Source organism: Arachis hypogaea, chromosome 17, assembly GCF_003086295.3.
Source record: "Arachis hypogaea cultivar Tifrunner chromosome 17, arahy.Tifrunner.gnm2.J5K5, whole genome shotgun sequence".
Classification (NCBI taxonomy): Eukaryota; Viridiplantae; Streptophyta; class Magnoliopsida; order Fabales; family Fabaceae; genus Arachis; species Arachis hypogaea.
The window spans coordinates 7,602,547-7,674,635 of NC_092052.1; the positions used below are offsets into that span (position 1 = coordinate 7,602,547).

The 72,089-nt window shown below is 32.8% G+C and overlaps 5 protein-coding genes and 1 pseudogene across 7 annotated transcripts in view; 3 read left to right on the forward strand and 3 right to left on the reverse strand.

Moving 5' to 3' along the window:
• The window catches only part of LOC112766489 (1-aminocyclopropane-1-carboxylate oxidase), a 2,279-nt gene extending 2,256 nt beyond the window's left edge, over nucleotides 1–23 (forward strand). The window contains exon 4 of the mRNA XM_025812387.3: nucleotides 1–23. This exon is cut by the window's left edge and continues 421 nt beyond it. The gene's annotated coding sequence lies outside the window, so the exon portion shown is untranslated.
• Nucleotides 24–9,710: 9,687 nt separating this feature from the next.
• On the forward strand, nucleotides 9,711–10,865 carry LOC112762704 (uncharacterized). Its single transcript, XM_025808562.1, has one exon. The coding sequence runs from the start codon at nucleotides 9,711–9,713 to the stop codon at nucleotides 10,863–10,865; it is 1,155 nt and encodes a 384-aa protein (XP_025664347.1).
• A 7,558-nt stretch (nucleotides 10,866–18,423) lies between these two features.
• LOC112766107 (inositol diphosphatase DSP4) lies at nucleotides 18,424–25,363 on the reverse strand. 3 transcript variants are annotated; one of them, XM_025811967.3, is made up of 6 exons: nucleotides 24,610–25,363; nucleotides 24,414–24,507; nucleotides 21,142–21,199; nucleotides 20,976–21,019; nucleotides 20,011–20,126; nucleotides 18,424–18,756 (listed from the first exon to the last, which is right to left on the reverse strand). In XM_025811967.3, exons 1-6 carry the CDS (start codon nucleotides 24,891–24,893, stop codon nucleotides 18,747–18,749), a joined length of 606 nt encoding a protein of 201 aa, XP_025667752.1. In that variant the 5' UTR covers nucleotides 24,894–25,363; the 3' UTR covers nucleotides 18,424–18,746. The 3 variants fall into 3 exon arrangements, with proteins under 3 accessions (XP_025667752.1, XP_025667751.1, XP_025667753.1); XM_025811966.3 differs by having other exon boundaries at nucleotides 19,945–20,126; XM_025811968.3 differs by lacking the exon at nucleotides 18,424–18,756 and adding an exon at nucleotides 19,535–19,902.
• Nucleotides 25,364–43,252: 17,889 nt separating this feature from the next.
• Nucleotides 43,253–47,702, forward strand: LOC112762705 (uncharacterized). The gene is made up of 6 exons (XM_072221654.1): nucleotides 43,253–43,453; nucleotides 44,057–45,614; nucleotides 45,661–46,010; nucleotides 46,127–46,978; nucleotides 47,060–47,116; nucleotides 47,283–47,702. Exons 1-6 carry the CDS (start codon nucleotides 43,253–43,255, stop codon nucleotides 47,700–47,702), a joined length of 3,438 nt encoding a protein of 1,145 aa, XP_072077755.1.
• Nucleotides 47,703–59,569: 11,867 nt separating this feature from the next.
• Nucleotides 59,570–62,374, reverse strand: LOC112766821 (exocyst complex component EXO70A1-like; annotated as a pseudogene).
• The window catches only part of LOC140180471 (uncharacterized), a 10,607-nt gene continuing 773 nt past the window's right edge, over nucleotides 62,256–72,089 (reverse strand). Inside the window, exons 2-10 of the mRNA XM_072221655.1 lie at nucleotides 71,709–71,976; nucleotides 70,978–71,097; nucleotides 70,871–70,918; nucleotides 70,709–70,766; nucleotides 65,278–65,983; nucleotides 65,121–65,196; nucleotides 64,541–65,053; nucleotides 63,853–64,456; nucleotides 62,256–62,512 (exon numbers count right to left, since the gene is read on the reverse strand). Of these exons, the coding sequence (XP_072077756.1) occupies nucleotides 62,256–62,512; nucleotides 63,853–64,456; nucleotides 64,541–65,053; nucleotides 65,121–65,196; nucleotides 65,278–65,983; nucleotides 70,709–70,766; nucleotides 70,871–70,918; nucleotides 70,978–71,097; nucleotides 71,709–71,976 (2,650 nt within the window). The remainder of the gene's footprint in view (nucleotides 62,513–63,852; nucleotides 64,457–64,540; nucleotides 65,054–65,120; nucleotides 65,197–65,277; nucleotides 65,984–70,708; nucleotides 70,767–70,870; nucleotides 70,919–70,977; nucleotides 71,098–71,708; nucleotides 71,977–72,089) is intronic.

Here is a 72,089-nt window from a genome sequence, read left to right on the forward strand (position 1 = left end):
GCACGTGTTTAGCTCTTAAGGAATATAATAATGTACTGTATGTTTGCTATATATATATATATATATATATATATATATATATATATATATATATATATATATATATATATATATATATATATATATATATAGTGGTTGAGGTGTTACCATGTACTGTGCAACAAAAATATATGTGGGTTATTTCACAATAAAAAATTAGGTTTGATTATTGGATTGTTGTCTGAAATTTTACTAAATTTATAATTAAGTCTTTATATATTTTTAGTTAAATTTTTATATTATTTTTAATTTTATAATTAAGTTTTTATTAATATAAAAAATATTAGAATTAACATAATATTTTTTTATAAATTAAAAGTATCCATGATTAAAAATTTAATTAGATATTTAATTACATATTTTTTAGAAGGAATATTTCATTAAATTTAATATTTTTGACACAAAAATAACTTAATTATAAAATTAAAAGTAATATAAAGACTTAATTAAAAAAATTTCTTATAGAGATTTAGTTATAAATTTAATAAAAAATTAACAAAATAATTAAATCTAAAAAAATATTATAATGCATTTAGTTTGTATTTTTTTAAAAAAAAATTTTAAAAAAATAAAAAAACAGTAAAAACAATAAAACACATCTATAGTTCCTTGTTTTTGGCAGAAATATTTATTCATTAATTTGAAGGATTGCACACAAAAATGAGCTATTTTCTCGCTCCTCATTTATTATCGTTGTTTAATTTCTTTGGCTCTATCTGCTAGCTATTACTATTCTTCTCTTTAACTGGCTTTATATAAAGGCAATAAACTTGTTGGCCAAGTTGGGTTTTGGACCACTAATGATTATGACGTTAAATAATAATGGACACAAAGGTTGTTAATGCGTTGATGAATTTTCAAAATGGTATATGTTCTTATTAGGCTGGAAAATTGTTCATCTTAGGTGTAAACAATTTGACTATATCTTTTGAAGATTATTAAATTTTTTTTTTATTAACTAACATGTTTTGCATAACTTTGACATGTTAACAATATAGTTAGCATGCGTGCATCAAGTGAGATTACCACAAAAAACAAAAGTATCTCTATTGAGAGTGCATGCAAATCAACTCTTGCTACAATAACTTGTGATGCTTGGGATAAATTAGACCGGATAAACTAATTGATAAGGATATATATACTATATAGAATCAAAGTAAAGAGAAGCAATGAACATATATAAGGCTGCGTTTGTTTACAGATACAGGACACTGAGACAGAGACACTGAGACACAAAATCGTATTTGGCAGAAGAGACATAGACAGAGACAATGTGTCCAGAGACACTGAATTAGTGTATTTTGTGTCCATCCTGACAGGAAAGACACGGAGACACTAACAAGGGACACAATTTATTTTTTATTTTTTTCATTATTCTTGTTAATTTTTTATAATTATATTTTTTATTGTTATATTTTTCATCTCAAATTTTTTGAATGAAAAAAATAAAAATAAATTAAATTTTTATAATTTGTTCTAGTTTATCACCAAACAGAATATAAGAACACAATTTTATGTTTTTGTCTATCAGTATCTTGTCCTATTCTATTCTCAGTGTCTTGTCCTGTTCTATTCTTAGAAACAAACGCAGCCTAAGAGATAGTAGAACAGTGAATGTGAGTGATAAGTGTATATAATATTAGTGAATAGTAATGTAGTGCCCTTCTTAGTTATTCTATGATCTGTTAGCTTTGTTTTGGTTTATGATTGGCTTATGGAAAGGAACGAGTTTTTTTTTAATTAAAAAAAAAAAAGAAAAAAACAAGTAGTAGGAGTTTTTTTTATTATTATCAAAATTTTTCAGTAACTTTTGTATACTGGATTAAGAGATAATAGTTTAGTTAATACTTAAATTTTTTAGATCAGTTACTGTTACTCCTTTCATTAAGTGTTACTAAAATTAAGAGTTTACAGTTGTTAGGTAGTTTTAGCTTTTTTTTTTCCTTGGACATAAATTGATTATTTAATATTCTAATTTGATTGAAATAATATTTTGTTTCCAATTCTTTAAAAAAATAAATAGGTAATTTTTTTTTTATTATATACGATAACTCTCAACTTGACAAGTAAAGTTAGTTAATCCAACATGAACTATTTTAACTCACTAAAAGTCTACTTAATAATAAGATGGTGCGATGATGACAGACTCTTTAATATATGATTTATCAATTTGGCATGATAGAATATAATTATGATCAATTAATATTATTTAGTATATCTGAATATTTATTATAGAAGATTACGTCTTTATTATTACGATTCTCTTAGCATCTAAATATGCTTTTATATTGTATCATTCCACACAACTTGAATAGACACACAAATCCTTCTTTCAATTCAGTCTCTTGTTTCTAACATGGTATCAGAGTCATGGTATCCTCCTTGAAGAGGATAGGTTGTTTTCATTACGATGAAATCATCGTAGTTTTTGCACTTTTTTTTCTCTATGCAATTTTTCTTTATCTTTTGTCACTCCTTTGATACTTTTTCACCTCACCAACTAGCCTATTTTCTCCGTCTTGTGTCTTTTCGAGTCGAATGATCAAATACCAATATCATTTGCTGTTTTCCTATTCTCATGAAGAAATCATATAGTTTTTGCTCTCTTTCGGCAGTTCCATCTGCGTTCTCTCGTGGCAGTTCCGTCTGTGTTCTCTCGTGGCAGTTCCATCTGCGTTCTCTTGGGGCAATTCTGTTTGTGTTCTCTCGTGGCAGTTTCCGTCTGCGTTTTTCTCGTGGCAGTTCCGTCTGCGTTTCGTCTGTGTTTTCTTGTGGCAGCTCCGGTGTTTTTTTTTCTGGCAGTTTCGTCTGCGCTTTCTTCAGACAAGCGGCAGTTCCGTCTGCGCTTCCTTCAAACTAGCAGCAGTTCCATCTGCGCTTCCTTCAGATTAGCGGCAGTTCCATCTGCGCTTCCTTCCGGCAGTCCCGTCTGCACCCGTTTTATCAGTTTATATGCAGTTTTTTTTCTCTTTATTTCGTTGTTTTAAATAAGTTTCAAACTCAAGTTGTCACTTGAGTTTGAGGGAAAATGTTAGAATATAATTAGGATCAATTAGTATTATTTAGTATATCTGAATATTTATTATAGGAGATTACGTCTTTATTATTATGATTCTCTTAACATCTATAAATATGCTTCTATATTGTATCATTTTAGACAACTTAAATAGACAACTTGATTATACTCAATAATATACAAATCCTTCCTCCAGTTTAATCTCTTGTTTTTAATATTGCCATCCAACAATTACTATAAACTTTATATATTTTGATACTTTTAATAAGTTAAAATAATATTAAGCTATTTGGGAAATTTATAAAAAAATTAATTAATAAATATAATAGAATATTACCTGCATAATCTTAGAAAAGGGCACACCAAGTATTTTTATATTAAGTTCAACAACAACAATAATAATAACATCAACTGCACAATAAAAGGCATAAAATACACTCTGAATAATAAAAAGAAAATCAAGCCGACATGAAAAAAAAAAACTAATATATACATCTGATTCCACGAAATTCATGATCACATATCATAATCATAATTATATACATATATATCCACTATGTTATCTCTTTCAGACACGGGCTCATCATCCTTGTAAGCATTCAACTTCAAAAGTTGAGATCCCACACTTTTTATGGTATATTTTTTAAAGCCGAAAGCGAGTATTATTATTATTAGAATGAGCATATTGAATAATTATTTTTCAATTGGTTAATATTAGTTAATATTTTATTATAAAATATTTTTTAAAATTTTTTATTTTTAGAGAATTTGAGATTTAAGTTAAAATGTAGGATTTAGAATTAAGATTAAGTTTAGAATTTTAAATTTTAAATTTAGAATAAAAAATAAATTAAGAAACATTATTGATTGATATGGTTTAAAAAATCAACTTTTTAATTGAATTATTATTATTATTATTATTATTATTGTTATTATTATTATTATTATATTGAGGCCTTGAGGGAGATGAGTAACGTGGAGATAGCTAAGATCATATACTATATATGCTTATATAATCATAACATTTGTCATAAATTGTCTCAACAAAGATAGACATAGAAATGACATTATATTCGAGAGAATGAAGCTCAACCTCACATAACTAGAAATGAATAGTTTATATAAGTGTAAGGTAAGCACTACTCATCACTATTGTTGTGGGAATGCAACTTTTCCGCAATTTAAAAGAAAAAGGGTGAGGTAGAAGAAAACATATTGAAGGAGTAAGTGGTAAAATTAATTTTTAAAAGATTATTTGTTTTTTAAATTGTTTTCGAAAAATATTTTTAATTAAATTTATTCTTTAAAGATTTTAAATTAGTAATATTAGCCCTTCCGTTAGTAACAACACATCATTCCTCTAGTATTCATCTCGAGTGCTCTCAACGTGAATTGACTGTTGCCCGTCGCCGCATCCTCCCTCAACCTCTCTCTCTATCGCACCGTTCTCTTCCGTATCCAATCGTGTTCGTTCTAACGCGGACAGCTCTCCGAGCAGCACCTCTCTCCGTGCCACTGTGTCACATTTTTCTTCTGCATCCAATCCTGATAGCCGCGATGAGCAATGTCAATTGCAGCTAACCGCCGGATCTGCAAACTGAGCCATTTACAATGCCTTAGAAAAGAAACATTTCAGAAGAAAAGAAACATCCGAATGAGTCGGAAAAAAATCTACTAAAACACAAAAGAAACATCCACTAAAACACAAAAGAAACATCCAAATGAGCCACAAAAAAATATCTGAATACCTAAAAAAAAAAGAGAGAAACAGGCACAAATATTGTTACCCTGTGTCTTAGAACCCTTGCGATCAATGGCGAGGGAAGTTTTGCGCACTTGTCACAGCGCACGGGTCGCAGGGGCGAGGTCCCGCAAACATATGCTCTAGGTCAGCGTGAGGTGCGTGGTGCATCGACGTTCTCTCAGTAGCTCCCTTCGTGGTGGCTGCGCACGATGTTTTCGACGCTAAGCGCGGCGACTCTTTCTTGCAACGAAAGATTGAACAACATGGTGGATGCGGCGGCACAAAAGCATCATGGTTGCTGGGAGTGTATGCAGAACGGTGTTGGGAGTGGAGAGAGGAAGGAGAGAATTTGTGCGAGGGATTTTTTTTTTTTTTTGAAATTTAATATGAGCTGAGTAAGAGTAAAATGTGAAAATGGATAAAGCTGTGAGGTTTTCTTGTATCATTGAATCTTTTGTTCCAGTTTACACCATAGTTTTCTAGAATTGGTTGGTATTTTAATTGATTACCTAACAAAATTATTGGTAAAATTGGTAAGATAAATAGTACAAGTTTAGTTTTAACTGCTAATTAATATGAAGATTTAGTAGATGAATTCAACTCCTCTAAAGTTATATTGTCATTTTAAAAAAATATATATATTATTAATCACCTTTAAATTAAGATAGTGAGGCTCATAAATAATGAATGTTACAAATTTAAAAGTGATTAAAACATCACTTTACTACTTTATTAATATTGTCACTTTAAAAGATCTTTTTCTTTAGTAAATAATAACGATTTAGTCGACAAAATAACTCAAAGAAGTATATTTACAAGATTAATATTTCAGATTCCAACTTAAGTATATAGAGAAAATGTATTATTTACTTAAGTGCCTCTTTTAAAAACAGAAAGAAAAAATGAAATAAAAACTCATGTAAATCTAAAGAAAAAAACTCTTACATAAAAGATCGTATTAAATATATAATTATACATGTATCTTTTTTATCAATTTAAATTAAAAAAAATTACGATATGACTTTACTACCTAAACTTTTTGCTAGAATGAATAAACGCTGTTCATAAGTTGTTATAATTAAGCGTAATTGGGGACAAGCCGGGTATCACGATCTACGAAAAATGAAGAATTTCTTTGTCCTTCACATCAACACATTCATGTAAAATATGTAGGTTAGAATTTTTTGAACAAGATGAACTATCACCAATCAAATCAAAATATACTATATTTTTAAATTATTTATCTAAATTTTAATATTAAAATAATCATCTACATATCTAGTAAAATAAATATTCAATATATTCATTGTTCACATTATTTAATATTTTCATTCTCTACCTATACTTTTTCTAAATGTATATAAGTTGCATAGTAGTAACTTCCCTTTGTTAGTGGATAATGATCGAAAATTAATGCCACGATGAGAGAGACAAGAAAATTATACAGCAAAGAACTCCTTACTCTGAATCATTATGATTATCCCTTTTTAATTATTGGTGAATGCTATAGTATCTTTGAAATTGTGCCTAACTTATTAAAAAAAGTAAATAGATAATATTTAATAAATTTTAAATATTTTATATTTTATTTTAAATATTTTATTTCTTACCTTTAAAAGAAAGTTAGACAATTTAGATACCATAATAAAAGATACCATAGAATTCACTTTAATTAATTATTTTGGGTTAGAGAAATACGAAGAAAAAAAAAAAGGAAAATCTTTGCCCCTTTATTTGAATTCTCCCCTTTTGTTTGTGTTTTAGAACCTACCGCAATAATGCTATTACCTAACATTATTTTGATCATAGATAATATCTTGGAGACAAAATAGTGAACCTTTTTCTATATATATATTTTGTCGTTATTATATGTTTCGTGTCCTTACATTTTAGGAGTCAATTTGGACCACTAGTTTTGTTAGTTTGTTACTAGCTAGTTAGCGGAGTCAATTATATTGGACTTTCATATATAAATATTTGAATTTTCTTGTAAGTTATAACTACATACACTGTCATACAAATGGCTTCTCTTTGAGATTGAAGTGGACCTGTGTGATGTGTCCTGTTACAAAACTATATATGAATTACCAAAATTAAGTCAACATACTTTATTGAAAAATATTAGATTGAGTGATACCAAATAAAGTAATTTTTTTTCGGATTTGCATAATAATTAAGTCAACTTTACTTTACGAAAAGTAAGATTAGTTGATGTCGCACATAATATAAGCGTGCGGTGTTTTTAAGTTTAGGGTTCTTCTTTTATTTCGCCTACTATTATTAATTATCGAAAATATTTGATAACCAAAGAAAATCAGCCAAAAACAGCTATAACTTGCCTTATTTAGTATTCATTAATTGTTGCGACAATTAATAAATGCTAAATAAAGCAAGTTTTGACTGTTTTTTTTTTTTTTGTCTACCTAGCATTACTCATTAATTATTATTTATTAATTAGTAGAGCAATGCTACATGGATTGAAAATTTTCTGCATGAATTGGTTACTACTTACTACCGATGAGCATTTTCATGTTAGCAAAAGCAAAACCTAGATTTTAGTTCCAATAAAATCAATGCCCAACCTAAGTGTAATTTCCATTTCACGGGCAAAAATAATGGCACGTGTCTTTTGTATGCTATGTATAGTAGTTCATTCTCTATACTTTACGAAACACGGACACTTTTTTTTATTTGTCGTGTCCGTATATTAGACACGACACTCATTGATAATCGTATTTGAATAAAAAAAAATCTTTTTCAAACATATTTGGACACACCTAAATATCATTATGTGTCAGTGTATGTGTCTAGCTTTATTTTTAACATACATTCTTGACATGAGTTTAGAAATAGTATATATTATTAATTACTAAAATAAAAATATTTTAAATATTTTATATAATTAAAAAATATTAAAAATAATTAAAAATAATTTATATTTTAATATCAATAAAATACTAAAATATAATTATAATTTATCTAAAAAATATTTTATATTTTATATATATACCGTGTCTCTTTATTTTATAAAAATTTTAAATTCATGTGTGTGCATATCCCATATCATATGCATCATAGTCAATAATCAATTCCCATTTACTTTACAAACGAGCATAGCCAAACACATGTAGAAGAGTTTCACTTCTTTATTCCGTTGCTCACAAGGTTTGGAAAGGGAGGAGATGAAGGGACACAAGGTGGAAGAATTAATTTTAAGAAACTTTTAACAAAATTATTATTAAGATAAAATATATTTTTTATTTCTAAAATTTATTAAAAGTTTGTCTTTTGGGCCAACCACGCATCACAATTTTTTAAGAATGCTTTAGAATGTGGACACTTTTGACCATCATACGTACCATCACCTTTAAGAATGTTATAGCATGTTATATCATGAGACATTTTGTAAATAATTAGCTACCCAAATAATCAATCCATCATAGTAAAATAATTAAATTCGTAATAGTCCAATAATCTAACTTATTCAAAGTAGTATAATGAAAAAAGTCTATAAAATGCTAAATATGAAATTTTATATGCAATAATTAATTGGTAATTGATTTTTTATGGTCTAATTGCATAATTATTTTTATATTTAATATAAGATGTCATTATCATTCAATCAAATCGTCATTCTCCTAATTAAATATGCCTAACTTTTTTTTTTTTCTTTTGGTTTGGTCTTGTAGTTTCTTCTGGGCTAATAAGAAGCCTACATTCATCATGGGCGCCCCAGTAGCTAAAAGCTCTTACTTAACTGAAATCTCATCATGATCTTGTAGCCCAAATAGAGTCCAAATAGCACAGTGTGTTGAAAGGTTTGGCCACCTAGTTCTCTTGGTAGTTATTCATTTAACCAACAAAAAAGAAAGATAAAAGATCTTATGTCTTATCTAGTCAAAGATCAGAATTCAGAAAATTCAATTCCAAAGGAACGAACGTTATGGACAAGTCCCCCGAACAAAAAATGAAAAATTTATATAATCCATGGTTTACTTTTTGTTTTTCGTATTGAACGGAGGCTAAAGCCCCAAAAAAAAAAAAAAAATAGATACAAGTGATTTGGGGTAAAGAAGCCTCTCTCTCATCCTCGTAGAAGATTCTAGTGATTTTCTGTGAAGGAGAGTCCTGTAACAAAAAAGGAAAAGTATAGGGTACAAATATATTATCTGCCAATTTATTGCTAATAATAATTAATTATTATATTTTAAGCACATGTATAAGGAGGCACATCTAAGAAATATATTTATAAAAACACTTTCATTAAATACTGATACGTTACCTGTATCCTCGGTCGCCCGAAGTACTCGGCACACAAATATCCGAAGTTGACGTCACATTAAACAAGCTCGGAACAAAAGCAGATAAGCTCGGCCACACCCATTCGAATAAAAAGACACGTGCATCATAAAGCTCGGTCCCGTATCAGCCGTCCGAAAATCTCGGCACGCGATCAGGACCGAAGCAGCATCACCTAATTGAAAATAAGAAACGTGCTCAGCAGATTTATAGCACCATAACAGAATATCCTAACCAATCTATAAACTAGGACTCACCCACCAACGGGTGAAAACGGACTCCTATAAAACCTAGCTGATATACTCAGCTAGGTCTCAGGTTCTACCACTCTCTTACTCTCTCACTCTTTTCTCTTAACTTACTCACTGTGAATCACTGCTGACTTGAGCGTCGGAGTATCTTGTGCAGGTATTCCCGCCGCGGTGTTTGACTTCTGGCCGACGTCAAGCTCTTCCTCCTCGGTGTCAACTCACTCGGAAGCGCTTAAGCTCGGCCTCCCTAGTGTTCGGACGAACCACTTGGCGCCCACCGTGGGGCCCGGAGTACATCTAACCCCATTTTTTCCTTCGTTTAGCCTTCTACTTTATTTTGCAGGATTCCCGATCCTCGGACATGGCTGACAAGGAAAATCCACAACTCTCACAGGACGACCTCCTGGCTCAAATCGCTGAGCTTCAGGCGGAGGTACGGAGGATAGCCGAGCTCTCAACACAAAACAATGGAGAGAACTCCAAAGGCTCGGCTCAAAGTGCGGCGGACCCTTTAAACATCGTCCCGCCAAAGGAAAAGCTCACCCTCGACAACCCCTTCTCCGAGGAGATCACGAATTACCAGATGCCAAAAAACTTTACGCTGCCCACCGCGCTGGAGCCGTACAAGGGGTTCGGCGACCCCCGAGCCCATGTGAAGAAGTTCCAATCGATGATGTTCTTCAACGGCCCGAACAATGAGCCCGTCCTCTGTCGAGCATTTCCCACTTACCTAGATGGTGTGGCGTTACTCTGGTTTTCTAAACTTTCTGCAGGTTCGATCTCCTCCTTTGAAGACCTCGCCAGATCATTTATTGATTACTTCGCTGCATCAAGAATATATGTACATGGCTCGGACTTTCTCGGCACCATCAAACAAGGTCAGCACGAGAGTCTGAAAGACTACATGACCAGATTCGCTGACGCCACTATGGAGATCCAAGACTTGGACCCGGCCGTTCACCTGCACGCTCTCAAGGCCGGCCTCAGACCTGGCAAATTTCGGGAGACCATTGCCATAACAAAACCAAAGACGCTAGAGGAATTCCGAGAAAGGGCGGCTGGGCAAATGGAGATCGAAGAACTCCGAGAAGCCCAGAAATCAGACAAACAGCCACATCGAAGAGATGAGGAAAGGACTTTCAGATCGCCAGGCAACAGGGACACAAAGAAACCTCCTAAGCCCGCGTCAAAGTACAACACATACACCAGATTTAACACCAAAAGAGAGAACATCATCAGAGAGATCCTCAACGCCAGAATCATAAAACCACCAGCCCGAGCAAGGAACTACCAGGATCAACGATTTGTGGACAAGACAAAACATTGTGCCTTCCACCGAAAGTTCGGTCATACCACAGATGACTGCATCGTTGCGAAGGACCTCCTGGAAAGACTAGCACGCCAAGGTCTCCTGGATAAATACATTGAGACCCGGAAGGGCAGAGGAGGAAACTCGGACAGGGCAGAGCATAAACAAGCAACGGCTGACGACAAAAAAAGAGAGGACGACTCCTGATCCGCCAAGAGGAGTCATCAACCACATATCAGGAGGATTCGCAGGCGGAGGAGAAACAAGCTCGGCCAGGAAGCGGAGCAATAGAGCAATGCTGGCAATCGAAGGAACCATACAACCAAAGAAGGGCAAAGAACCAGACGTCACAATATCCTTCAACCAAACAGACTTCAAATCGGCAAGCCCTAACCTCGACGACCCCGTGGTAATTTTCATCCAGCTCGGAGAACTGTTGGTAAGAAAAACATTGTTAGATCCAGGTAGTAGTGCTGACATTTTATTTTACTCTACTTTTACAAAAATGAAATTATCAGAGAAATTGATACAACCCTCCTCTGGAGAGCTAATTGGGTTCTCCGGAGAGAGAGTCCCCATCATGGGGCATATATGGCTAAAGACCACAATGGGAGAGATCCCTATGTCAAAATCAATTGATATTCAATATCTAATAGTACACTGTTACAGCCCTTATAATATTATACTTGGGAGACCCGCACTGAACATATTCAGGGCAGTGGTGTCCACACTACACCTGTGTGTCAAGTTTCCAGTGCAGGAAAACAAGATCGCTACAGTGTACGCCGACCATCAAGAAGCTCGGCAGTGTTACAACGCTGGTCTAAAACCAGTCCAAACAGAACAGGAAGCTCGGCCCCAGGTTCAAGCAATCCACATGACGGCCAACTCAGCAACACTAGCCGATCTAGACCCAAGGGAAGACCTCGGCGAAAGACCTCGGCCAATAGACGATCTTCAACAAATAACACTAACAGCAGACGACAAACAATGCACATATGTCGGAGAGGCATTAGAAGGGGCAGACCGAGCAAGACTCATTCACATACTGCGTCAGAACGCTGACCTTTTTGCATGGACACCAGATGACATGCCCGGAATCAACCCAGAAGTCATCTGCCATAAGCTAGCAATCGACAAAACAATCCGACCAGTTGCACAGAAGAAAAGGAACCTCGGAGAAGAGAAAAAACAAGCAGCACTCGAAGAAACCCAGAAGCTCCTCAATGCAGGTTTCATCAGAGAGATTCGCTTCACCACATGGTTGTCCAACGTGGTAATGGTAAGGAAGAGCTCAGGTAATGCCCTTTGGCCTAAAGAATGCAGGGGCGACATATCAAAGGCTAATGGACAAGGTATTTCAACAACAGATAGGCCGCAATATGGAAGTCTACGTAGATGACATGGTAGCAAAAACACCTATGCAGGGGTCACACTGTGACGACCTAGTAGAAATCTTCAGACAACTCCGAGCATATAACATGAGACTCAATCCAGACAAATGTGCGTTCGGAGTACAAGGAGGGAAGCTCCTGGGATTCATGTTAACATCTCGAGGCATCGAGGCCAACCCAGAAAAGTGCAGGGCTGTGCTGAACATGACAAGCCCAAAAACGGTAAAGGAAGTCCAGCAACTTGCAGGACGAATAGCTGCCCTGTCACGTTTCCTACCTGCAGTGGCAAACCGATCTTATCACTTTTTCCAGACATTCTCTAAAGGCAGGAAGTTCAACTGGACAGACGAATGCGAAAACGCTTTTACCGAACTTAAACAACACCTAACATCACCACCAATCCTCCAAAGACCAGAGACAGGTAACCCACTGTATTTATACCTATCAGTATCTAACCATGCTATAAGCTCGGTTTTAGTAACAGAAACAGGAAGAAAGCAAAGCCCAGTATACTTCATCAGTAGGGTGCTACAACCAACAGAAACAAGGTACCCGAAGATAGAACAACTGGCGCTAGCACTAGTCACCACAGCAAGAAGACTGCGGCACTATTTTCAGAGCCACACAATCATAGTACGAACGGACCAACCGCTAAGGCAGATATTGACCAGACCCGAGCTCGCCGGCAGATTGATAAAGTGGTCGGTCGAGCTCTCCGAGTTCGACATCCAGTACGAATCAAGGAAAACACTGAAGTCACAGGTGCTAGCCGACTTTATATCGGAGATGACTAATGATACACATAATACAGAGGTCAGTTGGAGCATACATGTAGATGGAGCGTCAAACAAAGAAGGCAGTGGGGCAGGGATACTACTAAAAGAAGGAGACAAGGTGGTGGCCGAGTAGTCACTACAGTTCCGCTTTAACGCAAGCAACAACCAGGCAGAATATGAGGCCCTACTTGCTGGACTAAAGCTCGCCCTACAACTACAAATACCTCGAATAACAGCCTACTGCGACTCTTCCCTAGTAGTACATCAAATAAAGGGCGAATTTCAGGTAAAAGATCCTTTGTTAGAGAAATATTGGCTCATAACAAAGGATCTAATTTCAAAATTTAAAGAATTTGATATTATCCATGTAAACCGAGAACAAAACACCAGGGCCGATGTGTTATCTAAGTTAGCCACAACACGGCAAGCCGAAAACACATCGGCACTGTCCCAGCTAACACTTGACAAACCAAGTTTTGAGCAAAAAACAATTTTAAGTATTACACAGGTCCCAGATTGGCGAACACCTTTTTTCGATTACATCAATACAGGCACCATTCCAAAAGGTGAGTCGAACTTGCCGCTCTTCAGAAGAAGAGCAAGCTTCTATACAGTGCTCGGAAACACCTTATACAGGCGAGGACATTCACAACCATTGCTCAAGTGCATCAGCAAAGAGGAAGCCGAGGAGGTTATGGCTGAAACCCATGAAGGAGTCTGTGGCAACCATATCGGCGGCCGAGCATTAGCAACGAAGATCTTGCGAACAGGATACTATTGGCCGACGATAAAACGGGACTGCATCACAAAAGTCAAAGCGTGTGATAATTGTCAAAAGCATGCCACCCTCTCAGAGACCCCAGCCGAGGAGCTCCATACTATAGAGGTAAGCTGGCCTTTCGATAGGTGGGGATTGGATATCCTCGGACCCTTTCCGAAAGCGCCAGGCCAGGTAAAGTTCCTCTTAGTGTCAATTGGTTATTTCTCCAAGTGGATAGAAGCACAACCACTAGCACACATAACAGCAGAAAAAGTGCGATCCTTTATATGGAAAAATATCATATGCAGATACGGTATCCCACGATAGATAATCTCGGATAACGGGAGACAATTTACAGATCATAAGCTCACCACTTTTCTGACAAATTTTAACATCAAACATCACTTCAGCTCAGTAGAGCACCCGCAAACTAACGGACAAGTTGAATCAGCTAACAGAATTATCTTGCAGGGATTAAAGAAAAAACTCGGCAAAGCTAAAGGGGAGTGGGCCGACCTCATTCCAGAAATTCTATGGAGTTACAACACCAGCATCCAATCTGCCATAGGGGAAACTCCCTTCAAATTGGTATATGGCGCAGAAGCGCTCATTCCAGTAGAGGTCAGCGTCCCAACGTTAAGGACCGAGCTCTATAATCAACCAAACAATCAACAAGCTCGGTCAGCCGAACTGGACCTCGTAGAAGAAGACAGAGACATCTCCGCCATAAAGCAGCGAGCCAGAAAACGATACCTAGAGCAAAGACACCACAAAAGAGTAGTCCACAGGTCTTTCAACAATGAAGACCTTGTACTCAGACGAACAGAAGATGCACGGAAACCACCAGCACATGGCAAATTAGCGGCGAATTGGGAAGGTCCTTTCCGAGTTCTCCAAAACCTCGGAAAGGGGGCTTACAAATTAGAAACCCTTAGAGGAGAGCAACTCCCGGGAACATGGAACGTCTCCTCTCTAAGGGAATATCAATCGTGACATAGCCTGTGTAATAAGCGAATGATGGTACTCTTTTTCCCTCCGACGGTTCTTTCCCAAAACATAAGGGTTTTACTCGGAAAGGGTTTTAACGAGGCCGGACGCAACAAATCATTGTACCCATACAACTTAATGTTCTCATTTTGACAGTTAGCATACATTTCAGTTGGAAAACACTTCAAACTATCCGAGCATAATCCTCGGAACCCTAAACGTCACGAGCCGAGCATATTCCTCGGAAAACTACCAGCATAAGAATAAGTCAAAGTTTATCTAATTAAACTGATCCGAGCTTCATACTCAGAAAACAACATGCGCATGCCGAGCATACTGCTCGGAGGCAGTACAAACAAACAATATCATCAAGTCACTTAAACAAATCCTAACGCGCTTCCATTCAAAAATACAAGTTCTACATTAGAACATCTACTCTCATTTCCAACAAGTTCACTTAAACAGAGAATGGCTTTAGCCATCTTCGATACATATATACGATTACTTCCAACACACAATCATAAGTTTATACAAAAAATCAAATTTTAGAAGATAAGTCATCATCAAGCCGAGCTATATGCTCGGAAAACAAAAGTATCACAACCAAGTTATACACTTGGTACCCAAAACATAACCGCCAAATATTCAACAAACAAAGTTCAAGATAGACAGCCACAAAGTTCAAAAGAGGCTACAAATGTACAAAATAATCAAATACTAAAGGCCTAGTCTGCCTTATCGCCAATACTAGACTCCCCGCTATCATCTGAAGCAGCAGCACCATCATCCACAAGCTGCCCGTTCACAACCACTTTAGTTGCATCAAGCATGTCCGCATCTGATCCAGGAAACAACACCCGCACTTGAGAAACAGTGCACTCAAAGCCTTGTGCATATGACTCATAAACCTCAGTCTGCAACTCCTTCACCCTTGACCCCAAGCGATCATTGTCAGCCTGAACAGTCTTCATCTCCTCTGCACAAGAGAGGTGAAGACGTTTTTCCTCAGCAAGCTCGGACTCTTTCAACTTTAACGAGGAGGACAATTCCGTAATAGCTTTCTCCTTTTCTCCAAAGCTGAAGACAGCTCAGCAACATTCAGAGCAGACTTGTGTTCTCTCTCAAAAACTAGCTCTTGAGCACGACCAACAGCTACCATACGTGCACCAATCACCTAGAACAAAAACGAAGAACATCAAACACAATATAACAAACGCACACCAAGACAAAATACAACCCTCACCTGCATAAAACGGCTCACTCCTACATGGCCGACATCCTCGACCATCTTCATATCATCCGGGAAGCAACAAAGCTCATCAGCCATGACAGAAAAAGGATACAATTTTCTCCATAATGAACGACAATGAACATCTTCCGAATAGCCATGCAGTCTTTTTTGAGACTCATAAGCAGACTCCACTCGCTGAAGCTCCACAGAAGACTCCCCTTCCTTCAGGAAAGCCTCAGCAATTTTTTCTTTCGCAAAACCCCTCTTTCGTTTAGTCTTAAGAGCAGCCTCGGGCTGAATCACAGGGCCTTTATCAGCATTGGTAACCGAGCTCTCCTTCTCAGCCTTCTTCCGCTGATTGAAGAATGACTTCAAACCAGCAGTAGTAATCGTAGGCACCTTCTCACCTGCACCATAAAGCCAACAAGGTAAGAACAGACAGGGACAAAACAACAAACTAAGCAAAAAACAACTAATTTACCTAGATATCTCAGAACTGCCTCTCTATCAGAATCTCATTTTAACAATTCGGACACAGATAGCAACCCCTTTGGGCCCAACTTCTCAAACAGAAACTCCATCACAAGTTGATCATCAACCGACCTATCATCCACGTCTAAAGCTTGCACAGGCTCGGAACACCAAGACAAAGGGAACTTCTCAACAAGAAACTCATTTAAATAAAAAGGAAACTCCTCGGGTACACTCCTCACTTTAACATACATGGTTTTAAAGTCCTTAAAAGAAGACTTGTAGAGGCCAAAAATAGCGCGACGGGGGTAACTACTTAGATTAACCCAAAGACCTCGGTTAACCCCTTTAGCTTGAAACAAGGAGAAAAACAACCGAAGAGAGGGCGGCTGCTCAAGGAATTCCATCAACACCTCAAAAGCCCTAACGAACCCCCAGGAGTTTGGGTGAAGTTGACTCGGAGCACAATTCAACCAATAAAGCACACCACATTCAAAATCAGTAAAAGGGACCCTAACTCCCAATTCAGTAAAAAAGCAGCTGTACATATAAAAGTAAGCCCAATCATCACGAGAATGAAAAACCCGGTCATCAACACCACAAGGAAGTATCTCTATCCTTATATCACTACCACTCCTAACCCAAACATTCGAACCCAGCATATCAACAGACTCTTTATCACTGAACTGAGACACATACTCCTTAACCCTAGAATCAACCCAACCATATAAACCCCCCTCACCCTCATTAGACATTTTACCTTCCATAAGAACAAGGAGCAGAAAATCAAAAGTAAGAGAAGAAGAGAGAATCAGCAAGAAAATGAATCAACACTCACCTTTCTTACTCATTTTCTCCGAAAACGCAGAAGCACCCAGCACAAAAAGGAAAAATATTAGGGAAGGGGAGCACGTTTATTACATAGTGGAAAGGCAGTTACATATGAAATGTTTCCCTCTGATCTACACCCTTAGAAAGCCCACGATCAACGCTCAGCAGATCAAACGGTCAGGGGCTCCTCGAAACTTACAATACAATCAAATCAATCATTCATTACCGCACGAAGAACAACGCAGGCAATAAATGCCACAAACCATTTCAAAACATCAATGCGCCAAAACTAAGACAAGCGCGGGGGCTGTAAGGAGCACACATAATAAACAAAGCGACCGAGGATTTTGCCATCCGAAGTATACAAAGCTCGCCTTAGTCTTGTCCAAACCAAGGCAAGCTTGGGGGCTATGATACGTTACCTGTATCCTCGGTCGCCCGAAGTACTCGGCACATAAATATCCGAGGCTGACGTCACATTAAACAAGCTCGGAACAAAAGCAGATAAGCTCGGCCACACCCATTCGAATAAAAAGACACGTGCATCATAAAGCTCGGTCCCGTATCAGCCGTCCGAAAATCTCGGCACGCGATCAGGACCGAAGCAGCATCACCTAATTGAAAATAAGAAACGTGCTCAGCAGATTTATAGCACCATAACAGAATATCCTAACCAATCTATAAACTAGGACTCACCCACCAACGGGTGAAAACGGACTCCTATAAAACCTAGCTGATATACTCAGCTAGGTCTCAGGTTCTACCACTCTCTTACTCTCTCACTCTTTTCTCTTAACTTACTCACTGTGAATCACTGCTGACTTGAGCGTCGGAGTATCTTGTGCAGGTATTCCCGCCGCGGTGTTTGACTTCCGGCCGACGTCAAGCTCTTCCTCCTTGGTTTCAACTCACTCGGAAGCGCTTAAGCTCGGCCTCCCTAGTGTTCGGACGAACCAAATACAGTTATAAAAAAAGATATTTTTATTAGACACATCTGTAAAGACATTTCCATTAAACACAGTCATAAATAAGAGTTGGCAGAAATATTGTTGGTAACATAGTAAGATTGAACAAAAAATCATCTTCTAACTCTAAACTCATTTTTGCTAGACAATTAGCGTATTTATTGTTCATGTAAAAAATTTACTTTGTATTGCTAATGATTTTCGTCATGGTTTTAATTAGTAATAACTTAATTAGTTATAACAAAAAACCATGACCGATATCATTAGCCAACTAATCCGATCAAAAGTTTACTTTGTATTGCCAATAAAGTGGGAAAAGCCCAGATGCTAATAGTTGAGACATCATATGGTTAAGACTTAAGAACAAGTCGTATAGAAACTGATCTTAAAATAATATAGTCATGGTACTAGTAAAGCTTCAATTGAATAATTACAAAGTGATCAAATTGTGCGAATTAAATTGAACATTTACACATAAAATTATTTGTTGAATCTTAATGCTATTTTTTAAATATCAACACTGCACTTGTCTCCTTCCCAAGCAACAGCTTAAGGCCCTTGAAAAAGATGTGCATCACATTAAGTTTAGAAGGAAAAGAAAAATTCCTCCGAATGGAGTTTAATTTGTTGCAATCCTTCAACCATTGCCCTTCAAGTAGCAGTCCTTATAATTTCAATCCAACCTAGAAAGAAATAATGTAAAACATAATGTCAATTCTTTTCACTAACGTTATCAAAGAATTTTAACTAAAGCTACTTTTTTTGTTTAATTATTTTCTAGTTATATAAAACCTTGCGTGCTAAACTAACTATGTAGGAATGTTTCACCCTTAACTTATATATACTTCCCGTAAGAAAATAATATTTTCGTTTATTACTTGATAGATAAGTATAAAAAGTTAAATTTTTATTTGCGAAGATTAATGCTAGCAATTATTTTTTGCTCAAATTATAGGTAAATTACTTAGTGCCATTACAAATTTTGCAGATCATCATGAAACACTTCAGAGTAAAGATACCGAAAAGTAAAAACGGTCGTTAATATATCATATATAAATAAAGTCCATTGTGTAATCTTTTTTGTTTCAAGCATATATTACCACTATTTAATTCCCAATCATTTTTCATATTTATTATTATGTTATGTATTTGAGAATTATTATTACACAACTCTCATTCCTCTTCATTCATTCTTGGATTTTCTCGTCCATACAAACCAAAAAAAAATTTGTGAAATGTGCATTAAACTAGTCCTGCAAATTAATCAGTGATACTCTATATACGTTGAAAATTATTAAATAATAATTATTTAATCAAATTATTTAATTATTTTCAACTATCAATTTTATATGAAAATAACTGCATGTAAATTAAATAAAGACTATACTAACACTAATATACTATAAATAATATTTTTATGCATGAACTGAAGGAAAGAAATAATACATAACAATGTATATATAGAGCAAACATTTTTTTTATTTTTCTAGCTTTCTTGAATAATTCTCCGAGCCTCGAGAAAAAAATCAAGAAGTATCTACACTCATTTCAGATGAATGGGGTAGCAGCATAGAAAAAAATAATAATAATAAAGGATGATAGGCACATACAGAAAGTGCCTAACCAATGAAGTAGAGTATGAACTACAAGAACTATATATAACAATAATAATTATATAAAGATACAAGCAATAACAATGCTGATCTAGTAATAACCACTACATATTCTAATATAATTGAAAATGATGGGAATGATGGAGAAGAATAAGTAGTCCTTTTTCTGCCGCCGCAATAATGCATTGATGAATTGAAGGAGTTCATCACCTTTTCCTATTTATTCAATTTAATTAGCATAACACTTTCCTATGTTACCTCTTGAAAGATGAAAATGTTATAGGGAGATGCTTGATGGTTGAAATATCAAACAATTCAACGAACCTCTGATCTGAAACTCTTGCTTTTGCAGCTGCAAAGCGTTGGTATTCATCAAACACAGAAGACAAACACCATTTCTGCAACTTCCTATAGCATCCTACTAAACACCCTGTTCGGTGCTGCATATTAAATATAATAAGAATCGTTAATTATTATACACTTTAAGAACATCAGTAAATTAGTATGCTGCAAACTAACAACAGAAATGTTTGAGAGGCAACAAAAATCAGTTAAATTAGCCTAAAATTATCTTATTTTACGTTTATTAATTATTTCTGAAATAAATGTATAATACTAGATATAATAAGTATGTAATTTTAGATGTTATATATATGAAATTATAGATGTTAAGTTAAATAAGATAATTTTAAATTATTGTCTCTCTAATATTATTGTTTATTGAACTAATAATTAATAATAAAAGCATAAAAATCAAGACAAAAACATAAAAAAAAAAAAGATAAATATTCACTTAAAAAAAAACTAATTTTAATAGCAGATTTAGTAACAATTTATTATGATTAGTATTTTTTAATTAATTTAATTACTTTTTTATGACAGTTTATATGTTATAATTAACAAGTTATGGAATTGTTGTGAATTTTAAAAAAGTCTTTATCAACAATCATAATAATTATCATTAAAATCTTTTTGAAAATAAAGCATAAGATTGTTGATATTTAATTTTTGATATTATGCTAGCAACTATTTTATTAAGGGTTAAAGGTAAAATAAGTTATCACTAAAAGTGTTTTTTTTTTTCTTGTAATGATTATCCTATTATTTGTTGAAAAAAATTGATTTTTGTTTTTTAAAATATATCTACTTTTAACTAGATATAATATTTCAAAGAAGTGCCGCAATTTAATCAAACTAATAGTTACTTAGAAAACTTAGACACACAAATTGGAAAATGCACTTAGAAAATTGGAAAAGACAAAATAAATAAAAATAAAATAAAAACTCACCTTCCCCCGCTTACAATGAATTATAAGTGGATGGTTCCTGACATCTGCAAATAATGGTGAGCATATTAATAACAAAATGAGTTGTTGAAATAAATGCAGTAGCAATTAGCAAAGATAATAAAAGAGAACGGAAGATGTATATATCTATTTATATATGGAAGCATACCAAGGACAACTTTTAATGCTTCACGGATTGTGTCTTCTGGGATGTTTACAAAAGGCTCCTGTGATCAGATACACAATCTTTTTAGTATTTAATTATATTATTTCACATGATAAAAAATCTTGTCACCTATATAGTAGCTATGTTTACATAAAATAATAGTAAAAGTGTTTTTTAATTAAATTTTTTCATCCAAATTTATTGGTAAAAATGGGACACGGAAATATTTAGTGGCAAAAAAATTTAACTAAAAAATCGTTAAAATTTATTAATTTTAATCGTAATTAACAGATGTTAAATAAAATAAATTTTAATTATTATTTTTGTCTCTTAATATTATCGAATGGGACATCAGCATGCTAATACCATTTAAAGAAAATATTTACCAATATATAACAAACTGATGATGATAATCCTGAGTGAAAATTAAACTACACTTCTTTGGCATCCAAGGGAAGCAATTATTAATCAATTTTATTTTTTATTAACGAAATTAAATGACCAACATTTTTATCTTGTATGTTTTGCTTTGTATTTGAATTAGTATGTACCGACCAACTCTATTTCTTTCACTAAAAATATTGATTCTCTAACTTTTCTTTTTATTAAATCACGGTTTTTATTTTACTAATTACTTCACACACAAAAACTTGATACTACTAATTAGAAAAACAAAAATATTTGATAACAAAAAAAAAATAAAAAATAACTAGAATTTATCGAGTTATACCTCAAATAGTATAATTTTTTCATACTCAACTTAAAGGTGAATTTGAATCTCAATCCTAAATTTAAAAAAATAAACACCAAAATTTATTTTATTTAATATTTATTAATTTTTTTCTCCTTAACATTACCGTTAAGAAAACAGAAATAGAAAGAACCTATTAATCAAATCAATTCTCATTCATGTATCTCACTACCTCGTTTTCCACTTAGGGATATACAGATATGCCAAAATTAGACAATGAGGTCTTCAACTAAAATAAGGAGTTTGCTACAAATTAAGTCCATCAAAAATTAAATTCAACTCATTAGATAAAGACACATGACTAAAAAGTAGTGTTCTGTTTCCTTGACATGGAAGGAAGATTTGAGTCCATAATTTTGTATCCAAAACAAAGTTTATAGAATTGAAACTTGAGGAATTCAAACAATATCATAACAGTTTAAATGTTCTCTTATACTAATTCAATACAATGTTTATTTTTAATATAATAATTATTTGTCTCTTCTCAAACGATTTTATGATATAGTATCGAAACTTCTATGATCAAAATTATTAGAATTTTATTTATGTTGATCTCTAGAAAAAAAAAAGATTTTAAGACAGAAAAAGAAAAAAAAAATCTATATAAAATTCACACAAATTCAAAAAAAAATTACATAAAAAATATATTAAATATATATAATTATTTATGTGTCGCCTCTTATCAATTTAAACATTTGAGTTAAGTAATTTAGCTTGAATCTCCCTCAAGTAACACATAAATTATATGTCCAAAATGAATTGTGATACATTCTCTGTATATTTTTTTTTAACCATGTCCTTATACTTAAATGTTGTCTGTTCTTATTGTCTTTTGGTGGGTTGATAAATGATTGTGGTGCACATTCATTGCTGTTATTAATTCCTTTCCCTTTTCTCTATCTGTACTTGCATTGCATTATGATCAGAGTGAAAAATTAGTGCTTCATGGACTGAATAGATTTTTTGACATCCCATTATATAGACAATAAGTATAATATATGCTTATCCACCAATCCATTAATTATATATTCACAAGATCAAATAATGATTGTGATAATTTTAGATAAGAAAAGAAAAATAAGGAAAAGACTTGATATGCCAGCTAGGATTCCCATCAAGCATGATATTTTCATATTCTAAAGTTGGTATACTTTCTCTGTGCACATAAGGGCCAATATTGAAGACAACTCTCTTTATTTTAAAACAGAAGAAATATGCTCCAAAATTGAAAAAGAATGGATGTAATAATCAGTAGCAATAGCATGACCAAAAAATATTATTGATATGACAACATAATAATGATACCCAAAAAGATGTAATAGTATAGTTCTCTTAAGATTTTGTTATGCACTATTAAAAGTTGGAACATTTTAAAATATTATCAGAAGAAGACTCTGTAAGATTTGTTTAATCATTATCTAAAGTTAGAATATTTTATCAAAAAATTTTAAAACAGAACATCGAGAACAATTAAGTTTTATCTTATTACGCGGAGTCAACTATATAAATTAGTAATATCAAATATTTTATCATAAATCATGTATTTGTTTAGGTTAAATGACTCTATCACTGGAAAAAGAAGAAAAATAATGACAATAACCAACTTTACAAGTTACAATATCCCCCCTTTTTCTCTCCTTCTAATTTTGCACTGCTATGTAAAAAAATAAAAAATCATTTAATTCAAACATTTCTTGAAGAAAAGCAGACTACTCCACAAGTTACTGATGTAATAATTAATGGTCCCATTTCATTCAATAGGCCACTAATTAATTATCCACACCAACTTGAATAAAACCTTCCAAAACATAACAAATAGATGAGACACAATTCATTTCAATTGGATTAGACATATACGATAAATTTACTTTTTTTTTAATTTATGCTAATAGAAGAAGATATATGAGTGGTTATATTGTTAATACGTCTTTTTAAATAATAGTCTCTTTTAAATTTGTTTAAATTTTAATGTAAATTTCTTTCTTTTTTTGTCTTATAGTAAACTTTCTTTTTTTTAGTTTAACAAAGATTGAATTCTAAACCTTTTAATTATGAAAATTTTGATATTATATTACAATATCATTTTTCTCAAAAATTTAAAAATTTAAACTAACAAGAGAAGATATATAAATGACTATATCTCTAACGAAAAAGTTTTAGGGCCAGCAATTTTTTAAAAAGTTGGCCAGTATTTAACCATTAAAAGAAAATTGAATGATTTCATACCATTAGATTTAATCTCATTCCGTTAAAAATACTATTAATGACCAATTAATAGTTACAAAACACAAAAATTGCTGGCCTTATCACTTCTCGTCTCTAACAATATCATTGTTATGGTTGATGGTTGTGCAAATTTATCAGCAAGACATAGAAACCAAACACATTCAACACAAAATACTATTAGACCCAACAGAGAAACCACCCAAAATGGAAAACAAACCAAACCAAATCATCTCCTAATTAATAATACAAAAACACACACAAATTAATAAAGTTCACAGATAGATAGATAGATAGATACCTTATGACCCTCAATTCCAAATTGATAAAGCTTGATCCCATTTGACTTGAGGAACTCCATGTTAGCCTCTGGATATGGCTCAGGACATAGATATCTAAAAAGAGCAATTAATCAAAGAAAGATTAAGAACTTAGAAGAATCCAAGAATTGGGTCGATGAAAATGAAGAAAGTGGGAAAAGGGTATGATATACATACATGATAGAGCGGAGAGCAAGGGTCTGAAGGAAGGAGAAGTTAGCAGGTTCAGGGAAACCAGACCTGAAAATGCCATTATCAACCATTGCAAAATTGAGGGGTGGAATGAATAGATCCTCACCCTCAACCTTGTGGCACCCATCAACATCACAACCACATGAATTATGATGGTGATTATTATGGAGCTCAGTGTCAGAGACACTTAGCTGGATCTTCTTGCACATGATCTTGTTCTCTTTGTGTTGGTGTTGAACCAGGTTTTGTTGGAGTTCTGCTACTTGCATATCAAAGTTGGAAACTGAGAAAAAACACAAGATGGTGGTGTTTGTTTTGTTTTGTTGTGGGATCAAAATAAAAGAAAGGAAACAAATAAGTGAGTAATATAAAAATAAAGTGAAGGGATCAAAGAGGATATTCCTTATGGGCTGCTTCTTTTAAATTTCTTGTATATATATATATATGTTACTGCCTCTCTCTAACTCTCAATGAATGCTTTTTTTGACAGTTGAGAAGAAAGAAACAAACTTTGGTGAAGAAAGTTTATAACTTTGTTGAGAGAATGGAAGTGGGGTGGGGTTAGTTAAAGTGGTAGGGTGGTGGTGGAGACCATATGATATGATATGAGAGAAGTGAAAGAGAGAGGCCTTTATATAAACAGACATTGAGAGAGAGATGAGAATTGGAGAAGAGAGTAAGAGAGAAATTAAATTAGAGCATAGCACACCGTTTGGCTTAGTCATAAGCCAAATGCTATTTTTCTTTTGAAAATACTATGTGATGTGATCATGTGATCATGTCTGCCTTAGCTTTTTTTTTTTTTTTTTATATCAATTGGTTGATTATTACTAAACTAAAACTGAATTAAGTTATACTTGTTAATAAAATGTAATTTGTTCCTTTTAATTAGTTTCTTGTAGATGTATTTAGCCTAAAAATATTGGATGTATCACGACCAAAAAACGGTCTTCGGACGGCGGTTTGTGCCATGTATTTACCCAAAACTAATTCTATATATAGAGTAAAGTATTGTTTTTGTCTCCAACATTTAGGGGTAAGTCTCAAAGTTGTCTCTAACGTTTTAATCATTCTATTTATGTCCCTAACGTTTTAAAACTGACTCAATGTTGTCCTGCCAGGATCTGTTAAAAAAATTGACGGCGGCACAAAATTGAGACGATTTTAAAACGTTAGGGACTTAAATAGGACGAAGACGTTGGGGATAAAAATGATACATAAAAATAAATTTTAATTTTATCCTTTAATAATATCAATTTTTTACTATACATAGTATTCAATTATTTTTTAATCACATTTAAGTAAATTACACTTAATCATATTACTTTCATTTTAAATAAATTAATTTTTTTTATAATTTTACTCTTAAAGATTTTTAGTTATCATGAAATATTTGTAGAATGATTAGTATATAAACTTGCAGAAAAAAAATAATATATACAATAAAATATAAATTATACCTTTTGTCTCTAATGTATCAAAATTTTTTAAAATTATAAAAAAATAAATTTATTTAAAATAAAAATAATGTGATTAAGTGTAATTTATTTAGATGTAATTAAAAAATAATTGAATACTATGTACAGTAAAAAATTAATATTATATTGAAAGATAAAATTAAATTAAAATTTATTTTTATGTATCGTTTTTGTCTCTAATGTTTTCGTTCTATTTAAGTCCCCAATGTTTCAAAATCGTCTTAATTTTGTCCCGTCGTCAATTCTGTTAATGGATCCCTAACGGCAGGATAACATTGAGTCAATTTTAAAACGTTAGGGACTTAAATAGGACGATTGAAACGTTAGGGATAACTTTGGAATTTACCCCAAACGTTGAGGACAAAAACGATACTTTACTCATATATATATATATATATATATATATATATATATATATATATATATATATATATATATATATAAATTAGTTATTATGTATTATTTTTATATAAATAATTTATTTAATAATTAATTTTAATATGTATATAATATAATTAATTAAATTAAATCATCTAATAGTTATCATTATTTTTTAAAAATATCTCTATGCGATTAGCTAATTTATTCTTATTATGAATACCATAAGTTGAGATGTTAAGCTTTTCTAACAGTGTCATTTATCAAAATTAAATCAACATTAATTATGGCAATTAAATACATTTCGCATTAAATGTCACTCGATATAATTTAAAATGAGGTTCATTTTTTTTTTTGTTTTAATAACTTCCCAAAAAGAAAAATGCATATCAAGAAAAAGTTGAGTGATAGAAAAAATTTCTTTTATATTGTGGGACAAGCTAAGTAATATTCAACCTTATTAATTATTGGATGATTAATCTTAATTAATATATGATCGATTATTCTAACTAATTTTTTGCTTTTTTTTTAAGATTATATAGTTGCCTCATTATCTTAATTATATAGTCTTAGATTCAAGTTTAAAATAAAAAATAAAAGAACTCGTATATTTTTTAAAAAATTTGATTAAAATTATTTGAATTAATATAAGTCAAATTTCTAATAAGATAGAATCAAGTGATTTCATCAAAACAAAAATAATTTTTCATGTCATTTTGTCAATATCAAATTAATTGCCTAAACTACGTAAAATAGAGTTGACATACTAACCTAGACAACCCAATATAATATAATATGAATGGGAAGTATTTTTATTTTTTTAAGAATTTAAAATATTATAGTCATGTAATTACAATTATTTTCTTAGATGATTATTCACGCAATCAATATAAAAAATAATTATTTTTGCTAATGTAACGTTATGTGATTAAACATACATATAAAATAATTTTACACTGACATAATTAAAATTAATTTTTTTTAAAGGTAAAAAAACTTTTAAAACCAGGGGCAATCAAAATTCTATATATCATAACCCTTTTTCTATGTAGATGATGTAATAGTGCTATTGAGTGTGTGATTTACATATAATTAGCTTTACTTAATGGTAGTTTTTATTTATAAATGGTTGTATTAGTGATTAAGAAACAATGAATTGTAGAAGCAAAGGGTTTTGACAATTGACATAGCAAATTGGAGAAGGAAAGGAAGCAAAAATTAAGGACCACACACGCCCCTGACCTCAGCACATGAAAAAGCTTTTAACACATCTTCACTCTTTAGTCTTTACTTTCATGTTTCATCATATCATCATTATTATTTTAATTTATTAATTTTATATAAAATTGCGGCGCGTGGGGAAAATTTAGATTCCCTTTGCCCATTCGTGTAAATTACGTTTTTACATTTTTCTTTTAAAAAAAATAGGTGTCATAGTTGCCTTCTTTTTAAATAATAAAAAAATTATATATTTATTACTTTACATAAAAATACAAATATTTATTATTTTATGTATTATTCTTTAATTTTGCAGCCACCTAATTTTGTAGCCACTATCTGCAAAATAGAAAAAGAAAAACTTTTATTGCAATTTAGTTGGAACAGTCAACAAAACTGAAATAGTAGAAAACATATTAGTTTATTGATATTTATGTTAAAAATTTTGGTTCATTAATATTTAAAGAATTATTATTAAAACTTTTAATATTAAAAAATTAATATAAAATATAGTCTTTTAAAATAACATAAAAATTATAATTTTAAAATATATATATCAATAAATTGATTTGTTTTCTTTTCTGCTATTATAATATTACTAAATTGCATTATTAGTCAATTTCACAGTCAACACCAATAAAATTATACTGGCTGTGAAATTTAGAAATACTATGTATGTATAAAAGTAAATAATATGATATTTATGTAAGATGATAAATATAAAAATTTTATTTATTTAAAAAAAATCCTTGTCATAGTTTGATATATTAAAAATATGAGAAGGAAAAACAAAAATGTATATCATCAAAATATATTAATAACATTAATGATTTTTTTTCCTCCTTACACATAGCCACGTGGCTTTACTCAGTGAACGGTACGACAGCTTGAGTTTTTTGTTCTCAAGAAAAAGCAATTTTTTTTGTTGTCCACCGTATCTCTCAGTCCGACAGGCGAAGGATTAATCCGTCGCGGATCGGAGCTCCATTTAAGGGTCTGCCGCTGGCCAATAGGTTGCTGCATGCATAAGGCGGAATTCAAACCCCCGACGCTTACTTAAGCGAACGAGTGAGCTGACCACTCGACCAACCCACCAAGTTGGTTAAAAAAAAAAAGCAATTAATTTGATTTTGATGTATACTACTATTAAATTACTAATACGAGGTTATGAACTATATAAAAAAAAGAGCAAATAAATATGGTATTCTTATGGTAGTAATAGTGATATTACTAATTTTCATTGAAATTATATATACTATCACGTACATACATGTGGTTAAGTTGTATTAAGAAACGCAAGCTGGCTAGTTGAAAAATGCATGTCAACAATTCATCAACTAATGAAAGAATCTCATAATGTCTCAAGAGAAGCAGCATGAAGAGGAGCACATGTTAATTAGTGTGTTTCTGTTGATTTTTCCAACCGATTGGTGTGTGTGTGTGTGAGTGTATGCTGTTTATAGGTGTGTATCTGGATTAATTTCTTTGACAATCTTCTTATAATTGTTGCAATAGGATTATTAAATATATATCTACACATGATATGATCGAGTATGCACATGTTTAATTTGTGATCAACTTAAAAAATTCGGGAAATTAAAAAGCTAATAATAAAAATCAACATTATATTATAATATAATATAGACAACCCTCAAGAAATTATAGCTCAAATGACATAGTCTCTTCATACTCACCCAAGAGGTTGCGGGTTCGAGTGTCTCTATCTTCAGTGGAAAAAAAAAAAGACAACCCCCCAATCCAAAAGGAAAAAAAGATAGAGGTGGTTTATAAAATTTTAATAGGAGTAAACAAGTAAAATTGTGCATATGAATCATTCTTGCCTGAGAGTTTGTAGTAATTAGGTCACTTAAAATTTACTTAAATTAATAATAAATTGAAATTAATTATGAATAATTTTTTTGGGTGTATAATAATAGGTTTCATTTAGTTATCAATTTTTTTAATACCATATCTATTTTTTATCTATGTTTTTTTTTTTTAAAAAAAATACATGTATAAATCAATATACGTTTTATCTTTATAGTGATTTTTTTTAATTTTGCATTCTTCAACTAAAACTGAAATAATTGAATATAAATATTATATCTATATAATTATAAATATTAAGTTAAATAAAATAATTATAAATTATTATTTTTCTAACATTATGGATTATAATTCGTTTAGTCCAATTAAAACTAAAAAACAACCCTTAAGTAAGTAAGCATAACACAACAATGCTCCATTAAGTGGCTAGTGGCAGAAAAAGAGAATGTTGAGTTGTTGACCCCAAAAGAAAAATAAAGAAGCAAAAACTAAAGCTAAGTTGGCAGTGAGAATAAGATATTTTACTTCAAAATCTAACCAACAAATTCTACGGTTATAATTACTCGAAGAAAGGCCATACTGGCAGCAGCTTCATTATTATTGTTGAGCATGTTGTTGTGTTCATGTGCATTCCATTAATTAATATAGTAATACCATTGATCATAATTGCTACCAAATAAATAAATAGCTTTTTTTTTCAAAGAAAATAGTAATTCATTTTTTTCAATAAATAAAATATATGTCTAAAGTGGACTAAGTACAGTAAAAAAAGGGAATAAATCCAAATGCCTTAAACACAATATTAAGAAAAAAAAGAAATGAGCTACACGGTAAGATGTCATTAAAACTCTTTTGTTATGATCTTAGTTTCCGTCGCTATTTGATATGGTAAGATGATGATGTTCTCAAAGATCCTAACATTTCTTGTTTTCTAAATCTTTCATAGTAGTATCGATGCAAGAGCAACCTTCTCCTTCCAACTCACTTTCTTTTTCAATTATTGCTGGCATATAATTGATTAACCCATATTAGATTTGAGTATGTGTTAAGCTAGTAGTGTATTTCAATATATAGGATTAAAATTTTCCAACTATGGGTCTTCAAATATTCTCACTAAATTTTTCTTTCCAAAGATTAAAACACTCTTTTCTCGAGAACCTTCATCTCTTCTAATAGATTCCTTCAAGTCTAAGAAGAATTTTGACGAATATTTACCTTTAGAAAAGACGAGTACCTGAAATACTTGCTCTTATAAATTTTTTATGCTAAAGAGCTAGCGTGTCTTTATCATTAATCTCCAGCTCTATTTTGTAAGTATCGCCAAATTAAACGTCTTTAAATCTTTGAATCACGTTCCTTCTTGCTCTTTCTGTCGACGAATAATGTCTTATCTAACTCAATGCTGTCTCCTTTCATCATTTTTCTGCCCCACCAAAATTGCATAACTTTTTTTAATGTCTTCTATTAGAGAATCTGAAAGTTTAAAGCAACTCAGCGTATAAATTAGAATAGCAATAGCCACTGCCTTAATGAAGATCTCTTTTCCACTCATTGATAATAAATTCCTTTTCCAATCCTGTAGTTTCTTCACAATCTTGTTCCAAATGTAGTTAAAAGACGCCTTCTTAGATCTTTAAATCACAAACAGTAGCCCTAAGTATTTGTCCTACCTGTCCAGATGAGGAATTTGTAGGATGTGAGCTAGATAATTCTGAGTCTGTTCTGGGGTGTTCCGATTGAAAAATACTGTTGATTTGGACAGATTAACAACTTAACTGCTCAATTCACCATAGGTCTGTAAGGTATGCATAAGGTGTTGGCATGCTGTATCTATTGCTTTATAGAACATAATAGAGCCATCCGCAAAAAATAAGTGGCTAAAAAAAGGGCATCTACTGTTAAGCTTTAGACCTCAAATCTCTTGGTCTCTATTTTTCTCTATGGAACAATTGGGATAGTCCCTTTGCACAAATTATAAAAAGATAGGGAGAGAGGATCATCTTATCGTAATTTCCTACATGATTTAAAGAAACCATGAGGTTGTCCTTTTAAAGTAACAGAATATGATACAATAGTCACATATTCTTTCATCCAATCAATCCATTTTTCATAGAAACCTAGTTGTTCTATAACCTCCACACAAAACTCCATTCCACCCTATCATACGCCTTGCTCATATCAAACTTAAGGGCTAAATCATAATCACCAAATCTCTTATTCTTTAGAAAATGCATGTATTCATGTACAATGAGGATGTTATCACTAATCAACTTTTTCTTAATAAATGCACTCTAATTATCACTAATTATCTTATTCATAATATTTTGCATGCGATGTACTAGGACTTTAGAGATTATTTTATAGAAGATACTACTAAGGCTTATTGGCCTTATTTGGTCATCGTTTCTTCCATAGGAACTTTTGGAATGAGACAAATTTGAGTATGATTTAAGGTTCCCAACGTCTTACCACCCGTAAAAAAATTACCAACTGCTTACACTACCTCCTTTTTGATAGTTTTCCAGTAAAATTGAAAGAGTTTTGCCGTGAATCCATCATCGTCGGGAACCGAAAAAGGACTAATAAAAAAAACAGCAGCCTTGATTTCACTTTTCATTACTCTTTTTGTGAGCATCTAATTAGTTCTATTATTCACCTTCCTTCGAATAGAGTGAATGTCCTCCCTTGCTGACTGAAGGTTAGAGGAAGAAAAAAGCTTCTAAAAGTAGTTTTGAGCAACTTGAGCTATGCCCTCTGGATCTGTTTTGAATGAACCGAAGCTGTCTTGTAGTCTGTGGATCTTGTTTTTTTTTTTTAATCTATGTTGAAATTTAGAGCGAAAAAATTTAATATTCTGATCTTCCCACTTGAGCCACTGAATTCTTGATTTTTCTTTTCAGTACCTCTCTTCCATCTCATATGCATCCAGCAAATTCTTCTCCAGAGTATGAATTACTTATCTATTTGCATTGTTGCCTTTAGCTTTCTTCGTCACCAGCTTCGTCTTAAGATCAACAATAGTTTTTTTGTGAGTTACTAAAGCTGGTATTTTTCCAATCAATCAGATAGTGCCTGCATTATTTTAGTTTGTTAAATAGTTGTACATTAGAGAACCTGAAATACCATATCTCCATGCCTCTTTCACAATATTCAGCACCTCTTCTTTCCTATATCATCGCTCTTAAAAGTAGAATCTCCTCGTAGCCTTTCTTCCTTCCATGTCTGAGTTAAAAAGAATAGGGCAGTTGTCTAAACCCATATCTTCTAGATGCACAATGGAAGCTCTTGAATAATCGTCTCTGAATTGTTGAGAAACCAGACATCTATCCAATCTTTCTTAAATAAAATTGTCCCCATACTATTTGTTACACCAAGTGAATTTTATTCCCAAGTAGTCTAGATCCACCAAACTACTAGCATTGATGAATTCATTAAAGACTGCTATTGACATTGCAGACTTCATTTTTCCTTCTTCTTTTTCGTGATAAACCGTTATTGCATTAAAATCACCAATTACTGCATAGCAACTCTGGGCTTGGTTTAACAGTTCAAGGACTTTATCATATTGCATCAACCTTTGATTTTCGTCATTATGTAAATGCACTGCCACCACTTCTAACTCCCTTTGCATCTGATAATCTCTCCATTTAAAATGAATAAAATACTATTCTTCATTTCGAATCTAAATATCTACATTATCTCTCCACATCAACGTCAATTCACCAGTTAGACCATTAGGATTAACACAATGAAATTTGGTGAAACCTGCCTTACCACCCTGAGCCTGCACCATCAAGGTAATATTTTTTGTTTCACATAAAAAATTACTTCGGGAGAATGAGATTTACTAATCCCTTGCATATATATTGTGAACTATCAGAAAATTTTCTAGACTCCGACAGTTCCACATCACCATCTTTATGGATCCTTGGTGCCATTTTTGGGTTGGCACCTTTCTCCCTCTCAGTAGGTTCCAATTGCATCTGATACTGTTTCTTTTGCATCAAATCACCACTTTTCACCATTGTAGTTCTTTTTACCCCAACAACCTAATTACCTCCTTTTCTAGCTAAATTTTTTAGCTTTATCTTTCTATCTCTAGACTTCTCTGATTTGCTGCCTATCCCCAATCGAAAAAGTCCAAATTCAAATTGTTCAATTTGTTTGAGAACAGAATCTGAAACTTCTTCATTGTCTTAGCTAAATTCAATGGAGTTTTTTCTAATCCCAGTTTGACTCCCCCTTTTCTCCAAAATCTCCAGTCTTCTAACTTGTGAATCATCAACTGATAAATTAGCAAAGCTTTTTAAAAGATTGACCGGTGTTGATTTTTTGGTGATCCTCAATCCTGCACCTTCTCTAAGCGTGCTATTTGAAATTATATTTTCTGTTTGACTGTCCTCTCTTCTGTCCACAACCAATCACCCCAGCCCTCCTCTATAACCTCCCCTTTCAGCAAATCTTCTAGATAAGTATTACAACCCCTGACCTCATGACCAATTTGCCCACAATATTTGCAAAACTTTTCAATTCTCTCATATCAGAGTTGTACTTCCATCACTTTACCATTAGGGCCAGCAATATTCAAAATCTTTCTTAACTGTTTTGTAATATCTAGGGTGACCTGAACTTTGACAATTCTACTTTTCTTTTCTCTCATATGAAGAATATCAACATTTAAGACATCTCCAAATATATTTCCTAACTTCCTTCACAGTTCTTTTGTTTTATAGTGCTCTGGCAATTCTCAAAATTATACCCATAACAGAACATGTGAGAACATTACCTCTTCAATTGGTTTCCCCTTCTTCCATCATTTTAAATTGAGAATAAAGTTCTCAAAGATCTAAGAAAGTCTCCTTTCAATTCTGACAACCTCTTTTTCTTACTCAAAGAAAAATTAGAATATGTTGCCGCCAAGGTCTAGTTAGCACTTTAAAGTCAGCCGACTGTCTCTATATAAAGGGGGAGTGGATCCTCTCCAGTGAGAAAAAAATTAGATGGTATCCAGTGTTCAATCTAACCATTCATCGTTCTCTCTCTTTTATTTATTTCTGGTCCCACTCATAGAATCAAAGGTGATAGATCACACTGTATTCTATCAATTGTTAAAAAAACTGGAGAGGATCATTTTCCATATAAAGGTTAAAACTAGTTCTATAGTTCCAAAAGAAAAAATTCGATCAGTTAATAATGTCCCAATTAAACTACGTTCACACCTACTCTCTTTTTGATTACACTGCATTGACATAAATCATCTATTCCTCCTCATTCAAATTTTTCTTTGGATCAGAACTAGTATGTGTTGTATACTTGTATGGATGCTATGAAATTGACCACGATCACACATTCAAATCATTTGATTATGTTGACTTTGAAAATACATATTATTCTGACGAAAACCCTAGCAGAATACTTTAAATCCTAGTAGGCCACAATCCTACTAAATAAATAAATAGCCATTTAGTGTTAATATATAATTTGCGTGTATACCATATTAAATATCTAATAATATGTAGAACATTGTCAATAATTGAAGTAACCTATCTTTTTCTCTTAATATATAGAACTATATAATTCATTGAATCAAGTAGAAACCCGAAATATGTGTATAAAGATATTTTCATTGTTGAACTATTTCTTCAATTTAAAATATGCATAAAGATAATGTACTTATTGCTAATAACAAGTAGATTTCGATTATATGTGCTTGAACAAGATCGAGCAGTATAGTTCATAATTATTAATTACCATCGTTGAATAGGTCAATAATTATTTTTTATTTTTTGGTAGATGTAAGTGGAACATTCGAAGGAATATGCTGAGAACCACTTTTGTACTTTGGTGCTTGAAAAGCCAAAATTGAAAAAAGAAATAAAAATAAAAAAGTATGATGGTCAGTATGCGAGGGCTCTGCGCCACATACAAAACCAGCTTTCACTCATTTTATTATTTTATTCCTTCTCTTTACGTTTGTGTCATCTCACGCTAGAAAGCGAAACAAAAAAGTGAACCAGAAAAGATTCTCGATTTCCTTCTTTCTATTTTCGGTATTCAATATGACAATATATAAAATTTTAAATGTAATGTTCTAATTATTTTAATAGTTAATTTTAATTAATATATTATATATATTTTTAATAATTTATATCAATGGTTAAAATATTAGAACATCGATATTTTTAATATACTTAAAATTCTTTCAACGAGTTCATTCATTTAGTCCCCTTTTAAAAAAAACCTTGGTTTAAGGTGATAGAGTTATATACATTGTTGTTCTGAAAATTAAACTGAACCAATTGATTTGATCTGGTTAATTAAAAATTAGTTTTGTTAAAAAACTAATTAAAAATGACGCTAATTTTAATTAATTAGCTAAAAATAGATCCGTTATAAAAAAAATTTCACTAACCTAATTTTTCAAATTTTAAAATAAAAAATAAAAAGAGATTAATTTAATTGGCTTATATGATAGTTGGTTTCTAAATTTTTTAATAAAAAATCACCGATCAGATTGATCAATTTAAGATAAAATGGCATGATAGAGAATTGGTCAAAAACCATAAAAATTAGTAAAAACATTGATTAGCCAGTTGAATTGGTGATAATTTTTTAATGATTAATTAATTTAAAAATAATAAATCATAACAAAAATTATTTTTTCAAAAAATATATTCTATACATTAATATATTTTTTTATATATCCAGTTTAATTTGGAATTTAATTTCGATTGAATTTTTTAATTTTTAACTCTATCAATCCGATAGCTTGTTCAGTTTTAGAACCTTGGTTATATATGTAGCCATATCTAAATAAGGCTGATAGTTGAAGATAAAGTGATCATCATAAAAATTGAAAAAACAAATATAAATCAATGAAAGATTAAGTGAAAATTTTAAAATCATATAAATATAATGTGCTAAAAAAAGTTTCAGAAATTAGTTTAATTTCTTTTAAATATATGCATTTTATTTTGACTAAACTTATTAACTAATATTAAACTTGGTCATAATTTATTAGATATAATTAAAATTCTATCAATATTATTAGTCAATTTTAACTCTTATTCGATTCGAATGTAGCAATCATAGCCTATTGTTTAAATATATTAACATCATATCATTCATAATCTTTTACACTATGTATTCAAATTGTTATATATATTCCAAAAATTAGCTATCAATTAGTTTTTGCGAATAGGAATATATATTTAACATATATATTGATTTAGTGATTACGTACAAGATGTTCAGGCTTAATTAGAGGGTCACCAGTTCTAATTCGTTTATAACTGCTTTAAAATTAAAATAGAAATGCTTTTATTTTTAATAATAATCTCTTAAAGTCATTTGAAAAAAGAGTTCTCAGTAAATTGTTTGTGACCAAGATAAACTCCTGTTCTTTGAACCTTTTATTCTTTATTTTATTCTGTAACGAAGGGCTATATTTTCAAATTCTTCATTTTGATTTAGTGACTCGTAGTGGAATCATATGTGCCTTCAATTTCAACGGCTGGTAACCAGCACAGGTAAAGTCTTATACGACTTAAATAGCATTTTATTATGCCCTTGCTTTTTCTCTAATATCTAATAATATAATGCATTGTAATCCCTTAATTTTTTAACGGTCTCGTTACGTTACTAACAGCATTTTTGCTAATTTTTGTCAATTCTTATTTATAATTGTGTTTAATAGAAGTGTCTTCGTAGATGTGTCTAATAAAAATATTTTTTTATAACTGTATTTAATATAAATGTCTTTATAAATATATTTTCTAGATGTATCTCTTTATATATATTTAAAATATAATAATTAATTATTGTTAGTAATAAATTGACAGATAATATATTACTTCTATTTTTTAATTACATACCCACTAGACCAAAAGCCTTTATATACACAAACATAGGAGATTACTACTACACTGTAGAAGCTGCTAGAGTTAGTTAAGAGCTTCTAATTGCTTTTTGACAGAATCTTGATTTACACAGTTGTCATCTATCTTAATACCTTCTTCAATTTTAAGTTGGACTTTGGGATAACTCTAATATAAACTTGAGTTTTAACCTCTCAAAAGTTGCTGATAACAAAAATTTTGTCAAAGCTCAATTTCAAGTATGTGCACCACTTGCAAGCTCTTGTTTTGACTTTGTTTTTTTCTAACAATAAACTAAATATTTAGCTGAAAATATTTTATTTTATTATCAAGTATAGAATTAGCTATCAACAAAACTACACTCATATTATTACAGTATATTCTAGTATGGAGCTTAATGTTTAATTCTTGTAAGAGATTCTGCACCTAAATAATTTCTGCTTCACAATACGAAATTCAGTTTTAGTAGAAGAGCATTATATATGGATAATATTAGTGAGTTTGGTTTCATTGTTATCATTTGGAGCATTTGATTGAAAAGGAATGACAGAATTTTCAAGAATTAAAAAACAGGTAGCTAGATTACTAGTATCCGAATTTATGCTAGGGCCTGACTTGAATTAGAAAGATACTCCCTTTTATAATCTGACTGTAAACTCTTAATTCTTAAACTAGTGTAATTTTTCATCTGTGCTTTGAATTGTAAAAATGTTGCCAAAGCTTAAAATTTAATTCTGAGTAAGAAAATTGAAGTATATCAAGTAAAGCAATCAATAAAAGTAATATAGTATCGAAAATCATGATAAGAGGTAACAGGGGCTGGCCCCAAATGTCAGTGTAAACCATCTCTAAAGGAGTAGTATAATTATATGAATCTAATTGAAAAAAGAATAAATGCATTTTAGCCATATAACAAGAATCACAAAGTGGTGTCTTTATTGAATTTAATGTAGGTGGAGACAGATTACAGGATTTTCCATCACAGATATTACAGTTTTTGAGACTGGATGTGCAAGCCTTTTATGCCATAAGGAATACTCATTACATTTAGCAACAAAAGCTTTAGGAAAATTAGAAGCTGAAATAGGAGCTGATTGATTATTTTTTGTAACAACCACATTTTCAAATTTATAAACGCCATGCCTAGGAGCTCCCTTGAGCAGAATTTTGTGAGTTCCCTGAGATTTTACATAGAACACATTAGCATGAAACTCAAAATAAACATCATTATCAACTGCAAACCTTTAGACACTAACAAAATTCTGGGCTATATCAGGAGCATGCAATAGATTATTCAAAATAAATGCATCATGATTATCTAAAGAAACAAGAAAAGATGAACCAACATTAGAAATCTTTGTACCTGAACCATTACCCAAGAGGATTTGACCAGGACAATTATATTCTGAGGTTGTCAAGAAATTTGATGAATCGGCTGTCACATGACGGCTTGCACCAATGTCAGGGAACCAAGCAGAATCTAAGAGAGATGTAGGAGTGGCAAGGTAAGCTCGAGAATTGTGGAAGGTAGAAGGTGGTGGCAGGGTTGATGAAGATTGAGAGGTGGCTGAGGGACCTGAATTGGCTTGAAATGCTTGATCAAATATATGAAAACATAAAAGAGCAATGTGACCATGTTTGCCACAAACTTGGCATTGAGGGCGCGAGTCTTGATTTGAATTTCGTCCACCTCTGAAAAATCTTGAACCGCGACCTCTTCTTGGCTGTGAAGTTCCACAAAAATTTTCTCTTCCGATTTGAGTAGGATTTGTAAAATTAGCTTGCACAAGAGGGCCAAGTTGAGATTTTCTAACCTTTCATACATATCCTCATGTGCCAGAAGCAAGCCTTCTGCCTCAATTAGTGAAATTGCACCAGATCTTGTCATGATTAATGAAATGTATATGGCATACTCTTCACTGACGCTATCAGTAATAGCAGTGATATGCTCATCTAATGAAAGAAGATGTCCGATACTAGCGAGGGCATCAACTACCTTGCAGATTCTTTGAAGATATTCTGTAGCAGTCAATCTATGCATTTTGATGTTCTTGAGTTGTGCCTTCAGTTGCTGAACCCTTATCTTCGAGATCTGGAAGAAATAGTCATTGATTCTGTTCCAAACTTGATAAGCAAAGTGACAATCAAGCATTCTATTCTTGAATGAGGGATCCAAGGAGGTGAGTAACCATGTCATCAATTGATGATCCTTGAGCTTTCATGATTTGTATTGCTCAGATTTTGTACCAGCTTGTTTCAATGCTTCACTATCAAATTGTGCTGGAATTTTCTCTTCAATCAGGTGATCTCCTAAGTTATTTTCATTAATGACATGTAAAGCTAACTACTGCCAGGAACGGTGGGTGTTTTCATCAAGCTTGTCTAAGATTAGATAGGAGAAGGTGTTTGAAGAAAATTATAAAGGAATAATAGCGTTGGTCATGGATGCAGAACCAGTGGCTCTATCATACCATGAAGAGAATTAGAGAGTGAAAGTGTTTTAGAAAAGAGAGCATGAATCAGAAACGTAGAAGAATTGTGTATTGAAAATGTGAATTAAGCTTGAGTTCAACAATAATCTGACATGCCTTATATAAGAGAGATTAAACCACAAGACTCACACAAGACTCTAACAAACTCTCCGAAACTAATCACTAACTAATTACAGCTGGACCAACAAACTTATACATGCATAAGACTCTAACAAACTAAACCAGAGGCACTCTAACAAACTTACACGTTGATCAAGTTATTGCTTCATCTTGACACGCAGTATCACACTTGTCCTCATTACAGGTGTTACAGGAGTAGTCAACAGGTCGATTAAGAGTTACAAAGAGTGGAGTGATATTTAATTTTTTGGGTTGTTGATGGCTTTTGTCGAAGATGATTAAGAATTAGTTTATTTTATTTGTTTAGTACTTTTTTTTTGAGACATTGATACTCCACCTTGTTGTGTTGAGTTTTTTTATTTCAAAAAAAAATTATTTAAATGCACCAAGTTAAATTTAGTATTTTTCATACTAGTGTGTATATATAAAGAATATACAGCTATATTATTATATAGTAAATTGATGCACAAAACTTAGTTTATATTCATCATCATGACTATTAGGCTTTAATTTACTTGTTTAATTTTCTTTTAGGCCTTTCCTAGTATGGTAGATTCTTCATGCTTTCTTTGAAAAGGTCAATACTCAATATATTGCTTGCAACAAATTAAAGCTCACATGGTACACCACACTGCCCATTAGCTCCTTAATTTATTTACACATATACATGGAACGTGGACTTTGTTATTAATGTCTTGGTTTATTTTAGTTTGAGTAAAGAACAAAAGGAACAAAAAACAAAAGGTGCATTGAGCTATTTTATTTTACTTTTTCTATAGTCCTTATGTGGTTTAGAAATATCAAGAAATTCGATGAGAAAGGGGCTTTGAACCAAACAATTTTTTTTTCCTTTCTCATGGTCAAACTAAAATCTTTGTTGAACCGTCTTATCTCTCTCATGGAGAACTCTTCTCTTATATAGAGTGTTTCCTGAAATAAAGGTTTTCTGCTTACTCGCTTATTGTCCACATCTTTATTCTTATTTCTAGTTTCTTTCTCTTATTCTCACAGTATTACATATGGCCTACAATGAGGAGCAATCTGTTGATGGAAAATTTATTTCTATCAGCCCAGAAGAGGATGACAGCTTTGTTCCTGAAATTTTGAATATGGTGGGAAGATTCTTTCGGACAAAGAACTTAGCTTCAACAGTTGCAAGGCAGCTCTTCTGGGAATTTGGGGTCATCCGAATGGAGTAGCCATCTCCAATGTCGGCAGGAATAAAATGCTCATCAGCTTCAAGGATGTGCGGAAAGGGATCCAAATACGCAACGAAGGGCCCTGGAGTATTCGAGGGAGTCTTCTTAACCTACAGATATGGAATGGATGAGAGTCAGTCAATGAAGTAGATCATAGGTATATGGAATTATGGGTACAAATACACAGACTTCCACTTAATTATATAACAAGAAAAACAGCAGAAATTATTGGTAACAAAATAGGAACTGTGATGGAAACAGAAAATCCCAGATTGCATGATACACTACAGAGAACGTTCTTGAGGGTAAGGGTAACAATGAATATCACTAAACCTATGCCAACTGGTTTCTTGTTAGCAACACAAAATCGTCAAACTATTTGGGTTGACTTCAAGTATGAGAGGATCCAGGACAGTTACTGTTTGAATTGTGAAATTCTGGGTCATGCTAAGAAGGAATGTAGGAATCCAATGGCAATGGCTAGCTGGGATCATATGAAACCAAGGTATGGGCTGGGTTTGGGGGTGAATCGAGCTAGGGTCATCTCAGCCAGGGGAACAGAGCAGGGTTCCAAGGAACTGAACAGGGAATGGACTACTGCTAACCAGGATTGTGAGGGGGTGCGAGTAAGAATGGAGTGTATGAAGGAACACGTGGCAGAAGAGAGTGCTACGGGCAGGGGACTAGAAGTAGGGTTTCAGAGAAATCTCAATGCAAATACTGAGCAACAGATGGGGTTAGGTAGGGAAAGCCAGGGATCTAGACAGTGTGTTGAAAAGGTCTCAGAAAATTTGTTTTTCAAACATGTGTCTTCAGATGGCAAAGCTTTGAGAAGGGGTGACAATTTTGCAACCGCTAAAGCTGATGTCAGGAAAGGTAAAGGTAAGCTCCAAGAGATAGGTGAGTTTAATTGTGCACTTGGCCCAATGCTACACTCTCTATGGAGCAGGAGGCTTCTGGACCTTGTAATCTTCAGAGTTTTAAAGAAGGGCGTCAAGAGCATCTTGAAGTCAGCGAGAGCACGAAGTGCCAACCTTTTGGTATCAAGATAGGGCTAGATGAGGTGCATTTTGTTGAGCCTAAGCAGATGGAGGATTGTTGTGAACGCCATCAAGTGGAGGAAGCTACTTGGGGGAACCCCAAAAAGTTAACAATCAGGGAAGAATTGGAGAAGCTTTTTGGCAAGAAAGAGGCCCAGACTAATCAACATGGCAATATGGCAATCAATAAGCACTCAGAGATGGAGACACGAATCGTAAAGCATGGCACAGGTCAGTTGTGGAGCTACAGGAAAAAACCAAAAATAAAGAGAGTCATTACTGCAGCTGGTAGAACCATGATTCAACGCATGGAGAATGGGGAGGAATATTACGTCGAACTAGCTGAGGAGAAGCAAGACATGGATGAGGAGCTTGCTGCTGTGTCGGAGCAGAGGAATGACAATCAACATGTGTTGGAGCTGGCTTTTAATATGGGGTTGGATCTGAACTCTAAAAGGAAAAGGGACATATACAGCCTACCAGTCTATGTAGACAAGGCGGAGGATGACGAACAGCTAAGAATGGAGAAACCAGGTAAGAAGCTTAAAAATGAAGCTGGAACAGTTATGGCTGAGGAGGCGGGCCTTATCATGCCCCACCAGCAGCCATGATTGTTGTTAGCTGGAACTATCGGGGGATGGCGGCCCCTTCGACAGTATCTGAACTAAGAAATATTTGTAAATCCCTCAGGCCATCCGTTTTGTTCCTTATGGAGACTAAAGCTAGCAATCTTACTTGTGTTAGGATTAGGAGAAAGTTAGGCTTTGACAATATGTTTTGTGTTGAATCCCGGGAGTTGTCCGGGGGGCTGTGTCTTTTTTGGAAAAGTAATGTACATATTAATGTTTATACTTGGTGTGAAAACTTTATTAAATCTCAGATCAGCACTGCTAATGATAGAGATTGGGAAGGAATTTTTGTTTATGGCCATCCCGATCACAAGAGAAGAAAGGAGTTATGGAAAGAGTTAACTTATGCTAATAATAATCTGGATGTACCATGGTTTTCATTGGCGACTTCAATGATGTAATTGCACAACATGAGAAAGTTGGTTTGCATCCAAAACCGACTAGTCAGGTTAAAGCGTTCAGATGTTTTGTAGATAAGAATGCTCTCATGGACTTGGAGTTACAAGGGTCAAAGTACACATGGTTTAGTAACCCAAGAAATGGTTTTGTTACTAAAGAAAGGATAGATAGAGTACTTGCTAATTGGGAATGAAGAAGAGCTTTCCAACATGCCACTCTTTCAGCCTTACCAGCTATTAGTTCTGATCATACGCCTTTAGTTCTCAATGTTAAACCCAGGGGACTAAGGAGCAGATGCTTTAAATTTGAGGCTTTTTGGACAGACCATGTTGATTGTGGTAACGTCATAAGGAGAGGATGGAATAGTGTTTGTAATAGTACGGTTGACCATTCAACCTTAACTCGAAGGATGAATAATTGTAAGCAGGATTTGGCCAAATGGAGTAAGGTTAACTTTAAGAGGGCTGATGTCGAAATACAAAAACTTTTGCATAGTCTTAAACAAGCAGAGGAAAGCGAGTACTCGGATAGGCAACAACAGGAAATTAATGCTATGAAAGTGGAGATTACTAGACTGTGGAAATAAGAGGAAAAGTTTTGGGGTCAAAGATATAGAGTGAAATGGCTGAAATTTGGTGATAAGAATACTAATTTTTTCCATGCATCTACCATTCAACGTAGGGACAGGAATAGGATTGAGAAACTGAAGGATAATAGTGGAGAATAGGTGTGTGGGGAGAACGATATACTTAATCTGGCAGTACTTCATTTTCAGAATCTGTTTAAAGCTTCAGATAACCTTGCTATGTCTGAATGCATTGGCAAAATCCCTATTAGAGTGACTGACAATATGAATCGAGAGCTTATGAAAGAGGTCCCTGATCAGGAAATTAAGGAAGCTACTTTCAGCCTTGGAAGTCCTAAGGCACCAGGTCCAGATGGATTAAATGGTTTATTTTTTCAAAAGCATTGGGCAATTATCGAGAAAGAGGTTTGTGAAGCTGTTAAGAGTTTCTTTCAGGAAGGGATCCTACCAAGTAGCATCGGAGATACTATTATAGTCTTGGTTCCTAAGGTCAATTATCCAGAAACTCTGAATCAACTTCGACCGATTAGTTGTTGTAACTTTATATATAAGATCGTTTCCAAGGTATTGGTTATTAGGCTTAGAAGACTAATAGATACGATTATCTCACCTATACAGAGTGCTTTTGTGGGAGGATGCCTCATTCAAAATAACATGGTGATAGTGCAGGAAATGTTTCACGCTTTAAATAAAAGAGGGCAGCAGGCTTCCAGGAACTTAGCTGTTAAGATTGATATGAACAAAGCTTACAACAGGGTTGAGTGGTCATTTCTAGAAGCTACTCTAAAAGCCTTTAGGTTTAATCCGCACTGGGTTAAAATGATTATGAGTTGTGTCTTACAGGTCACTTATAGAATCAAGATCAATGGTATTTTGTCAAAAAGTTTTGTGCCACAGAGGGGACTAAGGCAGGGAGATCCCCTAACGCCATACCTGTTTATCATAGCAGCTGAAGTTTTCACTATCCTTATGGATAAAGCTACAGAAGAGGGTAGAATCTCTGGTGTTAGAATTGCCCCTACCGCCCCAGCCATTTCTCATATCCTCTTTGCGGATGACTGCATTATTTTCTCGAAGGATAGTGCAGAGGAGATTTATCATCTCATAACTACTATAAATATGTATACGGAAGTCTCGGGGCAGCGAATAAATGTTGACAAGTCTGGGATTACGTTCGGCAATCAGATTCCGATCAGAAATAGAGTAGAAATAGAAGAGATATTAGGGTTGCCTGCCTGGGATAAACCAGGTAAGTATCTTGGTCTTCCAGCTCAATGGGGCAGATCTAAGAATGAAGCTCTGAGGTGGATTGAGGAGCGAGTGTCTGATAAGCTTCGAGGGTGGAAAGAAAAACTCCTTAGTCAGTCTGGGAGAGAGGTTCTCATTAAGTCGGTTATTCAAGTGATACCTGCCTATGCTATGAATGTTGTCCTCTTTCCTAAAGGTTTTTGTCACCGTCTCAGTAAAAAAGTGGCTAAATTTTGGTGGGCTTCTACTGGTAAGGATAGGGGTATTTATTGGAGGATTTGGGATAAGATTTGTGCTAGCAAAAGGGAGGGAGGAATTGGTTTTAAGGATTTTTATAGTCAAAATATTGCACACTTGGCAAAACAGGCATGGAGAATGTTTGAATGCCCTAATGCGGTGTGGGTTCAGGTGCTTAAGGCTGTATATTTTCCGAATGAGGATTTTAAAGTAACCAAGGCAGGCAGGGGAGCATCTTGGATCTGGAAAAGTATTGTGCAAGGTAAGTTTTCTTTTGATAAATGTGAGATGGTTGATTGGAAATGGAGAGAAAGTGAGAATCCAGGAAGATAATTGGATTTTGAACAAGCAGAAGAGTCCTCAGGTTATGAATCATGCCGTCACTTTTGTAAAGGAGCTAATTACTGAAGGACAGGGGTGGAATATTAACGAGTTAAGGAAACATTTTGATGGAGGTATTATAGGAAAGATCATTAGAACCCCGGTAAGTGTTATTAGTAGAGAAGACAAGTTTAGTTGGCCTTTTAAAACAGATGGGAAGTACACCGTTAAGACGGGATATCATGTTGCCAGGAGAGAGCAGAGTATTGGTAATAGCAATAGCCCATTAACCAGTGATGACTTCAAGGACTTATGGAGGGACATTTGGAATTTAAAAGTGCCTCAAAAGATCAGAACCTTTTTATGGCGGGCCTCACATAACATATTACCAGTTTTTCAAAACCTTTATAATAAAAAATTTCTAACACTCCTATCTGTGCTATTTGTTTACAGGAACCAGAGTCCACTGAGCATGCACTGCTGCTTTGCCCCTGGACAAGGGCTGCGTGGTTTGGAGCTCAAGTTCAGTGTTGTCCTACGGCTCATACAGTCTCATCTTTTGGAAAATGGATTATGGATCTTTTCAAAAATATGAAGGCGTGTACAGGAACTGATTATGAGCTATGTATTAGCAAGGTTGGTTTTTTGGCATGGGAGGTGTGGAAAGCAAGAAATCATGCAGTGCATCAGAGGTCCAAACCTAATCCTTTATTAGTAATCTATAAGGCTAAGCAAATAGAAACAGAATTTGCAGAAATGGCAGAAGAACCAGCAAAAAGTTTTGTTAATGATAGAAGGACAGTTAGAAGGGTTACCTGGAGACCGCCACTGCCAGGGTGGATTAAGTGCAATGTTGATGCAGCGTTTCTTGCAGCCCTTTCTGGAGGAGCAACAGCAGCAGTATTCAGAGACTACGCTGGAAATCTTCTCACAGCCTCAAACTTTAAAATAGCGGCCACCTCGCCTTTAGTTGCGGAAGCCTTAGCGGTTAGAGTAGCACTAATAATAGCAAAAAACTTTCAATTGAAAAGAATTATTTTTGAATCTGACAGTTTGATTCTCATCCAAGCTCTAAAATCAAAGGCATCAATTGCAGAAATTCAAGTTATTTTGGATGACATTTTGGATTTAGCACGACATATCTCAAATTGTGGGTTTACCTGGGTTCCTAGAGACGGGAATGCCTTAGTGCATGAAGTAGCCAAGCTTTCAGCCGACGGTTCTCTTCAACAGGATTGGCTCAGGTGCAAGCCGCAAACCATCACGAACATTTTGAAAAGAGAGAACGACATGTCACTGCAAATGGCAAACAGATCATGAGCATGTAATTTGTTTTGGATTGGCGATGAATCAATTGAATCATAAAGGAATTTATTTTGTATGTAGGTTGAAATTTTGAGGTATTTTGGTTATGCATTTTGGGACTTCCATCCTGGGGAGACGGTGATACAGCATATTTGCTGGTTCATTACCTTCCTTGTTTGGATTTGGGTGTTCTGGCACTGTTCCAAAGAGTGAGAGAAGACTTGATAGATCGGTAGTAGTAAGGGAAGAAGGTTGAGTTTCATTGAGTCACAATCCGTCTTTGATTTTGTCTGATCTATGGCAGTGGGTCCGCATGCATCCCAAGGTAATGTGGCCACGAAGATTGGTGTTCCTGATGTGGGTCAGCTGCGGTTACAGCTTCGGCAACCTATCGAGATCGCAACTTGAGCTGCTGAGTGCTGGAGGGTGTTCACGGAGACGTCCTTGCTGTGGCTTCGGATGGAAAAGCTCTGTTGTATGCTTCATCTTTAAGCACATCTTTCATCCAGGGGAGTATCACCAAACCCTCCGCGAAGAGCCATTGATCTACAAAGAGCTAATCCATACAACATTAAGAACTTTAAAGACTCAGGATATATCATTCTGTTGGCCAAGCGATGTTGCACGGCATAGAGGTTTCGATATTCCTTCAGGGCTTTCACAATTTTTAGTTGCACAGCAGTTCATGCATCTTCTAGTTTTTGGGATAATGTTTTCTCGATAGCAAGCCTACTAAATAGGGATACAATAGCACCGGTATCAGCCAAACGCTACTATGCACAATTTCCATTTATTCATGTGACTGCAAGTTGCTAGGAGAAAGCTGCTGCTAGGAGGGAGCTCCACTCTTGGCTAACTTAGGTGCAGGGTTGATGTCTTGTTGGACTGGGCTTGCTGTTTTTTGGGTCTGGGCCTTTTTGGTCTGGATCCCTGACAAAAAAAAAACTAGAATCTTTGGTTTAGCCCTAACGATATTTTTTTAAAAAAAATTATTTTTTCAAAAAATTGAATCCGGTAAAATATAGTATATAAATAATTATATCTTTTTTAATATGTCTTTTCACACAAAAATTTTCTTTTATTAATTTATGTAAATTTTTTAATACTTTTTTTAATTTTTATTTGTCTTTAAACTCTAAATTTTTTTATTACAGAAGTTCTAATATCATATCATGAGATTATTTTTTTAGGGGATTGATTTTGCTATTCATAAAGAAAATCGGTAATGTTACACATATGCGTTTTTGTAACCAAGTCTAATCAAGTTGGCACAATGCAAGTCCGACAAAAAAAATGCAAATGCGTCACTCGCTTCTTTTCTGTGCTTCTTCGACACAAAAATTTTTGTTGGTTGAGTACAAAAATTTATTGATATAGTACAAAAAATTTTATACATAGCACATAAATTTTGCACATAATACATAAATTATCGATATAGCATAGAAAATTTTGTACATAGTACAAAAATTTTGTATGCGAATTGTTTGTTGGAGGTCAATGTATTAAATATGTGGTTTTTAAAAAATTTATGAACTAAGTTACTGAATATATAAAAGAGGGAGAGATAATGATGATAATAAAAATGGATAAAAAAATCTAATAAGAAAAAAATAATAATAAGTGAAATTTGGTTGAAAAATCATTTGCATTGGCCACCTAGCTTTATTGAATGATGATAGCCAGGGGTGTACGTAGGTCGGATGAAATCGAGTTTGTCTTGATCTAGATATAGCCTTAATTAAATATATATCGGGCATATTTTTTATACCCTAATCCAATTCTAGACTTGATGAAATTTATACACATTCATGCCACAATTACATCAAACAAAAATTGGGCCTTTAATAATAATTTTATGCATCTTTGTATTTCTTTTTTAGTTTTATAATTATTTTTATTAAAAATAAATGGATTAATTTATAATTAATATTACACAATATGAATATAGGAGAAGCTCCAAAACTCTAACAATTATTTTATATGATAAAATTCACTTAAAAAAATATAATAAATACTAATTAAATTCTAAAATTAAAGCATAATCACGAATCAATACTAATAACGCCAAATATGTAAGTCACATATAAATAATACAAAATATTATATATTAATCTAAAATATTATACTTTTTAAACACAAAACAATAATTTTAGAATATATATCCTCACCGGATTAAGTCAAATAATCTGAACTATGGACTCAGATTTAGTTGAAGTATTCTTCTGAGTGTTGTATTTTATCTCCCGATCAAACTCGAACCACTTTAAATTTGGAGCAACATGTACAAAACCGCTTCAAACCGAATCGGATGGTATACATCCCTAATGATAACTAGTGATGGATTGGAAAGCCAAAAAGAAAAAATTGAACTAGTTAAATTAAATATGTATTTCAAAAAAATCTAAAAGCTGGTGGCCAACAATATAATAAAATATTTAAAATAAAAATAACATAATTTCTGCAACAACCATCCTTTCTAAAAATAAAATTAAATTCAAAATTTAAAAATCAGTTAGGAGATAGGCTTAGAATTTTAAATTTATGAATAGGAATATAGTAATTACCCTCCGTTTGAAATTAAAATTATCCCAGCTACCCTATTCTCAAGTGTATATAAATAGGGGTACACCTATAGGTAGAAAATCACTCCTCTCAGATACTAATCCTCTTCCTTCTCTCTCTAAAAAAAAATATATTCTGTGTGCAAACACAAGAGACAAGCTCAAAGAAGCGTTAGGAGAAGAGTAAGAAATTATGCTTTTCTTGTTTTTATGTTGGCATGTAGTATGCTCTATTTTATTTCCTTCCATCCATGCATGGCTACCATCTTTCATGTGTCTTATGGTATTAATTATCCTTTACTCATCTTTCATCTACATTGATCATGATTATCTATTATGTCATTGATGCCCTCTTGATCCATTAATATATATCCCATATTTTTCTATGTGCATTTACATCACCTTTTATACCATTATATTATTATTATCCCTTTAATGTTGAGAGTACGTGCCTTTTTTTTATGTATTGTTCAATATACCCTATTCTATTATGTGCAACTAAATGACCTCTTATATCATTATATTATTATTACTCCTTTAATTTAAGGTCAAGGGTACATGCTTTCTTATAATACTTTCAAGTATTTGATATACTCCATTCTTACTATGTGCAGTTAGATTATATTTTATACATTATATTATTAATATCTTTTTAGAGTCAAGAGTACATGTTTCCTTATAATTGTTTTATTCAACTAATTAATATCCCCTACTTTATTATGTGGAATTATATGAACTTTTATACCATTAGATTAATAATATTTCTTTGAGTTAAGAGTACATGTCCTCTTATAACTATTTTATTCAACTATTTAAAATATCCTTTTTTTTATATAATGTACATTTACATGATATTTTATACATTATATTATTAATATCCCTCTAGAGTTGAGAGTACCTACTTTCTTATAACATCTTATTTAACATGCTCATTTTATAATGGTATATGTCCCTCCTCTTGCATGATCTATTATTGCATAAATCTCTTCTTATGTATGCCTAAACAACCCTAATTGTAAATTAAACTGAGGGAATGATCCTTCGGTAAGGGAAGGTGACCCTCAAAGACAAGATAATCGAGTTGATTCTTCGGTAAGGGAAGGTAATCGGCAAACTTTTGGGAACCTTCGGTAAGGGAAGGAGACTTCCATTAATTTTATATAATAAGATGTCTTTGTTGATATAACTCTTTTCTTGTGTATATCTAAATAACCTTGATTGTAAATTGAACTGAGGGAATGATCCTTCGGTAAGGGAAGGTGACCCCAAAGACAAGATATCGATATGATCATTTGGTAAGGGAAGGTGATCATCGAGATGATCCTTCGATAAGGGAAGGTGATCGCCAAAACGTTTGGGATAAGAACCTTCGATAAGGGAAGGGGACTCCCACCTTTTATACCGGTTTAAGCTCAATACCCCTCATAAAAGCTACAAGTTAAGGAAGAAGAAAGTATAAGGCAAAGTTTGGTCATAATGATGTTCTTTTTAAGATTTATTTATGAATATGTCGACGTTTCATATGTTACTATCCTTCTATTTTTCCTATGTGCTTTCCTTTTTGCCTATATGCTTTACAAGAAAGATTCATATTACATGCCATATCGTACGATCTTTTTTTTAAAAATTCCGCACGTGGGCTGGAGATAGATATGGAGGTGTTGCATAGCACTCCTACTGAGACTTTAAGTTCTCATCCCTTTTCTTTTCCCATGCTGTCTCCAGAGGAACATGACACAATGGATAGAGACGACGCAGTGTCACCCGAAGGTAACTTCTGAGTATGACCCCTCGAAGCACGCGTGGGTAGTTACGACCACTACTACCGTGCTCCAAACTATCTACTTAGGTCGAGAGTTCGTGGAAAGAGAACCGCAGCTGCCCGTCGAGTCTTAGTTCATCCCACACAACGGAACCGGATATTCACTGCACGAAAAAAGGTGTTGGAGGAAAACCACTACTTGATCAGGACCCTTCAGTTATTCACAAATCGAGGTACCAATGGTTTTCCTCCAACACCTTTTTGTGCAGTGAATATCCGGTTCCGTTGTGTGGGATGAACTAAGACTCGACGGGCAGCTGGGGTTCTCTTTCCACGAACTCTCAATCTAAGTAGATAGTTTGGAGCACGGTAGTAGTGGTCGTAACTACCCACGCGTGCTTCAAGGGGTCATACTCAGAAGTTACCTTCGGGGGACACTGCGTCGTCTCTATCCGTTGTGCCATGTTCCTCTGGAAACAGTATGGGAAAAGAAAAGGGATGAGAACTTAAAGTCTCAGCAGGAGTGCTATGCAACACCTCCATATCCATCTCCAGCCCACGTGTGGGATTTTTAAAAAAAGATCGTATGATATGACATGTAATATGAATCTTTCTTGTAAAGCATATAGGCAAAAAGGAAAGCACATAGAAAAAAATAGAAGGATAGTAACATATGAAACGTCGACATATTCATAAATAAATCTTAAAAAGAACATCATTATGACCAAACTTTGCCTTATACTTTCTTCTTCCTTAACTTGTAGCTTTTATGAGGGGTGTTTAACTCAAACCGGTATAAAAGGTGGGAGTCCCCTTTCCTTACCGAAGGTTCTTATCCCAAACGTTTTGGCGATCACCTTCCCTTACCGAAAGATCATCTCGATCGATCACCTTCCCTTAGCGATGGATCATATCGATATCTTGTCTTTGGGGGTCACCTTCCCTTATCATTCCCTCTGTTCAATTTACAATCAATGTTATTTAGACATACACAAGAAAAGAGTTATATCAACAAAGACATCTTATTATAAAAAATTAATGGGAGTCTCCTTCCCTTACCGAAAGTTTCCAAAAGTTTACCGATCATCTTCCCTTACCGAAGGATCATCTCGATTACCTTGTCTTTGGGGGTCACCTTCCCTTACCGAAGGATCATTCCGTCAGTTTAATTTACAATTAGGGTTGTTTAGGCATACATAAGAAGAGATTCATGCAAGAATAGATCATGCAAGAGGAGGGACATATACTATGATAAAATGAGCATGTTGAATAAGATGTTATAAGAAAGTAGGTACTCTCAACCCTATAGCGATATTAATATTATAATGTATAAAATATCATGTAAATGTACATTATATAAAAAATATGATATTTTAAATAGTTGAATAAAATAGTTATAAGAGGACATGTACTCTTAACTAAAAGAAATATTATTAATCTAATGGTATAAAAGTTCATATAATTCCACGTAACTAAATAAGGGATATTAATTAGTTGAATAAAACAATGATAAGAAAACATGTAGTCTTGACCCTAAGAAGATATTAATAATATAATGTATAAAATATAATCTAAGTGCACATAGTAAGAATGGTGTATATCAAATACTTGAAAGTATTATAAGAAAGCATGTACCCTTAACCTTAAATTAAAGGAGTAATAATAACATAATGATATAAGAGGTCATTTAGTTGTACATAATAGAATATGGTATATTGAATAAGACATAAAAAAAGACACGTACTCTCAACATTAAAGGGATAATAATAATATAATGGTATAAAAGATTATGTAAATGCCCATAGAAAAATATGTGATATATATTAATGGATTAAGAGGGCATGAATGACATAATAGATAATCATGATCAATGTGGATGAAAGATGAGTAAAGAATAATTAATGCCATAAGACACATAAAAGATGGTAGTCATGCATGGATGTAAGGAAATAAAATAGAGTATATTACATACCAACATAAAAGTAAGAAAAGCATAATTCCTTATTTTTTTTAATGCTTCTTTGAGCTTGTCTCTTGTGTTTGTACACATGATATATTTTTTATAGAGAGAGAAGAGAGAGAATTAGTATTTGAGAGAAATAATTTTTTACTTATAGGTGCACCCCTATTTATATACATTTGAGAATAGAGTGGTTGGGATAATTTTAATTTCAAACAGAGGATAGTTATTAGATTCCTATCCATAAATTCAAAATTTTAAACTTGATTTTTTAATTTTGAATTTAATTTTATTTTTAGAAAGAGTAGTTGTTACAATTTCAATATTTTTAAATAAATAGCGTGAAATTAAAGAATCCAATAAATTACATATAAGTAAGAGCGCGTTACTCAACATGTAACATATAAAAACTACACATCCATTTTTTCCTTATTTAAAAAAATGGTGAGTAGTAGTATAAACCATAAAGCCTCTTATATATTATTGTAACTTAAGGTTGTTTATATATTTAGTCAAAATTAGGTAGAATTTATTTTATTTAATATTTATTAATTATTATAGTAATTAATAAATATTAAATAAAATAATTTTTTTTATTTTTTTAATATTACTGTTTATATATATATAGCCGATAACAGTCAATTATTCTGTTGTCACATTGATATACCTTTGGGCTTTGGCTGTTTTAATTTCTGGATTTGCACAGTAATAGCCATATGAGAAGAATGAATAAGTCAAGGACAATATACAGAAAGCATCATTAAGTGAGGAATATACACGTCCAAAAAAAAAAGTGAGGAATATTAACAATTTAGTGTTGTCTTTTCAATATATACGTACATTATACTCTCGTTGGCTTGTTTTCTTTGGCTTTTTTTTTTAAGAGAAACAACTTTTATTTATAAAAAAGTCATAAAACACTTACACATAGTAACAAAAGTATTAAATTTACATTTAAATTAAAAGATAAATATTTTATATATTAAATTATAAACTGAAGGAAGATGTAATATTAAATTACAGAAAATTTTAATGAGTAAAAATAGCAACAAAATTAATTTTTTTTATTTCCAAATTTACACAGATATACTGCAAAGCAATAAGATAATTTTTGTTTTTCGACTCTTAATAATAAATCTGATCACTTTTTAGATTTACAAAAAAATTCATGAATATCCAGTTTTTTTAAAATGTCTTCCTCTCATATCAAAATTTGTACTACAGAAATCAAAATACCCATAAAAGGTAACTATTACATTACAAAAAGAGAAGAATAATCACCAGAGGGTTATTGATGTATTAGATCTACAAAAAATTGAAAAAAAAAATCACAAACAAAAAAGCTAAAACAAAAAATAGAACTAGAAACAGAAAAAAAAAAAGAATGAAAAGAAAAAAAAAAAGAAAACAATATTTTTCTAAATCTAAAATTAGAGGCAGAAAAAACTCAAAAAATTTGGAAAAGTAAAGAGAGAATAGGAGAAAAAGAGAAGGTAGGTGGGTAGAAAAAAAAAATAAAAAAGAGAAGAAGGAGAAAAAGCTTGTTGAGAGAATGAAAAGAAAAAAAGATGAAAGATCGCTGCTGTCAAGACTAAGGTAACAGCAACGGTCCTCAATATGGTACATGTGTATGTTTTGTAAAAAGACAGAGAAGACAATACTAAAATATATTTGTTTTAGAATTTTATTTTTTAGGGTAAAAAATAAAAATAAGCTATGGGAAGAAAGGAATTACCTGAATTAGCCAAAACGAAATCTGATTCATTAATTAACTAATGCACAAATATATGCAGTTCGAATCAAACCGTTTTAAATTTAGATTGAATGTAATTTGAATTGAGCTACTTCGAATTACATGCAAAGCTGAAACATACATAATTCGAATTGAGGCAATTCGAATTACTATAAAACCTGAACTAAGCATAATTCGAATAGAAGCCATTCGAATTACTATGAAACGTGAGCTCAACATAATTCGAATTTAGCCGGTTCGAATTACTCTTATGTAATTCGAATGATGTTGATTCGAATTACACATTGTACAATAAGATACTAGAAAAAATACTATATAATATAAAAAAATATACTAAAAGAAGTATAAAACAAGATTATAGTAAATTAATTTTAGTATAAAATTATTAAATATAAATTAAGTTTAACTCCTATTAGTTCATTGAATTAAAAATAACATATAAAAATGTACTTATATTTATTAAATTTTAATAACATATAAAAATTTAATGACTTTTTAAATATTTTTTTTATAATAGGAGTACATTTTTATATACTTTAAATACTTTATATAAAAACAAAAACGTACTTGTATTTATCATACAAAAATAAAGTGTTGTGCCAATATAATAACATTATAACATTTTAAATCAATTTTTTTCTAGAATTTTAGATTAAAAGCAGCACATGAAAAAGCATTATTTGTATTTTAAAGCTAACTTAATTAAAAAAGATAGAAGTGTATTTTTTAGGATTTTATGTACATAATTAGGCTAATTTTTTTAAATATTGATCAAAGATGTGTCTTACACTATATTATTTGGTTTCAGGTAAGTTTTACTCTACTATATATATACACTTTTCAGAAGACACAAATCTACAAAATTTTATAAAACGTCAATGATATTTTCTTTTAAATTAATTTATATAATTTTTTAGATTTGTGTATTTTGAAAAGTAAAAAAAAAAAAGTTACAGTAGAGTAAAACTTACATGAAACCAAATAACATAGTGTAACACACATCTTTGATCAATATTAAAAAAATTAGCCTAATTATGTACATAAAATCCTAAAAAATACAGTTCTATCTTTTTTAATTAAGTTAGCTTTAAAATACCAATAATACTTTTTCATGTGCTGCTTTTAATCTAAAATCCTAGAAAAAATTTGATTTAAAATGTTATAATGTTATTATATTGGCACAACACTTTATTTTTGTATGATAAATACAAGTACAATTTTATATAAAGTATTTAAAGTATATAAAAATGTACTCCTATTATAAAAAGAATATTCAAAAAGTCATTAAATTTTTATATGTTATTAAAATTTAATAAATACAAGTATATTTTTATATGTTATTTTTAATTCAATGTACTAATAGGAGTTAAAATTAATTTATATTTAATAATTTTATACTAAAATTAATGTACTATAATCTTATTTTATACTTCTTTTAATATATTTTTTTATATTATATAGTATTTTTTCTAGTATTTTATTGTACAATATGTAATTCGAATTACATAGGAGTAATTCGAACCAGCTCAATTCCAATTATGTTGAGCTCACGTTTCATAGTAATTCGAATTGCTTCAATTCGAATTATGCTTAGTTCAAGTTTCATAGTAATTCGAATTGGCTCAATTCGAATTATGTATATTTCAGCTTTGCATGTAATTTGAAGTAGCTCAATTCGAATTACATTCAATCCAAGTTCGAAACAGTTTGATTCGAACTACATATATTTGTGCATTGGTTGATTGGTGAATCAAATTTTATTTTGGCTAATTCACGTAATTTCTTTCTCCACATGGCTTATTTTTGTTTTTTACCCTTTTTTTTATTGTCCTATTTTCAGAACAAGAAAAATACTCAAAATAAAATCTCAAATCAAAATTTCAAATATTGATATATTTAAGAAAAATACATTACTTTTTTTGGTATATGAAAGTGAAATTGGTAATTAGAATTAAAGTTGTAAGTAACCATAAATTGCAAAAATATGGTTGGGTTGAAATCGCTAATTCCAAATTCATAAAAGTAAGGACACATCTCATGTATGTGTAGCGCTGCAGTTGTAAAAAATCATTTCGTATAATTATGCTCTTTAATTTTTAAAAAAAAATAAAAATTATTTTTGACAATTATGTTTTTTATTCTTTATTTTTAAAAATACAAAATCACCTCACCGATCTAGTGTATTTTAGAATAAAAGAAATAAATTATAAAATTGTTCTCACCATTTTCGTGTTTTAAAATTAAAAAAAAATTGAATTCACCTTCAATGATTTTTGGTTATCTGAAACAAAAAATTACAAAACTGCCTTCATCGTTTTGGCTTTTTAAAAATTGGGGTAAAAAGCAAAAATAAGTCATGGGGAGAAAGAAATTATGTGAATCAGTTAAACGAAATTTAATTCACCAATCAACCAATGCACAAATATGTGTAGTTCGAATCAAACTGTTTCGAACTTAGATTGAATGTAATTCGAATTGACGTTTTATAAAATTTTGTAGATTTGTGTCTTCTGGAAAGTAAAAAAAAAATATATTTGTAGATTTGTGTCTTCTGAAAAATAAAATATATATATATATATATATATATATATATATATATATATATATATATATATATATATATATATATATATATATATAGTAGAGTAAAACTTACATGAAACCAAATAACATAGTGTAACACACATCTTTGATCAATATTAAAAAAAAAATTAGTCTAATTATGTACATAAAATCTTAAAAGATACAGTTCTATCTTTTTTAATTAAGTTAGCCTTAAAATACCAATAATGCTTTTTCATGTGCTGCTTTTAATCTAAAATCCTAGAAAAAATTTGATTTAAAATGTTATAATGTTATTATATTGGCACAACACTTTATTTTTGTATGATAAATACAAGTACATTTCTATATAAAGTATTTAAAGTATATAAAAATGTACTCCTATTATAAAAAGAATATTTAAAAAATTATTAAATTTTTATATGTTATTAAAATTTAATAAATACAAGTACATTTTTATATGTTATTTTTAATTCAATGTACTAATAGGAGTTAAACTTAATTTATATTTAATAATTTTATACTAAAATTAATTTATTATAATCTTGTTTCATACTTCTTTTAGTATATTTTTTTATATTATATAGTATTTTTTCTAGTATCTTATTGTACAATGTGTAATTTGAATCAACATCATTCGAATTACATAAGAGTAATTCGAACCAGCTCAATTCGAATTATGTTGAGCTCACGTTTCATAGTAATTCGAATTGCTTCGATTCGAATTATGCTTAGTTCAGGTTTATAGTAATTTGAATTGCCTCAATTCGAATTATGTATGTTTCAGCTTTGCATGTAATTCGAAGTAGCTCAATTCAAATTACATTCAATCCAAGTTCGAAACGGTTTGATTCGAACTAAATATATTTGTGCATTGGTTGATTGATGAATCATATTTCGTTTTGGCTGATTCACGTAATTCCTTTCTCCCCATAGCTTATTTTTGTTTTTTACCCTAAAAATTGACATCCCATATTATAGAAAATAAAAAAAACACCATATTTTGGAAATTTACACATAGATTTCCGATATCAATTTTCTTTTTTGCCAAATATACAATAAACATTTTAGTAAGGTATTTGCTACGGTACGATGATAAGTTTATACGTACCGATACATTTAAAATATAGACAAATAGTAACAAGCCATGTGAAATTTATTTTCCACATCAATATTTAATTTTTTTTTTAAATATATATTATATCATCACTTTTACTAAAACACCCCTCTAGTAATCAAAACAATAAACGCATCAACGTTATCATCGTCCTCCTCCTTCTCTCTCATTCATCTTCTTCCTTTGCATCTGCACTCTGTGATCTCATTCAAACCTCAAATCCAATGCTTCTTCATAGCTCCGTTCCCTTCACACCAAATTCGAAGACCAACGGAACCCACTTCCATTTCAGCAACTTCTCTTCCTTTAAGCCTCCAAAATGCTCCCTTTCCGCGGTTTCAGAAGCACCCCATTTCAAATTGAGCACTCACAGCAACAAGAAGCCCTTCCCCGCAGAGGTTTCTAGAACCATCATGGAGCTTGCCACTGTGGGAACCCTCTCTGCTTTGACCAATGAGGGTCATGAGGGTTCTTCTTCCCCTTTGGCCATTGGCGTCAGGTTCGCTGTTGACCCTCGTGAAGGCACCCCTTTCTTCTTCTTGAATCCCACTTTTCCTTTCTCTCCTCAAACCCCTTCTTCCCTCCATGTTCAGGTGCCATTGCTAATGCTAAAGCTTCTCTGCCTCCTTCTCATCTTCTTATAACCAATTAAGTTGTAATTACTATGAATGATTCCAAAAAATAAAAGACATATAGATAGATAGACAGTTAGTTAGTTAAGGTAGTTGTAAGTTAGTTATACTTTCAGTTACTAGTTCTATTCTGTTATAACATATTATACTCTAGATGAGATCAAAGTATATGTAGTATGTACTGAAAATTAAGTTGATGAATATAAATTTCTCATTTTTTTTCATTTCATATGTATTAGTTAGCTTAGTTAGAGGACATGTTAGTTGGAGGAATTTGTATTGAAGAGATTGATTTGAACTTTGTGTTCATCAGTTGAACCAATCTGGGTTGTGCACTCCTCAGTGTACACTTCAAGGCACCCTCACCATAGGCCTTATAAATTGGTACAATACATTCCACCAAATGCTTGCATATGTTTTTCCTCAAGGCCTCATCACAAATTGTCCAACTAGATTCCATCTTGTACCTCTCATCAAAAGCTACATTGAAAGCATGCAATCTCTTTCCCAAATCTTGGCTACTCAATGAGGATGAAAGTAAATCTTTTTGAACAATAATTGATAGAAGCTTTCCGCAGCTATTCCTCAAATAAAGTGCTGCATAATAGTCCTTGTATTGGTCATGTGCTCCTAACCAAGTATCTCCCATCATATCCCCAAGCATGGTACTCCTCAAATTGTAGAAATGGCAATGATTATTTATCATGAAAATGTAGGACAATGTGATATCCTCATAGGCCTTTGACCAAGAATCAAGATTAACTGCAACTTCCTTGATTGTGTCATATATTTGTGTGAAAACAATACCCTCTTCATATGTTTCATTTCTCCAACTAAGATGAATTTCTAGGACCTTTTTCAAATGTGGTAGATATGTATCATTAAGCAGCTGATTGCAGTAATCAGTTACAAAGCTTACCAGCCTAGGGACACCGCTATCTCGGGGAGGAGAACCTGGCCTTTCAAGCTTCACTTGCGCCGGTCGATGGAATGAAACATAGAATGAATGAAAGAATTCCTGATCTGATGGCGATCCTGGCAAAACATTCGGTCGATGCTTCTCGACCAATCTTCTCAAAGACACGGCAAGATAGCATGTACTCAGTATGAAGAACGTTCTTGACAACCAACTCCAAATCAATGCCCCATTGGTCTATGTAACTCGCTATTTCCCTGACATCCTCAAATTTAGCTGTTGGAATCTCAAGGTAGCTCAAGTCTAAAGTGTTCAAAGTTCTTTGAGCATTCGTCCCTCGAACTTCATCATATATAGACTTACACTTGGCTAGCCTGCTGTTTGCATTTAACCGCTCAATGATGGCCTGCAACTTCCCCATAACAGAACCTGGCAAAGCTTGTGTTGCGACGTGTGATCCTAACGAAACCAAAGGAATGGGCATTGAGTTTGCCATCAGAAGTCTTTGGAACTCAGTCTCTAGATTGTCTAAGGCTGCACTGAGAAAACCTCCATTGATGCAAACTCCCTCTTCCACGGCTTGCAATTCTCGCAGTATCCTCAAGGATTTCTTCACCTGAAAGAGGTAAAACTCATTGGTGATCACTTTGTCTTGTAAGAAGTCAAGAACACCCTGCAACCAGCCAATTGCTAACGTGCAATTATCAGTGAGAAGCTTCAAGGCTTCTTCAAGCTTCTTGGCATCTGAGAGGTAAGAGCATAGATCGGAAACAGGGTCAGTCAATAGAGAATTCTCCAAATGCTGCACAAATTCAAACACCTTGAGGACAGCAGCAGCAGAACATATAACACTATCTATACCATTGCCAACGTCCATGAACGAGCATTTCTGCATGGAGATTGGTCTGAATGAAGTTTGCAGGGATTGACATCGCTGGCGAAGAAGCTCCAATCTTGATTCAGATTCATCTAATGCAGAACCAATGGCACTTGATGTTTCCAAGCTAGCTAGCAAGCACTTTCTTGCAGCATCAAGGTTCTGCTTTCCTTCCATCCCAAAAAGATATTGGCAATCAAGTGTTTTAATTTCAAAATGATTACTAACTTTGGCTATTTAGATTGCATTAATGATTTAACATTTTGCAAATGAAATATGGTCTGTGGAAAAAGATGATCTTTGTTGGTTTCTTCTAGAACCCTCATGACCCTCATTGGTCAAAGCAGAGAGGGTTCCCACAGTGGCAAGCTCCATGATGGTTCTAGAAACCTCTGCGGGGAAGGGCTTCTTGTTGCTGTGAGTGCTCAATTCGAAATGGAGTGCTTCTGAAACCGCGGAAAGGGAGCATTTGGAGGCTTAAAGGAAGAGAAGTTGCTGAAATGGAAGTGGGTTCTGTTGGTCTTCGAATTTGGTGTGAAGGGAACGGAGCTATGAAGAAGCATTGGATTTGAGGTTTGAATGAGATCACAGAGTGCAGATGCAAAGGAAGAAGATGAACGAGAGAGAAGGAGGAGGACGATGATAACGTTGATGCGTTTATTGTTTTGATTACTAAAGGGGTGTTTTAGTAAAAGTGATGATATAATATATATTTAAAAAAGAAAAAATTAAATGTTGATGTGGAAAATAAATTCCACATGACTTGTTACTATTTGTTTATATTTTAAACGTATCGGTACGTATGAATTTATCATTGTACCGTAGCAAACACCTTTTAGTAATAGCAAAACATTAGATGAATAGATAGAATTATCTTCATAAAAAATTATTTATTGCAATTCATATTTTTTCCTACTTTAATAACAAATATATCATTATATATTAAGAGTAAAAGACGGAAAACATTTTGATATTGTCCAAATAAGTAAATATTTCAAAATCTTAAAAAATATAAATGAAACAAATATTTTAAAATGGAAAAAATATAACGGTGATAATTTTTATTGGTGTTAGATAATTTTTTGGTGAACAATTAAGAGAAAAAAACAAAAGAGCAGAAAAGAAAAAGAAAAGAAATCAGGTTCTTAACAGTAAGAGAGGACACGCTACCTCTGGTGGCTGGTGCCAAAGGTTAACCTCATCAGTTTCGCTACCTCCAGATCCCATCTTTACCAACCGATCTGCCACGACATTAGCTTCTCTCGGGATAAGCTCAAAACGAATATCCCAATCCCTTCTTAACTTCAAGTCAAAGATCAGTTGTATCACTTCTTTTTCAAGATGCCAGAGTGGAACTTGCCAACCAGTCACTAGCTCAAAAGCTGCTGCGCAATCTGTCTCACAGACAACAAGTTTAAAACCCGCCTCCCAAGCCCAAGGCAAACCTTTTCATATACTCCACAACTCCATCTTGATGACACTAGATCCAAAAGAATTTCCTGAGCATCCCATTACCCATTGACTGGAGCTATCGCGAATTACCCGCCCAAAACCAGCACAATCATCCCCCAAGTTCACAGTCCCATCACAATTTAACTTCCAAGCACCAGGTTCTGGCGGAGATCAAGACAGAGGTTTTAATCCCTGGATGCAACACACTCGATTCTGAGTTGTATATTCAAAATCCACCATGCACCTGCGAGCCTTGTATGCAATTGACCCAGCAGATCCAAAAACTCCCTGAAAATTACCCATATTTCTATCTTTTCAAATTGACCATATTATAGCTGTAAATTTGGAACAACTTTCATTGAGGAGGCCATGCTTGAACCAATCATGCACCTCGAGAGAGCCAAAGAAACACACATAAAAAAATCTAGAGAAACCCAAACTGATCGCACCACTTCACAATCCCGAAAAAAATGAAGAATTGTCTCTGGAAGTTGATTGCAACGTGTACATAAGGATGAGGAGGAGAGATGTCGCCGAAAACGCAGATATTGAGTTGGTACAGCATCATGAAGGCAAAGCCACACTAGGAGCCTCAACTTTTCAGGGACTCGTGCCTTCCAAAACCAAAGCCAATTGATATTCCTATCCCAATTCAACTTATTCTGAATTAACCATAAATATCCTTGTTTAGCAGAGTAAAGAGTGTGCTCCCAACTCCAACCCAAATCACGACCAGAAGCCGAAATATGTACTAAACTAAGAATGTCTTCCCTTAAGTCCCTAGGAATAAAAGAGTAAATCCTCTCCAAATGCCAAACTCCATCACGGTAAACATCTTCAATGGTCAAAGCAGCCTCACATATATCAAGAAATTCAACCCTTACTCCTACTGGCCCAGAGTGTAACCAAGAGTCAAACTAGAAATTCTTAGAAAGAGCTCCCACTTTCCAAACAAACCCTTCCTTTAATACGGAAGTTGTGTGCACAATAGACTTCCATATATACGATGAAGAACCCATTGCTTTAACTGCAAATAGGTTTCTATTCTGGAGGTATTTCTGAAGCATAATCTTGACCCACAGTTTCTCTTGATTCATCAAAATTTGTCAAATTAGCTTTCCTAATAAAGAAAAATTGACCAACCGTGACTCCCGCAAAGCAAGACCTCCAAACTTTTTTGGAGTCGTCAAAACTCTCCAAGATGCTAAATGAAGACCACGGTGATTATGACTACCACACCAAATGAAATTTCTAGTAAACTTATCAATGTTAGAGCACACACCTGATGGAAAAAGGCTTACTAGCATCCTATAAATAGGTATAGAAGATAAAACTGATTTAGTAAGGCAAATCTGACCAGCTTTATTAAGGAAGCGACCTTTCCAAGATGCTAGCCTATTAGTATGCTTATCAACCACATCATGAAAATCAGCTTTAGTAACTCTGCCATGCTTGAGGGGGACACCAAGGTATTTTCCCAGAGAATTAGCAAATCGGATAGAAGAAATACCAGTGAAGAGATCCTTGTGTTGTCTAGAAACATTCATAGAACAGATAGCACGAGATTTGTCAAAATTCACCTTCATACTAGATGCTCTGCAAAAGGTGGCCAAAGTGTCCAAAACATGAAGCACTTGAGATTTCTTCGCTTTGCAAAAAAGGATAAGGTCATCTGCAAAAAGGAGATGAGAGATTACAGGACCTCCCCTAGACACAGTCACTGGTTTCCATCTACCAACCTCCACTTGCCTAGCAATGAGGCAACTCAACCTCTCCATACAAATAACAAATAAATAAGGAGACATCAGGTCTCCTTGCCTCAAACCCCTTTTTGGCTGAAAACCATCCAACCGGTTATCATTCCACATTAGAGAAAGGGAGGAAGACTTTACACATTTCATAATAAGAGAAACAATAGTACCTGGAAAGCCAAACATTAGGAGAGATTGCTCCAAAAACTCCCAGCTCACACTGTCATAAGCTTTTTCTAGGTCAATTTTAAAAGCAAGAACACCTTTCTTTGATTTGGTTTTCTTCATAAAATGGAGAACTTCCTGGGCTACAATGATATTGTCTGGGGTACCCCTTCCAGGAATAAACCCTCCCCGTAGAGGGCCAATGATATCTTGTAGAAAAGGTCGTAACCTCTCCACAACCACCTTAGTTATAATCTTGTAGATGACATTATAGAGGTTGATAGGACGAAACTCTTTCATGCGAGACGGGTTATCAACTTTAGGAATCAGCACCACCAAAGTATCAAACAGAGCACTATCCAGATCAAACCAAGCGAAAGCCTTCTTAACAAGCTCCCATACCTCTGTACCAACCACTTCCCAGTATTTCTTGAAGAAAAAATCCTGAAAACCATCGGCACCTGGGGCCTTAAAAGAGTTTATGCCCATAACCACCTTCCTAACCTCTTCTTTAGAAACATTTCTTGTGAGACTTTCAATAGCCTCACGAGATAAAGAAGGTAATTCCTGATCCCATCACATCAAGTTCTACCTGTTCCACATTACAAAAAAGATCTCTATAAAATCCAATTGCACATTCTTCGAGTTCTTGCGAATCAGTACTCCATCTTCCATCCTCCAAAAACAACCCCTGAACCTTGTTACGTTTCCTTCACATAATGGTTTGCATATGAAAGAACTTAGTATTCCTATCTCCAAATCTGACCCATTGCTCTCGGAATTTTTGATACCAAAACAACTCCTCTTGCGTAAGCAGATTACTATATTCAGACTGTAACTCCCTTTCTTCCTGTATAAGGGATAAAGCATCAACTCTCTTCATTCTCTGTTGGATACTGGTCACACGCCTCTCCAATTCCCTCTTTCTTTTAAAAATATTCCCAAAGACATCTCGGTTAAAGGCCAAAGCATCATCTCTGACCTGAGAAAGGCAACGAATAGGATTGGGTCTACCCTTGTCCCAAGCACCCCTGACCACCGACGAAAAACTTGGGTGATAAGACCAAACTACTTGAAAATGAAAAGGTTTTACCCCGACTCTTCTATCATTACCTTGACATCGCACCATAATGGGACAGTGGTCAGAATGCATCCTCGCCAAATTCTCCACATAGCTTTCCGAAAAACGAAAACACCAAACATCAGTAGACACACCCCTATCCAGCCTCTTCGAGAGGAACCGATTACCCTGCATATGTCTGAACCAAGTGTACAAAGATCCATGAACTCCCAAATCAATCAAACCACACTCATCTAGGAGAGCTCCAAACCGCTCTGCCCTTCGAGAGACAAAGTTTCCACCTTTAACCTCAGATGAAAGAAGGATCTCATTAAAATCCTCAATAGCTAATAAAGGACCTGAATAATTTCTGAAAAAATCTGTCAAAACCCTCCAAACTTCTTCCCTTATGCTAGGAACGGGACTTGCATAAATTGCTGCACAGACCCAAAAAAAACCGCCATTCGAAAACTCAACACACACCACTTGCGAACTTGCTGCCACGACATTGCAAGATGCTCCGGGCCATGCAGAGAGCACCCAAATACCTTCACTATGCCCCTGAACTTCTAAATTAGGTACCAACACTTTTTACTTATTTTTGCATGCCTTATATTTGAACAATATTATCCAACTCTCCATTGTTATCATTAAAAATATATTACAAGTTCTAAATTGCTCAAATTATTGATTTTAGTTATTTATTTAATAAAAATAAAACCTTAATTATTTTAGTTCTTTTCCTCTTTTTAATATCGTCTCAAATTTCAGTCCTTATATACTGTTTTAGGTAATATATAGTATTTAATCTTATACCAAAAGGAAATGTTGTTTCTACTTTTTTTTTTTTTTTAGTTTTATTAATTATTTTCAAATATTTTAAAAACGACTCAAAATTATTTCATTGTTAACTCCATAAAAAAAGTTACTAATAAAAATAGTGACATATATACAGTAAATAAATAAATATTTAAAAATAATAACAATGAATTTAGTTGTGGAGGAAAATTAAACTCTAATGATATATATTATGTTGTAAATAAATTTAAAATTAGTTAAAAATAATAAAATTAAAAATACGAAAAAATTCTATAGTATAAAAAGATTTATGATATTATGAATTTTTTTACTCCACATTATTATCATCATATTCCTATTGATATATAGATAGATAATATTGATATTTCTCTCTATATTATTTAGTAAAGAAAAATAATACTTTACTTTTTTATTTCTTTGGATCTTTATACATATCACCATTGGCCATTAGCACGTGCATTCAACAGTAAATATAAATAATTTTAACCGTTAATTTTAATTATTATATATTATATATTTTTTATAATTAGTTAAAATTATTAAAATATTAATATATTTAATACACTTAAAATTTTTTTAATAATATATAAAAAAAAGTATTATAATAAAAAAGATGGACTAACCTTTATAAAAAATAAAAAAAATAAAAATAAACAGATTAAAACTCAAATAAAACAGTTCAAATTTATTAAACTAAAAGCTTATTTAAACTTTTTTTCATATGAATTAAAAATAAAAAGAAGAAATTTTCATTATATACAAATTAAATTATTCAATAAATTAAAGTAGTACGGGTGGGACTTTATTTGCTTTAAAAAAGGTGTGACAATAGCCTCTTTCATATATTATATATAAGACTTGGGGTAAATATGTAATATAAACCAAAGCTCATCAAACTCATAACTCTCTGATTCTATTCCCATTGAAACAAGTAAAAAAAGAAACAATAATTACTCATCACTTGAAATTTTCTTAAAGAAAAGTTATTTAAATTTCTCATACCTAGTATGTATAAATTCAAGGTTTAATTACTCTATTGATCCTTATAATTTCATAAAATTTTTAATTAGATTTTTATACTTTTTTTTTAATTGAATCTCTCTACCAAATTTTTTTTTTCAATTAGGTCCCTCTTAGTAGTAATTAACTTCATTATATAAAGATCCAATTAAAAAAATATTAATGCAGAAATTCAAATAAAAAAATAAAAAAATGTAAAAACTCAATTAAAAAAAATTAGTACAAAAATTTAATTAAAAAAAAATATAAAAACCTAATTAAAAATTTCGTAAAACTATAGAAATTAACAGAATAATTAAACCTAAATCCAAAGCCGAAACTTTGTTGTTGACCATTAATAATGTACTTTCAAATAGATAAATCATCCTTTTTGTTTGACTAATCAATCATGCTAAAAACGGATGAGATCAGATATGACATTAGAACTTTATAGTTGTTTAAGATAAAAAGAACCATACATTGTGGATCGTAAATCTTTCCAATACCGGAAATATCTAGTATCATATATATTATTTGAAAGTTCAGTCAAAGTGAAAACTACCTTTGTGGATAATTTTCATCCACCCTAACAATTTAGCTACATAGAAAGGGATATAGATTGTTTTACGTGTCCAAATATTATTTATATATTATTGGATATTGGTGGATATATAGAATCCTTCACAACCGTTTTCCATGCGTGCAAACAACATTTATAAAAAGATATATTTAATCATCCTTTGTTAATAACGAGTTCCCATGCCATTGATATATTGTAGAATTTCATATTTTTATTGTGTATCCAAATTCAAAGGTATTTACGTAATTGTCTCTTCTATGTGTGTAACATTTTAATTAGTCGTGATTAAAGAAGATAAAATGTAATAAATGTTTAAAATTATGAACATGGACCTTTTTTCAAAAAATATCCAATCCGTTTCAATTATTTATGTATCATTCAAAAAGATTTTGTTATGATATTTTGTTTAAAAGATTACGTATATCAAGGTAACCTTTTTAATGTTTTTTCACCTACAATATCTTTAGTTTATTTGTGATAATTAAATAAATACTGATTATATTTATTTAAACAACAACCACCACTTTTCTAGCACCGTTAATAACTCTTAAAATAAAAAAAAAATATTCAACAAACAAAACAACACAATATCTAATAAATATTAATTAAAATTTAAATAAATAAAAAATTAAATATACAATCATTTTGTTTTTTTTTTTTTTAAGTAGAGAATAAAAAAAAGGAGGCGCAGTAGAAAATAGAGATAGATGGAGGTAGAAGAAGACGACGACATGAATAGAGACAAAAAAGAGGTCAAGAGAATGAGAAGTAGAAAGACAAATCTAAAAGTTAATGATATTAAAGACGATGATAGATGCAAACTGATAAAGCAGAGATTTTAATAAAAAATCTTAGGCATAAACGAAGGTAGACACGACACGAAAAAGAGGATTCGGCACGATTTTTGCAAAGGTGGCAATGACAAAGAGGACCGGTGAACGAGGAAGACGCAAATTCTACCCAAAAACAAATAAAAGAATGTAGTTATTCTCTGAAAGAGAGAAAGATGAAGACGAAGAATAGAAAAAGGAAAAAAGTCACAATAATGATGATAATGGCGATGACAATAACAACAACGAAAGATCTTGATATGGATAAAAGAGATGGAGGAAGTGAGAATTCTTGAAAATGATAAAGTGGGAGAGAATAAAATAAAAAGAGAAAAGATTTAGAAATTTTATAAATTATTAAGAGTAAAATTATTCAAATAATTTGTATAATTTTTGTCTTTTTTTTAAAATTTGTGTCTCATTGTTTTAAAAAGTACAAATTACGTATCTTTAATGGTATTTTTCATAAATAAATTTATGTCTTACAAACAAATATTGAATATACCATTGTATCAGTAAACAAACACTACCTATAAACTCAAGCCACGTCACTGCTCTTGGGACATTATAGGTATATATGGGAGAATTTCTAAAACTTAGTGAGAAAAAAAAAAATCATTTTTCCGGTGATAACAAAAAGATTTTATTTTGTCTCAAATTTCTTTTTTGGAACATATTAGGTCTGAATTTAAATTCCTGGATTCTTGCTGCTGATAATATCTAAATAAATAACAAATATTCTTTTATTTTGTTCAACATTATGGGATCAGTTGTCTGGGTTATGCTGGTCCCCTTTTCATTGTGCGCAAATTGCTTGGTTCATAAACAAAGGACGGTTTCCATCTCATTCATCATCTGAAGCCATTACTCAATAAATTAAACCTTGTAGGGCATTCTATATTTAAATTTAATAAACCAAATTGTTGAAGCAATGGCCTTAGAAGTAACTTTATGGAATGTGCCTTAGCTTCTTGATGATATAGTTATTATTGATTGGTCCAATAATGGTTCATTTATATATGTATGTCAGTGTATGCGAAAGTCATAGTCATTGCTTATTGCTTAGGAGGACATTAATTATTACTTTACACTTAGTTTGATATACAATTATTTTCAAGTATTAATTATATATAATAGCCTTTAATTATTGGGTCAAATTAGACCAACCCCCTCTCTATAATAGGCACATTGATGTGTCAGAATACAGTTAGGGTAGCAGAAGGAAGAGAATTCCAAATGATAGCCAATAAAAGTGCATTTAGTATTCCACTAATAATTATCGTGAGCTGAAAGTTTTTTTATTTAAATAAAATAAAGTGATTTTAAAATTATTTGATTTTTTTAAAATTATTTTTAAAATGCGAATTATCAATTTTTATTAATATATAAATAGTTCTAAACGGTATGTTTTAGATTATATATTAAATGTTATATCTTAAAATAATTTATACTTAAAAGTCTTTTCAATAATTATTCATAAATTGTCCTAGGATAATGAGCTTTCTAAAATGAACATAAATCATCTCACCTTGTGATGATTTATGTTTTTTTTTCTCTTAACACACATTACCCTAGAACGATTTACGTTCAATCTTAAAACTCACGAACCTGTGATGATTTATGTGCGGATAGATAAAGCTCAAGACCCCAAGATGATTTATGAAGACAACGAGTCTATAAATAAACGAGTATGGTGTATAACGAGCCAAATATAAATTGAGGATTTTGGAAAAGATGGCTCGAACTGTGTTTTTGCTAGGTCATCACCGAAAAAAATTTGATAAAATCACAAGTGAAGGTGTTACGTTCTCTAGTAAAAAGCATATTGATGTGTTTGTAAATTCGTGGGGAAACGCCAAAAAATTCAAGACTACAGCAATGCTAGTGGCTCAACTAAGTTCTTAACATTTCGATTAGCAATTCTGCAAAGATACCTATACAACCAGGACAGAGTGGCCAAAACCCAGGTATACTTGTTGAGTCCATCAAGGTCTGCAATATAGAGAAGCTACCGTAAATGAACTTTAGCAACAGACTTATTCTTGAAAAGCATCGTGGATAACAACATCTATCATAATATAACTATGAGCATAAACCTGTACCGTGACCTTTGATGCATGAGCTGACATGACTTTGAACTTGTTCTGAAACCAGGAAAACAACATGATGAACTTATTAATGCAATCATCGGGTGAAAGTTCACCAAATAACTCTTCGAACTACATCTATGCAGGCTTTCCCCTTCCATTAATTGCTCAAAGTCGTTGAAACATCCACTAACTGCAAATCCATTAATAGGGAGGCCGAACTGATATGCCACATCCTGTAAAATTATCGTGCACTACACTCCAAAAAGCATGTGAAACGTGTGGGTTTCGAGACGCCATCGCTCCACAAATGCACTAATCAGTGGCTCATCAAACTTAAACCAATAATCATTCAGCCTTAACTTGCAACATGTAGTAATCCGATACTATCTAGATACGACGACATTATACGGTCATGCATTATCATCTTCTGTTGCCTACGAATGCTCCTAACACATCGAATTGGCTGATAAAACAATAATATACAGTCACAACTCAACAACGCATAATAACAACAAAGATATATATTAAAAGTGAAATCCTTCGTAACCCTACAACAACCTCAACATTTCTAAGCATTTTAAACCTAATAAATTACCAAATAACTAATTCACAAAGCATATGATTTAGCTTGTTTAACTTCATTATTAAAAATTTCTATCATACGAATACACTTATGGCCAATTTCAAATCGTTTACAGACTGCTCTTATGTGATATACATTATGAAATTACATTAAAAAATTTAATATATTATTGTCATTAACTATATAGATTACAAATAAGTTTGACAACTAATCTCTTTGTCGATAAATCCCGTAACGTGCGCAATACCGTTTAATCGGTACATGTCTCTCTCGTTTTCCACCATCTTTTACTGAAACTGTTGTTCCCCCTGCCCTGCCCTGCCTGTTCCCGCCGCGAACAGCCTTACTCTGCCACCCACTGGCGCTTCCACCACCACGATTCTCAACAGCCGTCGCCGCCCTTTGTCTCTGGCTGTACCGTGCACCGCCACTCACTTGGTTGTGCCTTGCTCCGTCGTTGGCCTTAACGATTCTTCTTCCTCCCCCGCCGTTGATCCTCTTCTTCCCTAACTTTTCTTCTCTCCAAAACCTTCCTCGCCATCAATGGGGTTCTCTTTGCCAAACGTAACTCGTGGGAAGCTATTCAGGGTTTGATTATATATATAAATCATGTTAGACTGCTGTGTATTATGGGATGTACAT

Bases quoted from the DNA above. Each gene is read 5' to 3' on its own strand.
- LOC112762704 (XM_025808562.1), top strand. From the start codon at position 9,711: ATGGCTGACAAGGAAAATCCACAACTCTCACAGGACGACCTCCTGGCT.
- LOC112766107 (XM_025811966.3), bottom strand. From the start codon at position 24,893: ATGCAAGTAGCAGAACTCCAACAAAACCTGGTTCAACACCAACACAAA. The intron at 24,508-24,609 runs GTATGTATATCA...TGCTCTTTTTAG, and splicing joins CTTGCTCTCCGCTCTATCAT to ATATCTATGTCCTGAGCCAT. The intron at 20,127-20,975 runs GTGAGTTTTTAT...TTTAATATGCAG, and splicing joins TTCATTGTAAGCGGGGGAAG to CACCGAACAGGGTGTTTAGT.
- LOC112762705 (XM_072221654.1), top strand. From the start codon at position 43,253: ATGGTTTTCATTGGCGACTTCAATGATGTAATTGCACAACATGAGAAA. The intron at 45,615-45,660 runs GTAAGTTTTCTT...TTGGAAATGGAG, and splicing joins CTGGAAAAGTATTGTGCAAG to AGAAAGTGAGAATCCAGGAA. The intron at 47,117-47,282 runs GTGATACAGCAT...GATCTATGGCAG, and splicing joins ACTTCCATCCTGGGGAGACG to TGGGTCCGCATGCATCCCAA.